Below are 72089 nucleotides of genomic sequence, written 5' to 3'. Positions count from 1 at the left end.
TTACTGTTCCTCACGGATCTCTCTCTCTCTCTCTGTCTCTCTGTCTCTCTGTCTCTTCTCTTCTCTCCTCTCTCCTCTCTCTCTCTCTCTCTCTCTCTCTCTCTCTCTCTCTCTCTCTCTCTCTCTCTCTCTCTCTCTCTCTCTCTGTCTCTCTGTCTCTTCTCTTCTATCTCTCCTCTTCTCTTCTCTTCTCTCCCTCTCTCTCTCTCTCTCTCTCTCTCTCTCTCTCTCTCCTCTCTCTCTCTCTCTCTCTCCCTCTCTCTCTCTCTTCTCTCCCTCTCTCTCTCTCTCTCTCTCTCTCTCTCTCTCTCAGGGGGACGGTGGGCGTGGGCGTTCCTGTTTCAGTATCACAGCCCAGCTCCTCATCCTCTACTACATCCTGTCCTACGAGGAGGCACTGCTAGCTAACACCAAGTCACTGGGTGAGTACAGTGTTCTCTCTTCGGAGTCCTCTGCCCCTCTAATGAGGTAGTAATTAACATGACTTAATTAACAGCCTGTGCTTTGTTTGTTGACTTACATTTGTTTCCACAGCAGCAGTCACAACTCTGCCCTGGTTTGTTGAGACTTATCCTGAAGACACTTAACTTTCTCTTTCTCTTTCTCGTTCTCTCTCATTCTTTCTTTCTATACATCCCCAACTCTCTGCTTTCAGCCCAAATGCAGAAGAAGCCAAAGTCCTACTCTGCAGCCCTGATGGACCAGATCCCCATTAAATACCTCATTGGCCAGGCCCAGGGACTACAGAAAGAGCTTGGGGGTAAGAAGTTGGACTGTAGCCCTTCCCATTTCTATTGGCGCCTTGGCAGCGTTAATGATGGGATACAAGGAACTAGGTCTCTCTCTCTCTCACTCACTCACTCACTCACTCACTCACTCTCTCTCTCTCTCTCTCTCTCTCTCTCTCTCTCTCTCTCTCTCTCTCTCTCTCTCTCTCTCTCTCTCTCTCTCTCTCTCTCTCTCTCTCTCTGCTATCCTGTTACTCCGCCCCCACTCACTTATCTCTCTTTACTTCCTCTCTTCATTTCTGTCAATCTACCCATCTTTTTGTTTTTCTCCCCCTTTGCCTTCCATTCCCCCTCTTACCACCTCTCTCTCTCTCTCCCTCTCTCTCTCCCTCAGGATTGCACTCTGCCCTGTTGCGTCTGCTGGCCACTAACTACCCTCACCTGTGCATGGTGGAGGACTGGCTGAAGGAGGAGGAGGTGACCGGCACACTGCCCCTGCTGCGCAGGATACTGCTGACCAGTCCCACCTGCCTGTACACACACACACAGCTGCAGGAAGGTGAGGATGCGCACTCATGTGTACACACACAAACACACACACACACACACAAACACAGCTGTAAGAGCTTGAAGACACATACAGACACACTTACAGGAAATCACACATACACACACACACACACACACACACACAGACAAGCACACAGCTGCTTTATAATAAATATACACACATGCCCAGAAAAACTGACACACACACACTAACTCCTAAACAGTTATTTGCCATGTGAATGTTAGTACACATGATGAATAGGTGAATTGCAAAATATATCCATTTAATTATCTCCTTAAAGAGGTCAGATACACAGATATATATATATATATATAATAAGATGTAATGCATGGAGTCATGATGCACCACCAATTCCCCCCCAAAGCGTTCCAGAAGCTTCCATCTAGCCAGACACGACTACTGGAGATGCTGGAGCACCTGGCCCTGCTGTCGCCCAGCGACCTGATCCCGTACGCCGAGGCCCTGACGGCCAGCATGGGGCTGCTCCTGGACGACGGCGTCCCCCGCAAGGTGCTGCAGACGCTCAACAAGCTGTGGATGGTGCTCAACACAGTCATGCCTCGCAGGTGAGCAGCAGGAGGGTGAAGTATAACCGAGGGGCACGGTGGAGCCTGGGTGCTGGTGTGTCTTCCATTTTGTTTTTTGCCTGCCAGCTCTTCCATTTTTCCTCTAGTTTCTACTATATTTCAAAACTATGTGTACTTAAAGGTCTAAACCACACATTAGGCCTTCATCTCCCTCCTCACAGACTGCCACCCCCACTCTGTGAATCAGCACAGCACATACAGTGTCAAAGGGGAACTTGGCAACTATTTCAACTTAATAAACCCGTTTAGAAATCATTTGGATGGTTAAATGACCTGTTCTGGTGAAAATGGTGACTTTCCCCGCTCCCCCTAGCGTCTCCTAGCCTCCCCAGACAGGCGGAAAACCAACCTTGCAACACTGGGACTACCGTCCCGGTAAGAGAAGTGAGAAACAAGAAACTCGTTTTGAATTGCGTTTCTTACCTTATAACATCCACATTGTTCTGTCGAATTTATGTTAACCGTTTCGCTAGCTTGTAAACAAATCCATGTGCTTTATTGTTACCTTTTTCCACCATTTGAAATGGTATAATGCACAACTTCTCCAGCAGAGGGGGAAATATAGCTAATCCTGCCAAGTTTCCCTTTAACACTATTATTATACATTGCTACAGTGTACACGACTCAAAACCCAATCATTTTACTCTGTTATGCAAGTATAATGTAACAATAATTGATAATTGATTCTCAAACCTTGTGTGTGTGTCCCAGGCTGTGGGTGATGACGGTGAACGCCCTGCAGCCTTCGGTGAAGCTCCTGAGAAAGCCGCGCTACACCCAGAATGACCTGATGGTGGACCCAATCATAGTCCTGCGCTGTGACCCCAGGGTCTTCAGGTATTAGAACACTAAACAGCGCTGATCCATAGTCACTTCTTAGTCATATTTGTCCAGTTTTCGTTATACTTAACTAGTATATAGGCTATATATTTTAACCCCTTAGTTAACATATATTGCATATACAGCTCTGGAAAAAATTAAGAGACCACTGTAAATGTTTCTGTTCTGTTCTCATCCTACAGTTGCTGAGTGACATTTGAATGAGTTGACGGTCACATTCAAAATTAAGAGACCACTGCAAATTTGAGTATGACCGTCAACTCATTCGAATGTCACTCAGCAACCGTAGGATGACATCAGAAAAATGTGCAGTGGTCTCTTCATTTTTTCCAGAGCTGTATATCATTCTTGATGTGTAGGGAAGTGTGGAGGTGTTGACTCTATCATAGTGCTGGACTGTGACCCCAGGGCCTACAGCATGACAGAATGCTGGTGCATAGTCACACAGTCACCCAGGGTTAGCCACATTTGTCCTGTTGTCTTCCTGTATGCTTCTCCTCAACATTCAACATGTATGTAGCCTGCATGATGTGATTGATTGGAGATTGCATTTCGCATAGAACTCCAGACATCCAGACAAAACAAAATACAAAATGATGGTAAACAAATCTATTTAAAGTAGCAGGAAAGCCGCTACAGCTGTGAGAGTAGCAGTGTGTGTGCATTTGTGTGTTTGTCCATGTGTCTGAATGCTTTCATGTGAATTTTGCTGACATTGTGTGTGTGTGTTTTTCTTATGTTATTCTTATGTTAATGGTATGATGTGTGTCTGTGTATAATGATGAGTCTTCTGGTTTATTCTCAGGTGTCCTCCTCTCATGGACATCACCCTGCACATGTTGAACGGCTACCTGCTGGCCTCCAAGGCCTACCTGAACGCCCACCTGAAAGAGATGGCCGACATGGAGCGCCAGACGCAGACCATCTCCAACCTGGGCCTGAGCGGCCAACCGGACACACCCGAGGTCACCCGCGAGGAGCTGAAGAACGCCCTGCTCTCTGCACAGGTCTGTGAACAGACACAAACAACCAAACACACACACACACACATGCATGGTGGAGCAGCAGTAGTGTCGCAGCCTGACAGTCGGCCCAAGTTTGATTCCTGAACGCACCATTGTCTAGCCTGGAAAATCCAGACCTTGATAATCTAGAAAGATTAAGGGTCTGGCAAAGAGCAATGTAATGGCGGCAACAAGCATGCCTTTAAAAAATCTCACTGCACACAATTGGATAACACTAGACCAGGGGTTCCCAAACTTTTCCACGACAAGGCCCCCCAAATACCCCTAGGTTCTGGCCAAGGACCCCCTTGATGTGTTACTTAACCCATTGACAATACTACGGCAAATGTAAAAATACATTGAGCTAATCCTAATAATTAGCCACAAGCACTTCGCGATGGAGCATACGGTGTGTAAAAATTGCATTTGGGGCTTTCTGCTGTATGAGAGCTATCACTCTACTATTATTCCCAGTTATTATCAGGGAAAATATAATATTCAGATATGCGACAAATTATTATAATGCCATTGTATTTTTCAAATGTATTTATTTGTTGCTTTTATTTTTCCTTCCAACTTGCTGAGGCCCCCCTGGCACCCCCTAGCGGCCCCGGCCCCCACTTTGAAAACCACTGCACTAGACCATGTTTACTCTGAATGATTTCGGACTTCGACGCAATCGGATAACACTACGACCAATGTGTACTGTCCTCTAACGTTGCAGCGCTATCTTCATCAGTTTAGTTGGTTCCCCGGAATGCAAGGGGAAAAAGTAACGTGCATCATTGCTCTTTGCCAGAGTGTCTCACAGAGACAATTCCATTGTGCTCTCGCGAGAACTCTGGATTTCCAGGGTAACCATTGTCATCGTGTCCCTTGAAATAAAAGCGTCTGCTAAAAACCAGTAACTTAACACACATACACACATGTGAGAGACTAGACTTTCACACTTGCATTTGGGTGAAAATACAAAATATATATTAACATATATAAACATGCATATACATATCTAAGAAAAGATGTGCACTCTCACAAGCACACTTAGCACCACAATCTGTTTTTACAAATTCCTGAAATGTTACTATATCATATTTTACTTATGGTAAAGTTATTTGTTATTTTTTCCATTGATATCTGTCTTTTTCCTGTTCCTCTGTTTTGACCTTTGAACTCCTACCAACCCCTGACCTCTAGGACAGCGCCGCGGTGCAGATCCTGCTGGAGGTGTGTCTTCCCATTGCGGGGAAGGAGCAAGTAGCAGGCGGCGGGGCCGAGAGCCTTCTCCATAGAATGCGGGGCGACAAAGCGAAGCCAACGGGTGCCGCTGCGGGCGCGGTGGTGGAGGAGGAAGAAGGGGGGTTGCTAAGCGACTTGCGGGAGGTGCAGTGTCTCATCTGTTGCCTGCTGCATCAGATGTTCATCGCTGACCCCAACATTGCCAAGCTGGTGCACTTCCAGGTAGACTAGCGCAAGACGCTTACACTCGTTGATAGGCTGTGTGAGAGTGTGTGAATAAATGAACAATTTATATTTTTATATATAAATGCAGCCCATTTACCATTTGATCTGTCACCAAAATGTGGTCTGGGTACGGTGGCAAAAAAAAAAAACAGAGAAATCCACAGTGCTCATTGTCAAACTCTCTCGCTCTCTCTCTGTTTCTGTTCTGTCTCTCCAGGGTTACCCTCAGGCTCTTCTGCCACTCACAGTAGCTGGAATTCCCTCCATTCACATCTGCCTGGACTTCATCCCCGAGCTGCTGGCCCAGCCTCAGCTGGAGAAACAGGTGTGTGTATGTGTGTGAGTCTTTGTGTGTGTTTGTATGTACTTGTTGTGCATTAATGTGTGTGTGTGTGTGTGTGTGTGTGTGTGTGTGTGTGTGTGTGTGTGTGCGCATGTGTGCATGTGCCTGTGTCTGGGAAGAGGTACTTGTATGGTTCCACTAAAATATCCCAACAGCAAGCAGAAATGAACACCAATAACTGTATATAGCGAAGTTAACACTGTTAAGCTGATGATACATGGGGCAACTTTTTGAGCAATGTTGCTGGGCAATGTTCCTCATTTCCTTCCCAAAACTAGAAAGTTGGTCGGTAATCGCCTACGGAGGGCCGCTCAGGCAATGACCGAAGTGCCATTTGTCATGTTATGTAGTTATGTGCCATCAAAATGATTTTGGAAACATGATGTTAAAGTAAAAAAACTGTTAAGGATGCCTTTAAGCCCTAGTTGATTAGCAGTTAAGCAAAGATTTTGTTATAGGTTTGCTTTTGTATTGCAGCTGTGGTCATGGTCATGGAGTGGAAGTCCAGAAAATGTACTTTTGTGTTTGATTGGTTAATGTATTTATTGATTGATTAATGTGATTTTCCCTCCCCCTCCCAGATCTTTGCCATCCAGCTGCTGTCTCATCTGTGCACCCAGTATGCCCTGCCCAAGTCACTGAGCGTGGCTCGCCTGGCTGTTAGCGTCATGGCTACTCTCCTCACAGGTGCAGCCACTCAGCTTAGCCCTCTTCTCTTCTCTTAGAGGAACTGAAACACTGCTTTTAGCAGGCAATGTATATATAGAAGTCTAGTTATATGTTTCTCTCTTTCCGTTTCCTGTGCCCCCTCAAAACACACACACACACACACACACACACACACACACACACACTGGTCTCAGTTGAATGCAGCCACTGTGTTTCATTCTAACTCACCAACGTTTTAACCTTGATGAACTTGTTCAACTGCATGATGTTGTAAAGTGGCGGTGGAGAAATCCCCCTTCCTGTCGTGTAACTGTAGTCTTGACCTCATGTGTACTCCATAGAGCAACATCTTTAACAGCTGAAGTGTGCAATGTAAACACATTGACAAGCATTGAATTTGCCTGTTTTAAACGAAAATAATTACTTCTAATACTTCTAATACTCAAACTGTGTTGTTTGTTTATTTGTTTTGTGTGCGGTGGCCAGTGCTGACTCGTAAGAAGCGCCACTCGTTCTTCATGCCCACTTTGCCCTGCCTGGCGTCCTTCTGCCAGGCCTTTCCGCCACTCTACGAGGATGTCTTCGCCCTGCTGGTGCAGGTGGGCCAGGTGTGTGCTGCGGACGTCGCCACTGAGGAGAGGGACATCGATCCACTCATTGCCAGTGAGTGTGTGTGTGTGTGTGTGTGTGTTTGCGGCCGCACGCACGTGTGTGTGTTGTTACTGTGTTGTTCAGTCATCTGCATATTTTCTTTTCCATTACTAGATTTGAATCACTGATTATCATCAGTATTGTCATTTTCTTGTCATTTTAACACAATCTGGCTTCTATGATCTGACTTGTTGACATAAAATGGACACTATGGACAATATTTCAAAAATCTCTTTCGTAAAATCATGGCTAAACATACACACAATACAAAACAACCAAATTATAACACAAATTGAGCATACTGGCTTCCGAGAAATATGAGACACACAGGGTGTTGGCCTTGACACTTGCCCTTGGTTTGTCCCCAGACAGAGCGGAGTCATTCTGACAATTTTATTTCTTCTTTCACTCTCGGTCTTACTTTATGATCATTTTGCTTTGATCAGTCATACAGCTGTGGGAAAAATTGAGACCATTGCACATTTTGCTGATGTCATCCTACGGTTGCTGAGTGACATTTGAATGAGTTGACGGCCATATTCAAGTTTGCAGTGGTCTCTTAATGGCCCTAGGCCATCATTAGTGTGTGTGTTGTCATTGGTATCCATTAATTTTCAGCTCATTCACTGTTAAAAGCAGACAGTGCTCTATGATTGGGGTTTAACACTGTTGTGTCAATGTCCTCCAGGGCTGCAGTATCTGAGAGAGAGACCCCAGGATGCAGCGTCCGTGCTGGGCCTGTCCAAACCTGTCCTGCCCAAGAGATCTGGCGACATGACGTGGGGAAGTGACCCGGACGTCCAGCTCTGCTACCAGATAGAGACCACCTTCATGGACATCATCCAGTCAAGTGTGCAGAGGGACCAGTGATGGAGCCGGACCAGACGGTGGTGATGGTGGTTGTGGTGGTGGTGGCAGTGGTGAAAGCCGTGGCCACAATGACCAGAGCAAGTCACCGTGACAACCAGAACTGTTACTGTGAAGACAACCATGGCTGCTGTGACGACCAGAGCAGTGGCCTTGACGACCAGACTCAAGGAATGATCTTGCCTCAAATTGTGTGTTTTTGTCACAAATTGATCATCCAGCTTCGCATGAACTCAGACAGGTGGGTGGTGGGTATGAGAGGGGGTCGACTACGAGAGCAATTGAAGGGAGACGACATGGAGGTAATCTAGTTAAAAAGGGAGGCCTCCCTGTCAAGCTGTTGGTTTTTGTTTGGATGTGTAACGAGCTAATGCGGTAGCAAGATATTATTGGTCTGTTTTCTTGACCATTGTACAGATCTTTTCCAACACATTGTAAAAAAAAGGTGTTTTAGTTTTGTAAGCACTGATCTTTTTTAGACTTTGCATTAAAATATATGTGAAAAAAAGCTTTCTTCTGAGCTGTTGTAATTTCTACTTAAACAAATCCAAGCTTTCCCCAGACTTTTTTCAAACTGAATATTTTTTTTTCTCGTAAGACAATCGAAACGTGTCCATTTTTGTTGGGATTTTCACCTTTGACCTTTCATATTTTTGTGCATTATATAATTTTTTGTGTTGGTATTCCGTGTAGCAAAACTTCACTCTTTCTCCCAAATGTCCGTACTTGTCCAGCTCTGGAAATCAGCATTTCATAATTCCATATTTCCAAATATTCCAGCAAGCCACCTGTATTGTAGAAGCTCAGTTGGGAAACATAATGAATGTAATATGCAATGTGTTACATATCATACATTAACAGTCACTGCCTTTATTTGGATAGCACAGTGAAGAGTGACAGGAAGTAAGTGGTAGAGAGATGGGATGGGCTCAGGAAATGACCGTAGGCAGGTCGAACCTGGGTCCCTGTGGACAATTGGAATTGTACTTACTGAAAAAAATGTTGACGTGTACAATACTTATTATCCCTGCTGTATGCTAGACAGACTATGACAACTAGTTATGACAGCTTGTTCAACACTTTTGCATGTAACTACTCAAGCGATCAAATAAGGGCAATTTGTTTCATGGGGTAGGACGATACTAGCCTTACGAGCCAGACCCACATCAAGATGTAGGGTCTGGGAACTTACCATAGGCGGTAAGTTCAATCAATCCGAGGGGCGGGATAAACGGTTATCTTTCACATTTCCTCTGCACGCAATAGTATAGCGCTACAACTCATGTCCCATGCATTTTCCCACCAACGGAGCTAGTTGATCAAACTTTTGCCAATTTAAAAAAAGCTTAACTCGAGTCACGATTTCAAAGACCGCTGTTCGCCAGCAGCAGCATCCATCTTCTTTGTTTTCAAGTAGCAGGAAATTCAAGCTGAACCGTCGCCGACTCTATAAACGATGTGATTGGCCTGATAGAAGTTTCATTTTTCCAGCACGCAAGCCCACGGGGAGTTGCTAGACTACCCTGGCTGCAAATTACATTTGCTGCCGCTAGGGTGCGTCTAGATTTCTAGGCTAGGACTATTGGAACCAGAATTTTTGACCAACATGACATTAGTGAAAATGTAAAAAACAGCAGGCATTTGTACAAAATCAGTTGCATCGATGCACTAAAGCATTGCAGTTTGTTCAAGATGGGGAGAAACTGTTTTAGTGATGTACACAAGTATGGAATTTGAACAAGCAGTTTTGAGAATTTCAATTCTGATCTGAGAAATGCGGCAAAGCGACTGAGAAAAACTGTAAAACTAAATTGACATGTTAAAACGTTTAAAACAACATTAGATGCATTTCTGGAAACAACCTACCCCCCCATACACATAAGCACACACACGCTTAATGGAGATGTATGGTATTTTTCAGAATTTGTGTTATTCAGATTTTCAGTTGATATAAGACTAATAAAAACGTGTTTCTTACAAATAGCACTATAATACACTGCTCAAATAAAATTTAAGGAACACTTTGAAAACACATTAGATCTCAATGGGAAAAAACTCATGCTGGATATCTATATCTGGATATGCACTGGGTAATGTTTACTGGGTAAAGGATGCCACATTATTTTTTGGCAGTGGTGGAATGTAACGAAGTACAAATACTTCGTTACTGTACTTAAGTAAATTGTCCACGTATTTGTACTTTACTTAAGTAAAATTTATAGTGCATACTTTTGACTTTTACTTCGTTACATTTTACAGCAATTATCTGTACTTTTACTCCGCTACATTTCTACAACACCATCGTTCCTTTTTACGATACATTTTATGATCAGTTTTTTTTTTCTCTGACAAACACGTTTGTTTTACCGGGGGGTTGCTACCAAAGATTCTGGAGCGCTACGTGCATTCTTAGAAACATAAGCTTCTAGTCTAGACCAGGCAAAGCGTGAGCTTGTAGCCATCTGCATTCGGTAGGCTATATTCACCAGACCCATGGCTACACTGTACATGCAACTGTGTTCTGTGCCTTTCTCTGTCTGTTATCTGCAGCGTTAGGGCCTCCTCTCCGATGAGATTGCTATCCGCGGATCAGCGAAGTTACAGGCTATGCCCATGCTTCTGTCACACGTCTGATCATTTGCGGCACAAATGAATGGTAGACTATTAATGAACCGGTGGCCGGAAAAAACGTAACATTTTCCAGATTAGGAAATATTCCTTAATTGTGTGTGATTAAATAAAGATGCATAGCCTACAATTGGGGGGTAGTAACGTGAGCGCTCATTCAATGTCTATGCGTCTGCGCAAGTGAAACTGAACTTAATCATAAAGACACCTTTCTCAGCAACTTTTCTGTTCAATCAGCATAATTGGCATTACGATCCACCCGACGTTTACCTTGTCTACCCCGTTAAACTTCAGGCTATCGTGTTTTGCTGAATGATATTACTCAGCAGATCACCCTAGTAGATAACCAGAATTACAGTCTCTAGAATTGTAGGTCAGAATGTAAACTGGGCCACAGATGGTAAGGACAATTGCATTAACTTAAAACTATCTAGTCGAGTATAACCTAAAACTAGCTTCATTAAAATGCCACAGCCCATACTGATTTTTCCTTTTAGAATATAGATATTAAGAGAATAAATCATTATGCAAATACTTTTACTTTTAATACTTAAAGTACATTTAAAAGCAGGTACTTTTTACTTTTACTTAAGTAGGGTTGTCATTGTGGTACTTTTACTTTTACTAAAGTAAATATTTCTCTGTGTATTTGTACTTTTACTTAAGTACTGAGGTTCAGTACTTCCTCCACCACTGTTTTTTGGTAATGAAAATGATCAACCTACAGAGGGCTGAATTCAAAGACCCCCACGAAAATCAATGAAAAAAGTAAAAAAAAAACGGTGCGACAAGCTAGTCCATTTTGCCTAAATTTCATTGCAGCAACTCAAAATGGTACTCAGTACTTCATATGGACCCCACATGCTTGACAATGAGACGGCGGATGGTGTCCTGGGGGTCTGCTCCCAGATGTGGACACGGCCATCATTGAGCTCCTAGACAGTCTGTGGTGCAACCTGCCGGTCTTGGATGGACCAAAACAAGAGGTGTCCAAGAGGTGTTCTACTGGATTTAAGTCAGGGGAGTGTGGGGGACAGTCAATTGTATCAATTCCTTCATCCTCCAGGAACTGCCTGCACACTCTCGCCACATGTGGCCGGCCATTGTTGTGCACCAGGGGGAACCCAGGGGCCTCTGCACCTGTACAGGGTCAGTCAATAGGTCTGAAGATTCATCCCGATACCCCACACCATCACTGACCCACCACCAAATCGGTCATGCTGAATGATGTTGCAGGCAGCAAAATGTTCTCCACAACATCTCCAGACCCTTTCACGTCTGTCACATGTGCTCAGGGTAAACCTGCTCTCATCTGTGAAAAGCACAGGGCGCCAATGGCCGACCTAATTTTGTATTCTATGGCAAATGGCAATTGAGCTCCACAGTGCTGGGCAGTGAGCACAGGCCCCTCTAGAGGCCATCGGGCCCTCAGGTCACCCTCATGAAGTCTGTTTCTGACAGTGTGGTCAGAGATATTCACACCAGTGGCCTGCTGGAGGTCATTTTGTAGGGCTCTGGCAGGGCTCCTACTGTTCCTCCTTGCACAAAGGAGCAGATACTGGTCCTGCTGCTGGGTAAAGGATATTCTACCACACTACACAGCTCTCTTAGAGCAACTGCCTGTCACCAGGAATCTCCTTTTGAGACTGCGCTGGGAGACACAGAAGTCCTGGCAATGGAACGTATTGGTGTGCCATTGTGAATGAGTTGGACTACCTGTGCAACCTTTGTAGGCCTGGGGCCTCATTTATAAAGCGTTCTTATGCACAGATTTGATCTTAGACCGTGCGTACGCTCAAATCCCTGCCAACGCTCAGATTTATAAAAACCGTCTTTGACGTGGAAAAGTGCTTATCTCCACGTCAGGTTCATACTTGACGTACGACCATTTCCTTGTGGTAATGCCGGGGTACTGCAAGTAATCTGATGTCTAAGTGCGATGCATTTTCAAAATTCCAAGACCAACGATCACATGTCTTTCTTTGCCATATGCATGATCAATATCATAAGACGTTTTTGGACGCAGCTTAATGTTTCATGGTTTGGCATAAAACTGCTAATGAGAACTATAGCCCACTTAAGAAAGTGAAAAACGTATAGACCTAGCTTACTTATTTCATAATATCAAAAAAAAAAAAAAAACAAGACCTACGATAAAATGATTGAAACATTCTTACAGGTGATCTATTATATTTAGTGTTCTCACCAATCTAATATTGACCATAAAATGTCCAATTGCCCTCATTTAGGAGAGGAAAAGTACATTTGTGCCAGGGATGTAGTGGTAAAATAAGAGGTCTGCAATCTCGGTGAGGTGGACTGCGCCATGCGGTATTGGATTTTAAAAAAAAGGCATTCACAACATGTTTGATAATGGTGGAGGTTATTGTACAATATTGGGAATATAGGATAGTATTGGATAATACAGTTTTGAATGTTAAAAGTGAATAAACTCTTTGAGAGGTGGATAAACTCTAATAAGAGTGCCTGAGGTGGGTAGGCCTAAACTCTATTTCTGAAATTTCAGAGGTGGATAAACTGCTGTTTACTCGCGTTTAACCTCCGCTACATCCTAATTTGCGCTCATAGGCCTATTCCCAGCTCCGTAACAGAAAGGTAATATTTGAATGTAAGCTATACAATGTAGCCTATAGATATTTTATATCATATATAGCCTACACAATCAAGGGACGGAAGTTATCCTCTGAAAGCAGGGCATCTTCATATTTAGTGTTGCGGCGGAGTTGCGTAAAGAGGTGCAGAGCGCGCACCTGTTTGCTTTTTTCGACTGGCAGTGCCCAAGATCAGATGACAATATGTGAGTTGGATAATGTAGGCTAAAATATAAAGGTAGGCCTAAAGCAAATAATAAAGCAAAAATGTTTAAGCCATTGGACATTTTTGAAAGAAAACGATCGCAAAGATATGCAGAATAAATGAATAATGACCGGCGAACTAGGCTTCTTTTTCAGCAAAAAACATAGGCTATCCTTAAAGAAACGTTAAGCCTACAAGTAGCCCTAAACATACGAAATGTTGATTATTCACATTACTGCAAGCAAAAGGAATGAAAGCGAGCAGAGGACAATGGACATGGCTGCATATGATCTCTTTCCAGAAAGCTTTATTGCTGGAAAAAACATAATTAGCTATTCGAACTGACGCATATAGGCTAACATCAGATGGCATAGGCTATACAATGTTTTCAATATATAATTTTACATAGGCTACAGCTTTTAGGCCATTGATTTTATTAAAACATATGCTAATGATATTGATGAGGCGGTGTTTACAAGGCGGAGACCTAAAACCATCCGGCTGCGCACAAGTTGACGTTCATTTGTGATTTATAATGGGCACATCTGGAAGGGTGGCGTACGCACGTTTTTTTGTGCGTACACTTGTTTTCTCTGAATCACACGTACGATCATTCCAGAAATTATCTAAGATCAATTGAAGGATGGTTTCTACGCAACACTTTTATAAATGAGGCCCCAGGGTACTGGCTTATGCTACCAGTAGTGACACTGACCCTACCCAAATGCGAAACTTGTGAGAAATCACTCAAGAAGGATAAAGATGGAAAAATGATCAGTTGCCACCACCTGTAAAACCATTCCTGTTTTGGGGGTCGTCTCATTGTTGCCCCTCTAGTGCACCTGTTGCTAACTTTGATGACACCAAAGCAGGTGAAACTGATTCACAACCACCTCTGTTATGTAACTGGCCAGACCAATAGCTTACAAGTTTGATAGACTTGATACTATACTCCTATGAAAACGTGTTCCCTTATTTATTTTGAGCAGTGTATAATGTGCAATTGACGACCAACCAAAATCCTGCTTTTATTTACCACACAATATATTTAATAGTATTTGGAACTCCAACATATATTTGATCGCCTAGCTTGAAAGTCTATGCTGAATATATTTAATTAAAAAATATAAGAAAGTGGCCAATATTGAATTCTGCTTTTTTTGTACACACACCTCTGCTTAATCATAAAATGGCCCTGACATGGCCTAGACATGTTAATTTCAAATACTTATATCACTGACAACAGTAGTCCGGCCAGGATATTGTCATTTAAAAAAAGTTGCAGCCCTCAACTGATGTTGATGTTGTCATGTTGTGTTTTGGCCTGATGAGCCACCCTCCACCTATCTACTAATCACGAAGTCAGTAGTGTTTCGGCATCCTGGTTGCCAGCTCTGCCAGTCAGGGTGGAGGGGAAGGGGATACACCGCTCTCTTTGGCTGGATTATTTCACTTCCCAATCCCAGAACCCCCACACTTAAAAAGCTTGCTACGCCTCTGCACAGAACACCTCTCCACAATAGCCTACTATGGGCTCTATCTTGACAATCAGAAACGGATAGTCTGAGGCGAAAAAGCTTAAATACATTTAGGGGTGTGTCCAATCCACATTCGGGGTGGTTTTGTTATCAAACGTCAGGTACTTGGCACAAAGGTTGTTCAGAAACACTTTACTTGACAGTATCGACATAAGAGTGACATGACACTGGCATGAACACATGACACTGTCATGACACATGAAACCTAACCCTAATCCTAACCTCTAACCCTAAGCCTAACCCCAACCCAAACCATAATTCTAAACCCTAGCCTAACCCTAATCCTAACCCTAACTTGTTATGACAAAAAACGAATGTCACTTAATAACGGAAGCGTTGTCATAAATGTTTATGACATGTCTATGACACGTTCATGACAGTGTTATGTCACTCTTATGTCGACACTGTCAAGTAAAGTGTAACCGGTTGTTCTTTAGGTTTTTAATTTCATAGGTGTGTTTTGGGCGTAAAAAACACACCTATATATATAGCCTACACAGTAAAACTGACAGAGTTGTTTTCGACTCTAATAGTCGATTCTGACTCTGTCATAGAGACCCATTGGTCCCACCCCACAGAGAGTAAATTTGACTCTTCTCCTAGAGCACATTTTTCAGAGTTAAATTTAGTCTATAGAGAGTTGGAAAATCACCAAGATAAACTCCACAGGGAGTAAAGAAAAATTTACTCTATAAGCCAACAACTCTTTCCAGAGTCATCTTAACTCTTAAATGGGGTAATCTTAGTTTATCTCTATTCAGAGTTTATTCCCAGCTACTCTTGCTAGTCACCATTTTGCTTGTCTTTATGAAGTTCTACAAAATCTGAAGGACATACAGACAAATTATTGAAAAAATATTTATTACAAAATATTAAGTCAATGTATCAATATACAATATAAAAAGTTTCAATTTTTTTTTCCTTTTGTAAATGCATGTACAACACATTTGGCATCAAATGGAACAAAGCCACTAGAACATAATATCAAGTTGTTGTTAGTGATACATTAGCTTACATAGCAATTTTACTCACTCTACAGTCTGTACTGAAACATTCTAGCATCACCGACATGTTTAAGTCCACACATTCTAACAATGAAGCTACATAGCCTACACGCATCTGCACTCGACCATTTGAACTCATAGTCAATGACAAAACAGTTCTACACAGTTAATTACTTTCTCTATTGACTGACAAGGGGTTACAATATCGTGACTTTATATGCGCCATTCGCTATAGACAAGGTTTTTCTTGGTCAGTGGCGTAATGATTTTTAGAGGGTGTAAGATAGCGATTTTTGGATCATGCTCCAGACCACACCTTCTGCCACACCCCTGGGTGCAAGGCTTGATACAAGTGAAAAGTGAAAGCAAAAAATGCACCACTGACTGGGTTGATCGTCAAAATAGAGCCTAGATAAATCTTAAAAAGATGGTACCCAACAAAGATGAAACTGAGCATGTTCAAGCAATATGCTTTGTGGGTTACACTTTTCTTGACAGTATCGACATAAGAGTGACATGACACTGTCATGAATGTGTCATAAACAAGTCATAAACGTTTATGACATAAGGCTTCTGTTATCAAGTGACATTCGGTTTTTGTCAAGGTAAATTAGGTTTAGGGTTAGGATTAGAGGTTAGGATTAGGGTTCGGGTTCATGTGTCGTGACAGTGTTATATATTCATGACAGTGTCATGTCACTCTTATGTCGATACTGTCAAGTAAAGTGTTACCGCTTTGTGTATGTCCAATGTATGTAATGCTGCCATATTTGCATTTCACATTAGGGTGTATCTAACATCAAACCAACACCAGCCATGAGGAAGAACCTGTCTGACTACGAGACCATCATGAACACCAAAGAGCCCATCTATTTTGCTGTGTCTCTCCTACCATGCTCTCGCCTATAGGTGTGGCTCACAAACCAAGTAGACATGACGCAGACCAATGCTTACTTTGGCTGGAAGGACAACATGGGCGGCAATCCTGAGAAGCACTACAAGGAGCTGCTCAACAAACATCTTAACACAATCAATAAAATACTTGAAGCTAACCGCATATTCCAAATGCAAATGCAGAATGAACACAACTTTTTTGCGTCTTCATAAAAAAAAAGAAAAATCTTCCAGTTGAGTTGGCTGTGGTGCTGAAATTAGGCTACGTTTCACTTAATGTGCAGGAAAGTTCAGTTGAATAAAACAATGTGGAATTTTAATATCAAGCGGTTATGATGATGTGTGTTCTGATGGACATTAACTAGATCTTGAGGTCAATTAAAAGCTGTGGCCGCTGAGGGACAATCGGTCAGAATGTGCACACCAAAATGTTCTTCCAACAGGTTTATTGCAGAAATCCACAGATGGCTGAATCCCAATAAACAGGTCTATGTGTATGGGTGTGTGTGTGTGTGTGTGTGTGGTTCTGCAGGAGATAATAGAAAGAGAGACAATAATCAGCTATGTGCTAGATACAAATAAACATAAGCTACAACATGAGCTATAGCCTATACATGTCTGCTACATGTTATAATAACAACCTAGCTTAGCTGAATATAGCATGACCTCACCACATTAACATTAACACTACTGATGAATGTGTAACAGGTAAGTATAGCATAATATGGTAAACAAGTCACATAGGCATACATAATAATAAACATGGTACTATTCGACATTCATATGGAATGTGTCCTAACATTATGTGTGGCTAAGTCCACACTTACAGCATAAGCATTTCACTCGCGGTAAATGCACGTGTGAATCGCGTGCCTCACGCTTATACGATATTTCCTCAATAACTTGACACATAACATACACCAAACATAATACAGATACTCACTTGTTACTGAACGCACACAAGTAGAAAATACACCTTAAAACACTATAACAAACAATCATTTAAACAGCACACTCAGTCACTTAACGCCAGCTCTTCTTCCTCTGTATTAACAACGTTCTGAAGTCCCGGAGGGCAGCGTGCTCTCTGATTGGCTGGTTGGAGGCAAGCAATACGACTGATCTAGAGTCGGCCCTTTGTTACAATGTGATCACTGCTGTTACCTTTTTGGTATTTCACGCATTTAACATGCCATTAACATGTACTTTCAGGCCTACATTTAGTTTCCATTTAGTTAAATTAATAAATGAATAACTTCAACTTTAAATTAGTTTCATGTCACACCAAATCTTTGTAATGTCTTTTTTTGAGGTTACAAAATATTGTGTTTTCAGGAGACATTTCGTTGTAATTTAATAGTAATGTTAGATTTAATTTATATAAAGTTAAAATTTTAAAACATTTTACTTTCTGTGGATTTTTATGAAACACCTCGGCCTCAAGGGATAAAAAGAGATAAGATGAAAGTACATTTTTGCAATGTAGCTACATTTGTACATTTCTAAGATATATTTGGTTACACTTTACTTGACAGTATCAACATAGGAGTGACATGACACTGTCATGACTCATGAATGTGTCATAAACAAGTCATAAACGTAGTCATAGACATAGCGCTTCTGTTATTAATTGACATTCAGTTTTTGTCAAATTAGGGTTAGGATTAGGGTTAAAGTTAGGGTTAGGATTAGAGTTAGATTAGGATTAGGGTTAAGGCTAGGGCTAGAGTTCTATACAAGTGTATAGAATAAACATAATAAGAATAAAATAGCTCTTTGTTCTGTGGTAACCATATTGCCATAAACTACATTGTGAGCAGTTTATGCTTGCAGTGCCCGTTTAATCATGCTATTCCTGTAGAAAATCCATAGCCCAATTGCATGCCTGCAGTTAGGCATGCTTTAAAAATAAAATGATAGGGAAAAACATCATTCCAGCTAAGCATTCAATAATGAATTTTGAATATTATATTCCTGAGAACCAAGAAAAAAAAGTGTCCAACAATTTATTTTTTGTTGTGATTTCCTTTCTATTTAGGATTTAAAAAACAATTTTTTTTTTTTTTTTTTTTTTTTTTTTTAAATTTTATAGCATGTCCCCTGTGGTGGACAAAAGGACCGTTTTAGTATGAAAAGGTAGCCATGAAAATAGACAAAAATGGACAAATTATGCTTTTAGTGGTATTAAATTAAGGGTAAACTTAACCAAATATAAGGGAAAAGCTCCAAATCTGACCCCCCCTCATTCATCCTATAAATGATCTCCTAAATTTCCCCAAAAAAATCAAAATATTTTGGTCCTGGTGTCCATTATAATGGACATTCATAAAGTCACTATTATTTCAAAATGTAAATAACTTAACTTCTTTCAAAATTAATCATATGATTCCTGACATTTTCATTAACAAGACCATATATTGCCATCATAATGAATGCTTAATAAGAAGACACTATTTGACTTATCTCTCCTCCTTCCATAAAATGTGCTTGTTTTGTTGTCAACCATTTTTGAGAACAAGAAAGAGGAGGTTCCAAGCAACCCAGCCAATCACATGATATATCATTAGAAAGCCCAGGATGTCCTCTTTAAGACCACAGGAATTGATAGAATAGCTCAAAGGGGTAAAGGGGTATGCATCTAGAACTTATGTCCACTACAGAGGACATAGGTCTATGGATTGGGTCTCAGGAGGATAATACATTAGCTTTTAATAATGTGCAGTGACCAGAACTTAGGCATGGCTGCATGTTACATTTTTTATTGATCAAAATGATATAAGCCTAACAGCTATTTTGAGTTAAGGCTATATGCTTATTGTTAAGCCTATTGAATAACTTCATGATAGAGAAGACAAACCATTTTGTGGAATGATGCATCATCATATGAAATTTGCAATGATGTGAATTAAAAACAGTCTCTGGTAGGCAGCATAAGTGACATCTCGCTCTGTCTGTCAATCATTGTCTGTAGCTGTGTGACATTCTGAAACGTCCTTAAATTCGAGACCATTAGCATATCGCTCGTTTCAATTTGGGACCTTGCAGTCAGAATTGTCGTTTGTTTCTTCAGAGTCTCAAGTCCAAAATAGCCTGGGCTATTCCAATTGTCAGTTTATTGCACATACCTTTTACGTCGTTTTGAATAGACACTGCATACCTGTGTTTGTTGGTGTGTTGTTGCAAAATCTTCGGAATTATTTTCTGCAAGCAAACTGCATAGAGAGCCTTAATTGTTGATGTCAGACATGATAATCATCCAAACATCTTGCATTTTCACCTGTGATGATTCAGTGCTGCCAAAACTCAGCTTACCCCCTCAGTCTCTGGTCCCAAGTAGCCTACCCTGGTCCTGCGCTGTGCTTAGAGGGGTAGTAGAGTGGAGAAAGCCAATGTGTGCTACTTACTGATATATTTAACGATATAGGCTATCTATGCATTAGGCCTACTAATCCAAACAACGTCAATCTTTGCACTGCACATAGTCCTGTGAGTGTTTGGGAATGAACGTTGGCTCCAGTGGTGTAGCCTACGTAGAACGCAGGTATACGCCGTATACCCACCTCAAAATTTTGGTTATTTCAGTATACCCACCTAAAATGTTCAGTATACCCACTTAAAATTCATTTTTCAATAGCACAGCCACGTTTCATCAACGGCCACTTCTCATGTAAGCCTTGTAATTTAACAACACAACGATATTACACTTTACAATATTCATTTGGAGATTGCGGCAGTCAATTTCCCATGGATTCTCCGTCAGTTGTTTCCAGATATGAAACCATGCAGCGTTGACCACTGGCACTGCTTTCTATGGGGACGAATGGCTGAATGTCAGACCACCGCCATGTTTAACCGGTATGACATATTGCCAGCATCAATCAGCCTTCTCCCCGGCCCCGAGCTGCCAGGTTAAAGCAGCAGCACAGCAGCGTTCCAGGTTTTTAGTTGGGGACGACGAGGATGGCCAGGCGCAAAGGACAGCTGCAAGACCTTCGGAACTTTTTTAATAAGGTTGCCCGACCTGACGTTTCCGAAGGTAAGTTAAGAGTCAAAAACATCATTCACGCTTTTTATGAGACTTGTATTGCTACCAAGTTTACCCTTCTAGGTTGTTTCATTTGTGGACATAACAGTAACACGGTAATAACACAGGTCATGCTGTAGTCTAGCTTTCGTTTTTCTCTCAATACTAGCAAGCTAACGTACTCTGATCCACGTTACCCTACTTAGTTTTAATTTCTGGACGTTTGTTTATCTGGGATTCTTCTTTGGGAATAACTCCTAATCACCATGTCTGTCTGTAAACTACATGATGTGTACTGTGGCTGTCTGAATTAAGTATATCATGAACTTTATTTACTAGCCAGAACCATGCTATCTCCATGGTATGCATGGATGGAGAGATATATTATCTGTACTTATAATAACATTATCTACCACACTGTTACTGCGATAATGCCAGATGCAAAAACCTTTAGTGCATGTGATGAGTTTACAAAACAGGCTATATTTCTATTGACCAACATTTAAAAATCAGCTAATCTAATTTTGTTTGGGCTTGACTTGCTGTAGGCCTACTTGATAGTAACATTTTTGATTGTCAGATGAAAATGCTTAAAAATGAAACTTAAAATTGGCCTATTTTAGTCATAGCTTTTAGAGGGCTTTGCATCTGAACTCATATGAAACAGAGTTGTTCATTGTTTTCTCTAGATGGCAGTGGCAGTCAGCAACAAGGTGCAAGGGGAGCTGGAGGGGACCTTGACACTGAGATGGTGGACCAGCAGGAGCAAGCAGGAACTTCAAGAGCTGGAGAGGGTATTTGATGATTATTTACTATTGGTTTTGAAAGTGAATTTATGCTGTCCCTCACGCATGCAAGGGGCAGGTAAGTGCAAATCTGCGACCCCCACAAACATTTTTGTCCCTTAAAATCGAGTCCCGACCCCTAGTTTGGTAACCACTGAGCCCATTACTGGCCAAAATATACAGTATGCCCACCTCAAAAAAGTAGACTACACCACTGGTTAGCTCAGATGCTCACCAGTGTACTTAAATTTCCCCTTGGGGATCAATAAAGTATCTATCTATCTATCTATCTATCTATCTATCTATCTATCAGTGTAGACTTTTTGTGGTCTTAATGCAACATTTTACAAAGCAGCTGACAGGGCCACCAAGGACTGTGAGTGAGTCAACAGCAGAAAACCCTATTTAGCAAGCAGAAATGTCCTAGCCTGGTGTTTAGGGTAGAGAATAAACATAATCATATTTATATTAATAATAATCTATGGTAGACATGTACCCTGTATATCTTCCATTAGCGAACGTTGGTGTTGTGGCTAACTAACTTAGCTCCTGTCAGTATGGTCAGAACACAATGGGATGACTTGCACTGTTTTTAACGCATCTCTGTGTCCAGATAGGGACAACACAGTTTGTGTTGTTTCCTTTTTTCATTTGTTACACAACTTACATTGTTTCTTAACACATCTCTGTGTCCAGATAGGGACAACACATTCATTTTAAGGGTGTGTCTGTCAAATTAATTATTGTACAATATGCAGGGTTTGAAGTTCTCAGGAAATGGGCCTGCATTCAGGCCAGGGTCAGGTTGTTTAAATTTATATTGTATATAGTAGCTTTGAAAAATGATCATACATTAACTTTATATACAATGACTTTGACCATTTCTGGTAACTTCAGACACAGAACGTTTCCTTGTTTTAAGCCCTGGTTATGGCCTGAGGTCACTTCAATTACAAATACACTTTAGGGTCAATTTACAATCAGGTGAGTTATGTGGAAGGAGGGAAAACAATCTTTCTCTCTGTCACATCAGTTTCCCCATCTAACAGATTGGTCAGTTCTGAGCAAACTAGGTATTACAAACCTTATTTGTAATGGCCTCTAACAAATGAGGCAATACTTCTGACAGCTATTTAAGCCTAGTTGGAATGCTGGACAGTATGCAATACAGTTTGCTTATACTGTAGCAGACTCATGAAGCCATCAGCCATGAAAACCACCATTATCTCTGCCTTCTGCCTCATATCTATCAGGTAGGCCTACATCAGTTGAATTAACAGTAGCTTAATGATTGCAACATGCATATTACTACACCGTAAAGTGAGATAGTGATGATTTATTTCCCTTTGTTCATATTAAATGTGTTGTTTTTCTGCTTTGGTAACAGCTTTGTTGCATGTCATGACAAGAAGCAGGGTAAGTAAATTATATAATTTTTAAAAATCAGAATACAGGCACAACACAAAATCCATCAACATTTTATTTTATATTTATCAATCCTTTAAAATATCCATATTTTTTAACAGCCAGTTTTTATCTCAGCTGTTTTTATCATTTGAAAAAGACAGATATATCTATATGTACTGTAGGTCGATTTGACATGATGTGGATGGAAAGTTGTCTAGACCATGATATGTTGCTATAGGTTAAAATATAAGATATATAGCAGTAAATTGTGAGTTCAGTCCATAGATAACATGACAAAAGATGTCTTCCAACTTACAGAGTGGAACGTTTATGAGTTTCTCTGGATTCATAACATGGATATAGCGAACAGTACTCTGTATCTGGATTTCATGCAACACATGGAAGTCGGGGACCTACGTGCGGAACGCTATGTCAGCTTCACCATCCAAGACATCAATTACGTGGTGAAGGTGACAGAGATGCTGCGGAAACTCAGTAGTTCTGTGAAAGAACCTGCTGACCTACGTCAGTTCTTCCAGGGAAGATATAAAAGCTACAAGAAATTCTGCGACTATCTTCTGAACATGTACTTCCTAAAGGTAAGCCTACACACTTCTGCTTTTTGAATTCTTTTGATGCTTTTCATTTTCAGATCTTAAAAGGAATGGTCATGTGTAGCCTACACAGGAATCTGTCTCATGATAAATCTTAAAAGAAGTATGGTACCCAACAAAGATGAAACTGAGCATGTTCAAGCAATATGTTTTGTGTATGTCCAATGTATGTAATATTGTCATACTATTTGCATTTCACATTAGGGTGTATCTGACATCAAACCAACACCAGCCATGAGGAAGTACCTGTCTGACTACGAGACCATCATGAACACCAAAGAGCCCATCTATTTTGCTGTGTCTCTCCTACCATGCTCCCGACTATGGAGTTGGCTCGCAAACCAAGTAAATATGACACAGACCAATGCTTACTTTGGCTGGAAGAAGGACAACATGGGCGGCAATCATGAGAAGCACTACAAGGAGCTGCTCAACAAACATCTTAACACAATCAATAAAGTATTAGAAGCTTACCGTATATTCCGAATGCAAATGCAGAATGAACATGACTTTTTTGCGTCTTCGTAAAATAAAGTTTTCATTCCACAGTTGAGTTGGCTGTGGTGCTGAACGCAGGTTTCACTTAATGTGCAGGTAAAGTTCAGATTAATAAAACGATATGGAATTTATTATCAAGCGCTTATGACAATATGATCATACTGTTGCCCTTTTGGTAGGCTATTTCACTCGTCCACCATGTCATTAAAATGTACTTTTACATTTAGTGAAATTAAAGTTTCATTTGACACCATCTCTTTTTAATTTTTTTTTTGGTAATTTGAGATTTAATTTACAAAAAGTTGTAATGTTATAATGTTACTTTCGTCTGTGGATTTTTATGAAACACTCAAGAAACAAAAAGAGAGGAGTTGAAAGCACAGATTTAAGCTACAAAAAATGTGATCGGTGATTGTCGGTGTCCAAGTAAGTGTCCAAGTGCCCTTCAGCAGGTTAAAGGTCTGTTAATCGGGAAATTATATATTGACGTGTGATGAAATGACACCAGGTGTACGTGTGCCAAGTTTCACGTTCACAAACAGCAAATGACAAATTGACAAATGGTGGCTGTAGCGCTCCCTATGGAATGATTTGCATGAAATTTCAGTGTGCCTCCAAAAATGTTGTATTGATTGAATGTACCAAGTTTGGATAAGATTGGACCTTTAAGAGAAGATAATGTCAATATTGACAAGTGAGATTTGATTGGATGTTGGTGGCCATTTCGAGGAGTGAGTCATTTGGCAGATGAGGAAATGTGATGAAATCACGGCAGATATAAGTGTGCTAAATGTAATGTTTTTATAGATTGACATGTAAGGGCTGTACCACCATCTATGGACAGAATTTCACAAAAGAAAGAAACAAAGTCCAAGGCCTTTTTTTATTCCCAGTCCATCCCTGGCCTGGGTGAACCCAGACGGACCTGCTATCAAACCCGAACATGCACTGCAAGTCCGCCCGGAAAGGACTCCATTGATGCCTGCGTCCGAACTTAGACTTCCCCCATTTTTAGACTTCCAGGTCAGGAAGCGTAACCAGCAGTGAAATTAAATTTACACTGGTACATTAAACTCTTATCAAATCCTTTTAGAAAAGCAGCAAACACATCTTTGTAATATAATTGACATATGTAATGACATCCTTACACTAGATTTGGAAAAGATTTTTGAAACACTACAGTCTCTCAGACCCTCTCACATCTAAAGACAAGTCACAGAGTTTTAAGTCTTGCAGGGTCACCCTAACCGATATACAGTGCGGAGTATTCACATGGAGTAGTCTACTAATTTATTAGAGATGAAATAACAATTAATCATATTGGATTTGATTTGATTCTACTTTGTCCCTTCCTGCTGGAGAGAGCTTAATATTGTTTTTTATATTGTTCACAACTCAGACTGACTTAAAACCACTAAGATTGGCACCTTACACTAAACTGTAGTGCTGAATGCTGCAAAAACTGTGGAGATAGTTGTGGACTTCAGGAGAAAACCAGCCTCACCGGCTCCTATATACTCCATGACTCCCCAGTGAACACTGTGGAGTCCTTCCGCTTCGTGGGAACCATCATCTCACATGACCTGAAGTGGGAGCAGAACATCAGCTCCCTCATCCAAAAAGCACAACAGAGAATGTACTTCTTGCGGCAGTTGAGGAAATTCAACCTGCCAAAGTCGATGATGGTGCACTTCTACTCTACCATCATAGAATCCAAGGACAGGGGAAGATTTCAGCGCATCATTTGCTCCGCTGAGAGAGTGATTGGCTGCAGCCCGCCTTCTCTCCAAAGTATGTACACCTCCAGGACCCTGAGGCGGGCAGGAAAGATTGCTGCAGACCCCTTCCACCCTGGACACAGTCTTTTTGAGACACTCCCCTCTGGCAGGAGGCGGCGGTCCATCATTACCAGGACCTCACGGCATAAAAATAGTTTCTTCCCCTCAACAAAACATAGCCCCCCTTTCTGCATAGTGTTTTTGTCCCTGCATCTGCACTTTGTCATATTTGTATAAATGTATAGGCCTATATTATATTATATTATATTATATTATATTATATTGTATTATATATTATAGCAGGCAGCACTGAATTGGGAACACTGACTCGAGAAAGGCTGCGCTTCAAAAGATCCACAATCATACCGGTTCCTAAGAAGCCACATAACAGACCAGTGGACGATACTGTGACCCTAGCCCTGAACTCAGCATCTTGACAACCCCAACAAATATGTCCGAATGCTGTTCCTGGGCTACAGCTCAGCTTTCAATACTGTTCAGCCCACCAAGCTAGTGGCTAAACTGGCAGGTCTTGGACTGCCCTCTCCCACCTGTAGTTGGATGCTTACTTGACTTCCTAACCGAAAGATCACAGGTGGTTCAAGTGGGGAACTGGGTATCAATAGCACTGACCATCAGCACTGAGACCCCTCATGCCTGCTGCCTTAGCTAGACTGTTTACACTATACACCCATGACTGTCTATCTTCACATAAACTCAAACTGCCAGATTTACCAATTAGCAGACAACACATCCATCCATGGGGTTCATCAGGGGAAATGATGAGATGCAGTACAGACAGCAGGTGGACAGAATACTGGCCTATGGGGTGGAAAACTTGTTTTTGTCCTAAACACAGATAAGACCAAGGAACTCGTTCTTGATTTTCAGAAGAAGCTTTTTTTTGGTGGGTTCAGTGTTTGCACAGTTTGCATATTTAACATGTTTCATACAGTCTTTGCAACACTGCATTTCGGTCATTGCTTTTACCTTACCGAAACAGATATGCATGTCAGTTATGTATCCACCACCTCCAAAACTCCAAAGCTGCTGTCAGATTATGATGTTCCAAAGACACACGTTTCTACACATTGCAACAGTTTATGTGATGTGTTAAAAATTTCTTCCCTAACAATTTGACAACAGCTAGTTGTGAAGTAAGCTTTTCAACTAGACCACTATGGACCACTTGCTTGCGAGACTCTGTGGCTGCGCAGTGTGCAGTGCACCCACTTCCTTATTTGGTTTGATGGTCATGCAAATTACGGGAGTTTTCTGGGAGAAATAACAAAACGGGAGGGTGCTGTGAGATGACCTTGACATAAACTCTGGCCACCCCTGGCTATGTGACCAACGGATTCAAAATGTGCTCAAATTCACACCCATTATTCTCTGTTGAATTGCAACCCAACAGAGCACCCAACCCTGCACACCCAGAACTCACCCTGTCCATGTCAGGGACTCACTGCTGGGATGTGGAGGTTGGGGAGAACACAGTGGGTGTGGGTGTGATGACAGAGTCTCTCCAGAGGAAGGGAAACCACAGCTCCATGAGTGGTTTGTGTTTTTTGGTTTTTGGTGTGTTTTTATATAAGTATATATACTCTTTTGATTCCGTGAGGTAAATTTGGTCTCTGCATTTATCCCAATCCGTGAATTAATGAAACACACTCAGCACACAGTGAACACACACAGTGAAGTGAAACACAAACTGATCCCGGTGCAGTGAGCTGCCTGCAACAACAGCGGCGCTCGGAGCAGTGAGGGGTTAGGTGCCTTGCTCAAGGGCACTTCAGCCATGCCTACACTGGTCGGGGTTCGAACTGGCAACCCTCCGGTTACAAGTCCGAAGCGCTAACCAGTAGGCCACGGCTGCCCTGTGTTTTGGTGCTATATACAGTATGGGCACCTCATGGGCCCACTCTTCTCACAGTGAAGCAGAAACTCCAGAGGATCAACTGCCTCCTGTTTCCATACTTCCTTATTTACAGCACAGCACTCTCTCCTCTGAGGATGTTACCAGTGAAGGCCTCAGTAAGAGCAGAGTAGCACAGTTAGAGCTGATACTGACTCTGAACCAGGGATGACATACTGAGAGGGAAACCTATAGGACAGGAGAGGATCCACGTTACTTTTGCCACTTGTATCGCGGGGAGCCAATCACATCGGTGTATCTGATACTGTATAGGCGGGCCAGAGGCGAGCTAAACAAATGACAGTCGTAGTGTTATCCAATTGCGTCAAAGTCCGGAATCAGTCAGTAAACACTGGTCACTGCAATTACGTGCAGTGAGATTTTCAAATACACGCTTGGCGCCGCCCCTCAAGTTGGGCCTTTTCCTTTTTTGCTTGATTATTAAAGGGAAACTTGGCAGGATTTCCCCCTCTGCTGGAGAAATTGTGCATTATGCTATTTCAAACTGTGGGAAAAGGTAATGATAAAGCACATGGATTTGTTTACAAGCTAGCGAACGGTTAGCATAAGTTTGGCAGAACTATGTGGATGTTACAAGGTAAGAAACACGATTTAAAACTAGTTTCTTGTTTCTCACTTCTCTTTCCGGGACGGTAGTCTCAATGTTGCAAGGTTGGTTTTTCGCCTGAGGACGCTAGGCGCAGCAGGGAAAGTCACCATTTTCACCGGAACAGGTCATTTAACCATCCAAATGATTTCTAAACGGGTTTATTACGTTGAAATAGTTGCCAAGTTCTCCTTTAATGGCTTACTCACATTTACATGCACACTGGCACTTGCTCATCCTTCACATCCTTACACACACACTTGCACACATACACACAGACACGTATATCAACACCACATTTTAGGGCCTTGTCTGTTATATACTAATAGTGTTAAACAAAGTACTTTGTGTTCCAATTCTAGCTTTTCATTGAGTAAAAAAATAGAAGACAGTGGTAAAAAGTATACTGTAGAGAAAACTGGAAATTGTATTTCAACATCTAAGCTATATCATGTATGATCTGAAAATAGTGTCACTAAATGTGAACTGACTACACAGTGTCATTAAGAGGAAGAAGATTTTGTTAGAAATGCAAAAGGAGAATGCAGACATAATCTACTTGCAGGAAACTCATTTGGAAGAAGAGGAACATGAGAAACTAAAGAAAATAACAAATAGTAAAGTATAACACAAAGCAAAGGGGGGTAGCAATAATAATTAAAGGTCACATAGCCTTTGAAATGGAAGACTGCTTTATGGACAAAGAGGGACGTTATGTTTTAGTAGTGGGGAAAATAGAAGGGATAGAGTTCTCTTTTCTAAATGTATACTATCCCCCAGACATGGGTCTTGAATTCATGATCACATTAATAGATTTACTAGTTACAAAGACTAAGGGAATTGTAATTTTGGCAGGGGACTTAAACTTAGTTATGAATTCTAAATTAGACTCAACAAGCAACAGGCAACATAAAGCAGAAAAGAATGCTAGTTTATTGAGGAAAGCATGTTCAGAGTTGGGGCTTGTAGATGTTTGGAGAGAGCTCCATCTGAACAAAAAAGAATACACCTGCTACTCGGGAAGACACTCAGTTTACAATAGATTAGATTATTTTTTTATGTATAAAAACAATGTAACTTTAGTTAAATCATGTCAAATTAGCTCCATAAACATGTCAGATCATGCTGCCATTTCCCTGATATTGAAACTACACGCTAATAAAGTCTTTGTGGAAATTAAACAACTCACTTTTACAAGAACCAATATTCATAGAAAAAATTAAAAAGGAACTAAAACAATATGTGGAATTAAATGACACAAAGGATATAGACCCGATTATGGGAAGGAGCAAAGGCAGTAATAAGAGGTATTATCATTTCTTACTCCTCATCAAGAAAAAAGGCAAGAGTTGCACTGGAGAAACGGCTAACTGAAGAAATTAAAATATTAGAGAATAGACACAGTATAACAGATAGTAAGAAGGACAGGTTGGAATTGAAAGAGAAGCGAGTAAAATTAGACAAATTACGTATGTTTGAGATGGAGAAGTTAATGCAGTTTACACAACAAGAAAGATATGATGGTGGGCCAAAGTCTCTGAAAATCTTAGCTTATAAACTGAAGAAACAACAGAAGAGGGCCCATATAACACAACTAAATACAGATCAAACTGGAATGGTAACTGATAAGGATGGGATCGCGGAAGAATTTGCTAAGTATTATGAAAAACTTTATAAATCAGAGACAAATGGAGATAAAGAATTTATGCAGACTTATTTAAAGAATCTTGAAATACCAAAAGTAACACAAATAAATAATCTTGAATTAATAAAGACAATTACAATTGAAGAGATAAATGAGCAAATACAAAGTTTAAAACAAGGAAAGTCTCCAGGAGATGATGGTTTTACAAACGAATTTTATAAAGCCTTTCAAGACCAAGTCAGCCCTCTACTGGTAAGAGCTTACAATTATGCATTAGCTACTGGAAAATGGGCACAAACGTGGACATCATCCATCATCACCTTGATACCTAAGGAAGGGAAAGACCTCACAAAATGTGCATCCTATAGGCCGATATCATTATTAAATACAGACCATAAAATAATTACATCAATTTTAGCTAATAGGTTAAAACATACTATTGCAGACATAATAAATACTGATCAGTGCGGTTTTATTCCAGGACGCCTCCTGACAGATAATGTAAGACGAACACTGAACATAATTGATTATGCGAATCAAAAAGAGAATGAAGAACTCCTTCTGATGACTTTAGATGCTGAAAAAGCTTTTGATTTAGTTAGTTGGCCTTTTATGTTTGCTGCAATGAGGAGCTTTGGATTAGATGATGAGTTCTGTCGATGGATAAAAGCAATGTACACCAGCCCTGTTTCTTTAGTAAAAACAAATGGTACACTATCAAGACGGTTCCCAATTCAAAGAGGTACAAGACAAGGAGACCCTCTCTCTCCACTCCTCTTTACTATCTACTTTGAAGTTCTTGCAATAGCCATAAGACAAAATAAAAACATTACAGGGATAGCAATAGGGAAGGAAATACATAAATTAGCACTTTACGCAGATGACATAATACTTTACTTGACCTTGCCAGAAAATTCAATACAACATTTGATGGGAGTGATTGAAGAATATAGTAAAACCTCAGGATATAGAATAAATAAAAGTAAATGTGAAGCTTTAACTATTGGAATGCAAATGAATCAATGGTTAAAAGATAGCTATAACATTAAATGGGAAACAAAAAACATAAAATATTTAGGTATTTATATAAGTAAGGATTTGAATGATTTATATAAAAACAACTATGCTTCTTTGGAATTAAAGATAAGACAAGACCTAAATAGGTGGAAATTAATTCCTGATGGAATATACAGTAGAGTTGAGACAATTAAGATGATGGTACTCCCACAATTACTTATTTTATTTCAAGCACTACCAATCACACTCCCACCAACATTCTTCACTACATGGACTAAGATTATTGCAAATTTCATTTGGAATGATAAAAAACATAAAATCAACTTTAAGCTATTAACACAGCCAAAAGAGAAAGGAGGTTTAGGGACTCCACATATACAAAACTATTTTTTTGCGACACAAATGTTAACAATAATGAAATGGATGAGCAGTAGTACTGAAACAAGATGGATTCATATCGAGAAAGAGCTGACAAATGGAGTAATTGGAACTCTGCCTTTTCTAGGAAAAGAGACACAAAAACAATACATACAGTCATTCTGCATTGGAAATACCATAAGGAATTGGAAACAAATGAGCAAACGTTTAAAATTTCAGACTGAAAGTATACAACTTAGACAAATGACACAAGATCCAGACTTCATAGCACATAAAACAGATAACATTTTAGAATCATGGGCCAATAAAGGACTAATATTATTTGCACAGCTTTTTGAAAAAAATACAGTTGACACATTTGAAGCTCTATCGGCAAGATTTAGCTTACAGCAAAAACATTTCTTTAAATATTTACAAGTTAGAAGTTATATTAAACAAAATGCAGAAAAGGAAATCAGAAATGAGGTATTAACTTTTTTATTAGAAACCAGAAACAAAAGTAGTGATGGACTCGCAAGTGCTTATAAGATATTGCAAAAAATGACAAACGTAGAATATAAAGCAAAAGAAAAATGGGGAAAAGAGCTATCTGTAAACATATCAGATGAGGCCTGGAGCGACTCTTTAAAAGAAAACTTTAAAACAACTCAGTCAAAACACTGGAAAGAGTTTGCATGGAAAATAAGCCAGAGGTACTTCACTACACCTGACCAATGTGGAAAACACATTTTAAACAGCATGTTGGAGAGGATGTGGTGAAGGTAAGGCAAATCACACTCACATTTTTTTCTCATGTCCGGTAATAAGGTCCTTTTGGGAAGAGGTAGGAAGAGCTATTTCACACATCTTTGATTTAAAAGAACCCCTCACATTAGAAAACTTTTTAGGCATTGGCATAAAATCTAAGATTAAAACAAAGTACTGCAAACTTTTTAATATCCTGAGACTAACGGCACTTAAGCAACTCACAAGGCTATGGAAACAACCAAAACAACCTGTAATACTTACATGGTACAATACAATAGAAAAAGTTTTGGAAATGGAGAAAATGATATTAAAAACTAGAAACCGTTCAGAAATATCGAATAAAACTTATCCAGAACTTATACTTAACAAAATAAATAACTACTTTGAAAATATATGTGTATAACAGACCTGCCTCTACAATGACACTCATACAGGCGCACACTCATGCACACATTCATACACTTATATACATACATACATGAACACAGGTAAGCCAATTCACTTATGTCTATTATTTAATTACTTATGTCTTGTATTTATGTCTTTGTCTTTGTCATTTGCTGGGGATGTTTGTTTTTGTTGTTGTGATGTTCCTCCTTTTTCTTTTTTTTTTTTTTCTGTCAATGTAATGTCTGTCAATGATTGTCCGTCAATGTTATGTTTTTTGTGTTTTGTTTCTGTTGGTGATTGTTTATTTTTTGAAGGACAAAATATAAAAATGTTAAATAGTAGTGCAGTAGAAGACCTGACATAATGATTTGATTGTAAATGAAAGCACTACATTTAAATAAAGTAATAAAAAAAGTTGGGCCATTACATTATTCGTGGCCAGACCCTTAACCTTTCTAGATTAGGGTCTGGAATCTCCAGGCTAAGCTAGCATACTGAGGTAACACTTTATTTTAGGGTCCTTGTTTCAGTATATCTACATAATGAAGTACAGTGTAACAACCTACTGTATGTTCTCTTTGGGGAAAGAAAAAAAATGGTTATGGGGTGAGGTTTAAGACTCTGGACACCCTAACATTGATGCCATCAGCAATTGTCACTTTCTTGTCATTTTAATGCCATCTGGCTTTTATGACCTGACTTGTTGACATAAAATGGACACTTTGGACAGTGTTTTCAAAATTGTCTTACATAAAATCAAGGATAAAGTTGAGAAAGAGCACCTACACAAAACAACCAAATTATAGCACAAATTGAGCATACTGACATCCAAATAAATATACATGAATAGATAGATAGATAGATAGATAGATGGATAGATGGATAGATGAATAGATAGATAGATAGATAGATACTTTTATTCATCCCCGCAGAGGAAATTCAGATGTCCAGCAGCCGTGTGTTGTCTACCAACAAGCATTGACACTGCAATACACTCATAAAAACCCTGATGACAACAGTTAATAAAATAAAAAGAGTCCCAAAACAAGCTACTATCATTAGTAGTAAATAATTAATGCACTTCAAACAGGACCGTTATGTAGTCTTAAGGCGGCCGGAACAAATAACCTTCTGAACCTCTCAGTCCTGCAGTTCATGGAGAGGTAATGCAGCTCATGTCTACCTATGAGACACACAGGGTGTTGGCCTTGACACTTGTGTCACCAGAGAGAGCTGACTCATTGACTTCATCATTCTGACAATTTTATTTCTTCTTTTACTCTCGGTCTTACTCAATGATTATTTTGCTTTGATCAGTCATACAGCTCTGGAAAAAATTGAGACCATTGCACATTGATTTTGCTGATGTCATCCTACGGTTGCTGAGTGACATTTGAATGAGTTGACGGTCATATTCAAGTTTGCAGTGGTCTCTTAATGGCCCTAGGCCATCATTAGTGTGTGTGTTGTCATTGGTATCCATTCATTTTCAGCTCATTCACTCTAAAAGCAGACAGTGCTCTATGATTGGGGTTTAACACTGTTGTGTCAATGTCCTCCAGGGCTGCAGTATCTGAGAGAGAGACCCCAGGATGCAGCGTCCGTGCTGGGCCTGTCCAAACCTGTCCTGCCCAAGAGATCTGGCGACAGGACGTGGCCCGGACGTCCAGCTCTGCTACCAGATAGAGACCACCTTCATGGACATCATCCAGTCAAGTGTGCAGAAGGACCAGTGATGGAGCCGGACCAGACGGTGGTGGTGATGGTGGTGGTGGTGGCAGTGGTGAAAGCCGTGGCCACAATAACCAGAGCAGTCACCGTGACAACCAGAACTGTTACTATGAAAACAAATGGTTGCTGTGACGGAAGGAGCAGTTAGCCTGGAAAAACCCAGACTCATTCATGAAATTAATTGGGATTAGTATAACAAATGAGGCTTACCAGTGTTTTGAGACACTGGTGTGTTGGTGATCTTGAAAGCAAACGTAGATGTGGGAAGTCATTAAACACACATTGAGCAATGAGCCTAACCATAGTGTGCAACATTATTTTTTATGAAACACATCAAACATCAACTTGAAGCTGTAACGGTCTGTCATCCAATGTGTTAGTTCATGTACAGGTAATTTACATATAAAGGCGCAGGACATGAAAAAATAAGTAATCTCTATTTAACAATGTAGCCTAATTTATAAGGTAATGTCGGAAATATGTCACCTTATGACACTGTAATAGGTAAAAACATAAAGCTGTATAAGCATATTAAGCACCAAATTTGATACTGTAATGTTAATTTCTAACATTCTGTGTAACCTACTTGTATTTAGAACTAGGCCTACAGCTGATATCGAGCAATATACTGTTTCACCTTGTAGTGGTGCTCAACCTTAATATAGCCCTCAGAAGTACTTAGCTGGAAGCTTAAGTCAGAAGCAAGAGTTGTGCCCTGATTTTTTTAAAACTTATGTTGCAGTAAAATACTTTACATTTTATAAAAGAGATACATGTGCACACACACATTGATGATTATTTCTCAGATCTGCTTTGAACTGACAGGTGGTTTAGCCATATTCCTGGTTTTGATCATTGTTGCCCTAGCCAACAATTTGGACTCCAAAAGATGTGAAAACTGAGCCCAGGTTAAATATAAGAGTTTCCTTTTAAAGTCCATGGCCAGATATGCTATAGTCCCATAGTATGATGATATAGTATGATATAAGTATACTAACTAGGTATAGTAACAGTACACTTCCATAAAATTCTTTTTTGTAACAGAAGTTATGTGGCAGGAAGGAACCATCTTTCTCTCTCTGACACATTTTGATTCCAGGAAAGTCTGGACTTCCCAATTTAACAGCTTGGTCAACTGCAATCTAGGTATTTCCAAACCTTATATGGTCATTAACAAATGGTCATTAACAAAATGAGGCAATATTTCTGACAGCTATTTAAGCCTGGTTGAAATGCTGGACAATATGCAATCCAGTTTTCTTATAGCAGACTCATGAAGCCATCAGCCATGAAAACCACCATTATCTCTGCCTTCTGCCTCATATCTATCAGGTAGGCCTATACCATTTGAATTAGTAGTAGTTTAATAATGATTACAACATGCATATTATTACACCTTTAAGTGAGATCGTGGTGATTTATTTCCCTTTGGTCATATTTGTTGTCTTTCTGCTTTCTGCTTTGAAAACAGGTTTGTTGCATGTTTTGACAAGAACGAAGGTAAGTGAATAATATGATTTAAAAAATCTGAATATATGCAAATTACATCAACATTTTGTGTTTAAATAACAGTGATATGCCATCACGTTTGATTTAGTTTTATCTCAGCTGGTCTAGTCTGATACTTCACCTTTTTAAATAAAAAGACAGATGGATTTGAAATGATAAAGTTGGCTAGACCATGATATGTTGCTATAGGATAATAAAAATGAAGAGATGCTTCTGAATTGTTAATAGAATAGTGAATAGTTCTGAATTGTAGTGAATAGTACAGTCCACAGATAACATGAGAAAGGTGACTTCTGACTTATAGATGTTTATGAGTCTCTCTGGACCCGGAACATGGATATAGCGAACAGGACTCTGAATCTGGATTTCATGCAACACATGGAAGTTGGGGACCTGCCTGTGGACCGCTATCTCAACTTTACCATCCAAGACATCAATTACCTGGTGAAGGTGACAAAGATGCTGCGGAAAGTCAGTAGTTCTGTGAAAAAACCTGCTGACCTACGTCAGTTCTTCCAGGGCAGATATAAAGGCTACAAGAGCTTCCGCAACGATCTTCTGACCATGTTTTTCCTTAAGGTACACACGCCTAATGTTTTTCAAACATTAAATGAATTGGTCATGTGTTTTTCTCTACACTTAAGATATCGTGCAATAAATGTAGACTCAAACAGAGAGAATGTAAAATTTATGGTTAACCATTTCACAAAACACTTCACAATAGCCTAGGCCTACTATGTCTCGTGATGAATTTTAAAAGAAGGATGGTAGGCAACAAAAATGAAACTGAGCATGTTCAAGCAATATGCTTGTATGTCCAATGTATGTTATGTTGATATATTTGCATTTCACATTAATAGGGTGTATCTGACATCAAACCAACACCAGCCATGAGGAAGTACCTGTCTGACTACGAGACCATCATGAACACCAAAGAGCCCATCTATTTTGCTGTGTCTCTCCTACCATGCTCCCGACTATGGGGTTGGCTCGCAAACCAAGTAAACATGACACAGACCAATGCTTACTTTGCCTGGAAGAAGGACAACATGGGCGGCCATCCTGAGAACCACTACAAGAAGCTGCTCAACAAACATCTTGACACAACCGATAAAGTATCAGAAGCGAACCGCATATTCCAAATGCAAATGCAGAATGAACACGACTTTTTTGCGTCTTCGTAAAATTACTTTTTTCCTTCCACAGTATAGTTGGCTTGACTGACTTAATGTGCAGGCAAAGTTCAGATTAATAAAACAATATTTAATTTAATATCAAGAGGTTATGATGATGTGATCACTGCTGTTACCCTTTTGATATTTCACACATCCACCATGTCATTAAAAGTTTAATTTCCCACCATCTCTTTGTAATGTCTTTTTTGAGGGTTACAAAATCTCAAGTTTTCAGAGGAGACATTTCGTAATTTGATAGTAATGAGAGATTTAATTTATAAAAAGTGGATTTTATGAAACACCCTCAAAGAAAAAAAAGAGATAAGATGAAAGTACATTATTGCAATGTAGTTACATTTGTACGTTTCTAAGATAAATATTTAAATAAAAAGCCAAATGAACCTCCACTACCAACTTCATATAAAAGTCCCTTGACTTGAAAGAAAGTTTAAAGAAATGTCGAAGGTCTTTAACACAATTAAGGAGTCTTTGTGTCTGGATGCGGGTGAGAATGGGGAAGGAAAAAGTCCAACAGTCCAAAAAACTGACACCAGAGTGTGCAATAAATGTGAAATACCAACAGGGGGCCTCAGTTAGCACAGAATGACACTTTTGATTATTTGAGTCACCAGAAAGTGGAGTTATCACGCTGGTACTTTTATTTCCTCTTTCACTTTTAGTCAGTATGAACTTATTACTTTCACTCTCGCTCCTCATCAGACTCAGCCATCAGCCATGAAAACCATTCTCTCTGCTTTCTGCTTCGTATCTATCAGGTAGGCTACATCAGTTGAATTAATAGATGTAGCCTAATAATGATGGCATGCATATTATTACACCTTTAAGTGAGGTAGTGGCGATTTATTTCCCTTTGTCAGTGGTGGAGGAAGTACTGAACCTCAGTACTTAAGTAAAAGTACAAATACACAGAGAAATATTTACTTTAGTAAAAGTAAAAGTACCACAATGACAACCCTACTTAAGTAAAAGTAAAAAGTACCTGCTTTTAAATGTACTTTAAGTATTAAAAGTAAAAGTATTTGCATAATGATTTATTCTCTTAATATCTATATTCTAAAAGGAAAAATCAGTATGGGCTGTGGCATTTTAATTAAGCTAGTTTTAGGTTATACTCGACTAGATAGTTTTAAGTTAATGCAATTGTCCTTACCATCTGTGGCCCAGTTTACATTCTGACCTACAATTCTAGAGACTGTAATTCTGGTTATCTACTAGGGTGATCTGCTGAGTAATATCATTCAGCAAAACACGATAGCCTGAAGTTTAACGGGGTAGACAAGGTAAACGTCGGGTGGATCGTAATGCCAATTATGCTGATTGAACAGAAAAGTTGCTGAGAAAGGTGTCTTTATGATTAAGTTCAGTTTCACTTGCGCAGACGCATAGACATTGAATGAGCGCTCACGTTACTACCCCCCAATTGTAGGCTATGCATCTTTATTTAATCACACACAATTAAGGAATATTTCCTAATCTGGAAAATGTTACGTTTTTTCCGGCCACCGGTTCATTAATAGTCTACCATTCATTTGTGCCGCAAATGATCAGACGTGTGACAGAAGCATGGGCATAGCCTGTAACTTCGCTGATCCGCGGATAGCAATCTCATCGGAGAGGAGGCCCTAACGCTGCAGATAACAGACAGAGAAAGGCACAGAACACAGTTGCATGTACAGTGTAGCCATGGGTCTGGTGAATATAGCCTACCGAATGCAGATGGCTACAAGCTCACGCTTTGCCTGGTCTAGACTAGAAGCTTATGTTTCTAAGAATGCACGTAGCGCTCCAGAATCTTTGGTAGCAACCCCCCCCCCCCCCCCCCCCCCGTAAAACAAACGTGTTTGTCAGAGAAAAATAAAACTGATCATAAAATGTATTGTAAAAAGGAACGATGGTGTTGTAGAAATGTAGCGGAGTAAAAGTACAGATAATTGCTGTAAAATGTAACGAAGTAAAAGTCAAAAGTATGCACTATAAATGTTACTTAAGTAAAGTACAAATACGTGGAAAATTTACTTAAGTACAGTAACGAAGTATTTGTACTTCGTTACATTCCACCACTGCCCTTTGTTCGTATTAAATTAGTTGTTTTTCTGCTTTTGTTACAGTTTTGTTGCATGTCATGACAAGAAGCAAGGTAAGTGAATAATATGATTTCAAAAATCAGTATAAGCACTATGCTGCCCTCGTAGCCTACTGCGTTACGAGCAGGCAGAACTGGACAGCTAACAGAAATGCACTGAATTTTAGAAACCCCTTTCCTTTATTACATTCATTTTTCAACTTCTTTCCCAGATCACATGGAGACAAAGCACTGATCTCTATATTAATGCTCTTTGTCTGCCTCTCATAGAGGACTGCATAGTGGCTAGTAATTATTAGAGTAGGGGAGACCGGGTATGGTTGTAACACATTTTTCTTCAGCACCTAAAACTACCATTTCTTTTAAAGCTACAGTTCTGGAACTTTTTGGCAAAGTAACCACATTTGTCTACTACAAGTGGCAACCATTTAAATCTCTTCAACTATATTACAGAATTTGTGAGATTATGACAAATACAGTGTGTACCTTTGTTACAACCTACCCCACTACTGGGGTAGATTGTAACACCTATTGGGGTAGATTGTAACAGGTACAAAAAAATGCAGAAAAACAATGGAATTCCATTTGATATACTGATTTATTGCATAAACAGGGTACACAAGGTGTGAAAATAGATTGACCAACATATTGTATACCATACAATCCGTTCTTCACATAGAGAATGAAGATCATATTAACGTTTTAAACTAAATATAAAAACCACAGCGTTTATACTTTTGTGTGTGTATGTATTTGTGTCTCTCATGGAAAGAGAGAGAGGGCTGAACAGTCACACACACAAAGATGAAATTAAACAGACATTAAATGGGTCTACTAGCCCCATTCCACAGGTTGTAACATATTCAAAAATTGTGTTACAACCTACCCCACCACTGTCATCCATTGTTTAGCTAGCTGTATTAGCATGGTGCTTTGACATTAGCAAGAGAGAGCTACACCATTCTTTACTAGACAAACTATAGTTTGACCTGATGTAACTCATACAACTGTATCTACAATGGTAAAAGCCCTAGAAAAAATAATAATAATAAAAAAAAAGTTACTTTCTTACCTCAGATGTTGAATTTTTCTCCTTACTCCGGGATAAATGGCACTAACAACTTGAAAATGTCCATGTGTGATCGTTAAGGAAGTCTGAGCAGTCAGAAACTGTCACATGGCTCATATCTTATCCCTGATTGGTGGAACTGGTGATGTTACAACTCTCCCCATGTTACAACCATACCCGGTCTCCCCTACTCGCATAGACAGTGATAGGTTAAAGCTGGTGCTGAAAACTCGTTACAAAGATGGCAATTATGCTAAATCCTCTTGCTACATGTATGATGACCAGTCAGTTGTATGTGTTTATAATGTAGCCTACTTGATCAATTTATTTTCTCTAAATTTTATGTATGAGTAGTATGTTGTTAATGTTGCAATAATTATTTGGAGCAATTCAACTATGAACCATAAACTGTGTGTTTAGATGTGATATGTACAGCAAACAAGTGACTCTCTTACTCTTACATTGACTTCCATTGTATTAAAAGAGCACCACATGTGGTGCAAAGTGGTACTGCAGATCCAGCACAAATTTAGTGGATTTATAGACAATTTTTTTCAAAACTCTTATCTCAATAAAGAAACTTAGCAACAAGCCCAAATTTTGGACAGATGAAAACGGGCTTTTTGAAAATCAAGCCCAATTAAAAAAAAATGCTCTGACAATATGATAATGATAACAACCAAAGTTAATGTATGGACATGACCTTCTAATCATATATGAGGAAAAAATCGGATGAATTTGTGTCAGATATTTTTTTAATGAGAAGCCCGCAAAGGTGTTTATGTCTTTTCACATAATGAATTTATAGCCATTTTCAGAGCTTTGCAGAGGGGAAATTACACAAGATACGTCTGATCTGATTGGATTTTTTAATTCAATAAGAAAATGTACTTTTATCCACATAGTTTCACTAATGTGTGTGAAATACCAAAAGAGCCAATAATGTTGGAAGTTGAACAAAAAGGATTGCTCACCACAATGCTTAAAATGACTTGAAGCTTCAAAGGGTTGTAGTTTTGGAACCATTAGTGATACAGATATACAGATATATATTTAAGATTTATGCATAGGTTTGGTCTACAAACACCTGTGATGTTTTTAGAGAGGGTGACCTGTCAGCCACTGGGTGATTTGACACGAAATGACCCTGCTGTTTTAAAACTGTTTGTATATTCAACGTCCATGTCAAATCCATTTCCACTTTTTTTTACCAATGCAAACTCCATCTAATTCTAAGGTTTTCATTGCTACCTGCTCCTCACAGCACGCATGTACGCACGCACACACACACACACACACACACACACACACACACACACACACACACAGACAAATGAGCCGTCAAATTAGGTTTTTTTATAGTTTGTTTTGGGTGTACAGTGTATCTAATTTAATTGGATGCATCCCCTCTAATAACATGCATTCTTATGGAAGGCAGAACAGGCACTATGCAAATTCCATCAACATTTTGTGTTTATTACAACATGAGTCATACAAAATCATATTTGATTTAGTTTTATCCCAGTTGGTTCTCTAGTTTGAAACTTCACCTTTTCAAATAACAAGATAGACATACCTATACGTATATGGATTTGAAATAATGGTGGATGGAATGTTGGCTGGACCATGATATGTTGCTATAGAATAAAAATGACCAGTAAATTAGTTGCTATTTCAGTCCACAGATAGCATGAGAAAGATGACTTTTGACTTACAGAGTGGAATGTTTATGAGACTCTCTGGACCTGGAGCCTGGATCTGGTGAACAGGACTCTGAACCTGGATTTCATACAGCACATGCAAGTTGGAGACCTGCCTGTGGACCGCTATGTCAACTTCACCATCCAAGACATCAATTACCTGGTGAAGGTGACAGAGATGCTGCGGAAACTCAGCAGTTCAGTGAAAGAACCTGCTGACCTACATCAGTTCTTCCAGGGCAGATATAAAAGCTACAAGAACTTCCGCGACTATCTTCTGAACATGTATTTCCTTAAGGTAAGCCTACACACTTCTGCTTTTTGAATTCTTCTGATGCTTCAAACCTTAAATGAATGGTGTACCTTAAGAACCTTAACTCATTGAATGCCAAGCTGTTGTCGGAAGCTTTATTTCGATCGTGATATATTTCATTTCCATTCATCACAGAGTTCCCAAAATCACATATAAGGTTTGTTAGAGAGTCTAGTTTCGTAATTAAAAAAAAAGCTAAAAACGTAATATTACGTTTTTGGCACTCAACGCATTTTGGCACTCAATGAGGTAAGATCATTGTGTAATAAATGTAGACTCAAACAGAGAGAACGTAATATTTATGGTTAATCATTTCACGAAACACCTCTCCACAATAGCCTACTATGTCTCATAAATCTTAAAAGATGGATGGTATGGCCCCAGCTGTGGCGCAACTGGCTGGGGCACCTGCACCGTACGTCGGCGACCCGGGTTCGATTCCCACCCCGTGGTCCTTTCCGGATCCCACCCCGCTCTCTCTCCCATTCGTCCACTGTCACTATCATTAAAGGCATAAAAAGGCCAAAAAAATATACTTTTTAAAAAAAAAAGATGGATGGTACCCAACAAAGTTGAAACTGAGTATGTTCACGCAATTGGGGCAGCAGTGGCCTACTGGTTAGCACTTCGGACTTGTAACCGGAGGGTTGCTGGTTCGAAACCCCGACCAGTAGGAACGGCTGAAGTGCCCTTGAGCAAGGCACCTAACCCCTCATTGCTCCCTGAGTGTCGCTGTTGTAGCAGACAGCTCACTGCGCCGGGATTAGTGTGTGCTTCACCTCACTCTGTGTTCACTGTGTGCTGAGTGTGTTTCACTAATTCACGGATTGGGATAAATGCAGAGACCAAATTTCCCTCACAGGATCAAAAGAGTATATATACTTATAAAATATGCTTTGTGTATGTCCAATGTATGTAATATTGTCATACTATTTGCATTTCACATTAGGGTGTATCTGACATCAAACCGACACCAGCCATGAGGAAGTACCTGTCTGACTACGAGACCATCATGAACACCAAAGAGCCCATCTATTTTGCTGTGTCTCTCCTACCATGCTCCCGACTATGGGGTTGGCTCGCAAACCAAGTAAACATGACACAGACCAATGCTTACTTTGGCTGGAAGAAGGACAACACGGGCGGCAATCATGAGAAGCACTACAAGGAGCTGTTCACCAAACATATTAATGTAACCGATAAAGTATTAGAAGCTTACCGTATATTCCGAATGCAAATGCAGAATGAACATGACTTTTTTGATTCTTCGTAAAATAAAGTTTTCCTTCCACAGTTGAGTTGGCTGTGGTGCTGAACACATGTCTCACTTAATGTGCAGGTAAAGTTCAGATTAATAAAACAATATGGAATTTATTATCAAGAGGTTATGATGATGTGATCATACTGTTGTCCTTTCGGTATTCTATTTCACACGTCCACCATGTCATTAAAAGTTACTTTTACATTTAGTGAAATTAAAGTTTCATTTCACACCATCTCTTTGTAATGATTTTGTTTTTGCTTTTTTTTTTGGGGGGGGGGGGATAAAAAAATTGGGTTTTCAGATGAGGAAACTTTTCATTGAAACTTTTGTCTGTGTATTATTATGAAACACACTCAAGGAATAAAAAAGAGATGATGAAAGCACATTTTTACAATGTACTGTAAGCTACATTTGATGTTTCTATGTATTGCCGGGTGCATTAGTTGACTTATTGCAGTCAATCCAGAGAAATACAAAAAGCCAAATTATCCTCCAACTATAGCCTATTTCATATAAAAATCCCTTAACTTGCTCCATGTGACTTTAACACAATTAAAGACTTGCAGTCTTTGGCAGAGATGTAAAAGTCCGGCTTCAGAAAGTAAAAGTCCTGCCTTGAATTGGATCTACTTGTGCACTTAACACAGATGATTTCACTAATTAGACGATCTACCTGGCTTAAGAGTTGTGCTAATTAGAATCAGCTGATTTAAGTGAATGGTTGGAAGGAACAAAAATGTGGCACGACTTTTACTTTTTGAAGCCGGACATTTACACCTCTGGTCTTTGGAGGGGGTGCTAATTTCAAGGATTGGTGCTCATGTGCATGTGTCTGGATGTGCTAAGTATGACATCAGAAAGATGTCAGAAAGTAGGATGAGAATGGGGAGGAAAATAGAATCCACCCAGTTGAGTACCTGACAACCTGGAGAGCATAGTATAAGTATATATACTCTTTTGATCCCGTGAGGGAAATTTTGTCTCTGCATTTATCCCAATCCGTGAATAGTAAAACATACTCAGCAGCACACAGTGGACACACAGTGAGGTGGAGCACACACTAATCCCGACACAGTGAGCTGCCTGCAACAACAGCGGCGCTCGGGGAGCAGTGAGGGGTTAGGTGCCTTGCTCAAGGGCACTTAAGCCGTTCCTACTGGTCGGGGTCGAACCGGAACCCTCCGGTTACACCTGTGGAACAGCAGGGGGCCTCGGTCAGCACAGAATGACTCATGCCTTGTGATTTGAGCCACCATAGAGAGCTGAGTCAATGTCATCATTTTATTTCTATCAGAAAGACTCAGGGAGGTACAATGAAAGTTAACACACTTTTTAATCCATCAAAGGATATACAAAAGGCATAAGCAACAATAAGACAGTCTTTGGCATAGTCCCCGTCCTCGGTCCAGGTCACCGAGTGTGCAGACCCTTGCAGATCCTGCCGGTATGAGACGGCAGGGGCGGAGCCTACCCCCTGGACGTCTGGACAAGGCCAAACTGGTGGTGGTTAGGGAGGGAGGGTGGGAACATCGAAAATCGGCACCTGAAAGCAACAGGCAGGTGCAAAGTAAAGTGATTATATAGGCTGATGCAGACTGGTGATTGGTCAGAAGTAATGAATGAATGAGTGACACATTGAGTCTTCCTGACAGAACTTAACGCTAACGCTTCGCTTTCCTCTTTCACTCTGGGTTTTACAGAGCATGTCTGGCCCTTGCTCCTCACAAGCAATATGGAATAAATCAAGTACATCAGTTATATTAAAGGAGAACTCTGGCAGGGTCCAACATAGGACACTGAGTACTGTTAGTACAGGATGCTAGAAAGCTGTACTATGGGGACATATCTGCATCTGCATCTGCATTTTAACAGGCTCAAAATTTCATTGCAAGTGCAACGTGAACGTGTGAATTTAACTCCGTTAACTCATGCCTTTTCCCCATTTCCACTGCTTCTTCACAATTACTAAGTGCAAACGGCCTTGCCACACATTAACACTCATACCTTGTCAGGAGCATGATGCAGCCATTTTCATTTATGGAACATTTCCCAATTTATCAGCTTGGTCAATTCTGAGTAACCTATGTAAGTATTCTGAGAAAGTTCTTATTTCTAATGGTCAGCTCATTTGGCCAAGTATTACTTTCTTTTTCTCTGTGACACATTTTCATTTATGGAACAGATAGATAGATAGATAGATAGATAGATAGATAGATAGATAGATACTTTATTTATCCCCATGGGGAAATTCAAGGGTCTCAGTAGCATACAGACATCACACACAACATGCACTTACAGCAGAAATGGTAAACATAAATATAAGTATAAACATATAACTAAACTCCACTGTACAATAAAGACAGTACAAGATAAGAAAGATAAGAAAACTAAGAAAACTAAATACTAAATACACTATATAAATTAAATTAAGAAAGTCCAATGTGCTTGAGGGTGATCAAGCATACTGTAAGACGCTTGTAGTGACAGGGCCGGGACTAAAGGGAGTGAGTGTCATGGTGAAGGTGCAAAAGTAGTCCAACCATAGTCCTTTAGTTATCTGTGCATGGCAAGGTGCTCAAGAGATGGAGTGTCATGGTGAAGGTGCAGAAAGTAGTCCAACACTAGTCCAACAGTGCAACAGTGCAAGAGTAAGGTCTAGAGACCAGCATAAATAATATGGACAAATAGGAGAGTAAAGTATAATGTAGACAAGGTAATATAAAAAACGATTTCAGTGCAAGAACAGGTTGAGGTAATAGGGTTATAGCTATTCATTCATTCAGTATTGTAGCAGAAGCCTGACCGCAGCCATTGATCATGTGTCATGTGAACATTTCACCATCTATCAGCTTGGTCAATTCTGAGTAACCTATGTAAGTATTCTGAGAAAGTGCTTATTTCTAACTGTCCCAAGAAATTTAGGCAGCACTTCTGAGAGCTAAGCAGGACTGAAATGTCGGAAAAGTTTGCACATGCTTGGACAGTGTGCTATCTAAGCATTTTACAGAAACAAGGAGCTATCAGCCATGAACAGTACCATTCTGACTACTTTTGTATATATATATATATATATATATATATATATTTGTATATTTTTAATCAGTTACATCAAAGGAGAACTCTGGCAGGTTTTAACATATAGGGCGCTGTTGTTCGATGTCACTGAATACTGTTGGTACAGGACGCTACAAAGCTATACTATGGGGACATATCTGCCTCTGCATCCGCAAAATGTCATTACAAGTGCTGTGCAAAATTAACAGTATGCAAACTATGTGTGTTTAACTCAGTTATTGTGAAGAAACTTTTTTTAACTCATGCCTTTTCTCAATTTCCAATGTAACGTCACAATTACTGTGTGACGTTAAACACACATAGTGTTGTCAATCTATACATCAATCCATCAATTTGACCAACTTGATAAATGGGAACCTACAGTATGATATTTTTCCATTCAGTGCAATTGTGGACAAATGAAGAATACAGGTGGTTTTACTAGTTGTAGTAGTGAATTATCCACACTCCACACTCCTTCCATAATCTGACACAATTTACATTAAATGCCATGGAATTTCCTTACCTTGTGAAATTGATTATATTTAAACTGTGTGTGTGTGTGTGTGTGTGTGTGTGTATGTGTGTTGAGGGGGGGGGGGGGGGTGTAAAGTACTCACTTTACAGGTTCCTCCTAAAGTTGATCATTTTGATGGATTAATTTAGGCCCACTGAACCGTGGTGTTTTAGTTAAGCACATGGTAGTCATCCCATCCATTGAAATTCCTTGTGATGTTTCAATCCAGTCAGGAACACAAGAGGGCAGTGTTGTCCACTAATATGGACACTTCTGTAATATCTCTCAAAATAGGCCATCATCTTATATCTGCTAAGTAAGTCCAGTCTCTCCACCATTGGAACACAGAACAATCAGTGCCTTCACAGTGTGCTCATACCATGTGTCAGTGTATTATTCCACATCTTTACTGTAACATATACGAGATTAAAAAAAAAGCTTTAAGGAAAGTTTGTATACGTTTTAATAGTGGCATGTAACAAATCGAATGAAACCAAAAGCAGAAACTTTGTTGTGCACCGATCATGTATTGGATGATTGGATTGTGAGTAAAGCAGGAGAGAAAAAGTATCAATTTAATTTTGGCTGATCTAGTTGCTACTGCTACATTAGTGATGTCCATACGTCTAGCATCATGTTCTCTGGCAGGTGAGGAAACTGTGTGGTTAATGCCCATTTCTTAGGCATACGCAAATGTGACTGGGAGTAAAGGATCAAGAACCATCTGAGACGACACAAAAAAACCCTTTTACTTACAGTTGTAGATAGTTCTGCTTCCAATGCCGTGTAGAAATAGAATAGTGCTGTGAGAATCATGTTCTTTGATTTCTCAAGTGCTTTTAACACCATCCAACCCCTCAGACTGGGAGACAAGCTCTTGCAGATGGGTGTGGATGCTCACCTGGTAACCTGGATTACAGACTACCTGACCGAGCGACCACAGTTCGTCAGACTGAAGAACTGTCACTCTGACACTGTGATCAGCAGCACCGGAGCGCCACAGTAAACTGTGCTCTCTCCAGTCCTGTTCACCCTGTACACATCTGACTTCTGCTACAACACCGAGTCATGCCACATGCAGAAGTTTTCTGACGATACTGCAATTGTGGGGTGTATCAGGGACGAGCAAGAGGAGGAGTACAGGAGCCTGGTGGAGGACTTTGTGCAGTGGTGCAAACTCAATCATCTCCAACTCAACACTTCAAAGACCAAGGAGATGGTGGTGGATTTCCGCAGGTCTAAGCCCACTCTGCTACCAGTCTTCATTGATGGGGTCAATGTGGAGGTGGTAAGCATCTGGGTCTCCACCTGAACAATAAACTGGACTGGTCAGCAAACACTGACGCACTCTACAAGAAAGGGCAGAGCAGGCTGTACTTCTTGAGGAGGCTGCGGTCCTTCAATGTGTGCAGCAAGCTCCTCAGGATGTTCTACCAGTCTGTTGTGGCCAGCGTCCTCTTCTATGCAGTGGTATGCTGGGGAGGAAGCACAAAGAAGAAGGATGCTGGGCGACTTGACAGGCTGGTAAGGAAGGCTGGCTCTGTAGTGGAAGCTGAACTGGAGTGCATCACTTCAATATCTGACAAAAGGACCCTGAACAAACTGATCAACATCTTGGACAATGAATGCCATCCACTCTACAGCACTATTAAAAAGCAAAAGAGCTTGATCAGCTGGAGACTTCGCTCACTGCCATGCACAACTGAAAGGCTGAGGAAGTAATTTTTCCCCAGGGCCATTGAACTGTTTAATGCTTCACTAAAGGGAAGAGGAGAGATAGACTTCTCTGCATAGTCTGTCTGCCTCTCCACCCTCTCCATGTTTGAGTACTGACTGCCAACTACTGCTTTACTACTGTTTTACTACTGTTTTACTAATGTCCACAGCCTAATGTTTTTACTACTGTTTTCCTGCTACACTGTTTTTCATGCTATATTAGTACACATGATCAATGGCTTCTGCTACAATACTGAATGGCTGTAACCCTATTACCTTAACCTGTTCTTGCACTGACATAGTTTTTTTTATAGTTTTTTATATTACCTTGTCTACATTATACTCTCCTATTTGTCCATATTATTTATGCTGGTCTCTAGACCTTATTATTGCACTGTTGCACTGTTGGACTAATGTTGGACTACTTTTTGCACCATGACACTCACTCTCTTGAGCACCTTACCATGCACACATAACTAAAGGACTACTGTTGGACTACTTTTTGCACCTTCACCATGGCACTCACTCTCTTGAGCACCTTACCATACACACAGAACTACAGGACTACTGTTGGACTACTTTTGCACCTTCACCATGACACTCACTCTCTTGAGCACCTCACCATGCACACAGAACTACAGGCCCTGTCACTACAAGCGTCTCATGCTTGATCACACTCAAGCACACTGGATTTTTACATTTAATTTATATAGTATATTTAGTATTTAGTTTTGTTAGTTTTTGTTATCTCCTACTGTCTCTATTGTACAGTGGAGTTTGGTTATATGTTTATACTTATACTTATATTTACCATTTCTGCTGTAAGTGCATGTTGTGTGTGATGTCTGTATGCTACTGAGACCCCCTGAATTTCCCCTTGGGGATCAATAAAGTATCTATCTATCTATCTATCTAGAAATAAATCAAACATCACCACAAAATAGAATACATTATTCATGTCATAGACATTTAGTGCTGTTAACATTCAGTTTCTTTCAGATTCAAGATCTTTGGAAAAGTAAAAAAAAAACTGTTTGTATTCAGGTCCCACCGGACCCACGACTCATTGGAGACAGACAGATGAGTCCACAAAATTTATAATAGAGACCTGACCAGCTATACCAAAGTACCAAAACATGATTAGTTCATAGATTTCACATGTAAAACAACCCCACCCCCATCTTGCCTGTTCATAATTCTGAGAAATTCTTGAATTGTGTGCATGTGTGCGTGTACACGTTGATGTTTATGTGTGTGTGTGTGTGTGTGTGTGTGCATGCATGCGTACATATGTCTACTGTGTGAGTATGTGTCATACGTATGATTACTATGAATGTATGTGTGTGCGTGTGTATCTGTTTATGCACATGTGTGCACATGGAATGGGTTAACATGACCCCTGGAGGCAAACATACGGAAAAAATTGGTCATCCTAGGCCCTACGGTTCTCAAGATATTCACAGAAAACTGTGTCTGCCCTACCCTCCTTTCGGGGGGTCCAGTCCAGTGGGGGGGCTACAGATCAAAACGAAAAACGATGGTTCCATGCTATCCATGTGGGGTTACAGAGGTTACTAGGTGGCGCTATACATGAAATAAGTGGTAATGGGATGGGTTGACATGCCCCCTTAAGACCAACATACAAAAAAAAGGTGGACCTCCAAGGCCCTACGGTTCTCGAGATATTCACAGAAAACAGGCCAGTTGGTGTATAGTAACATATATTAATTTATTGTGTGGCCCCCCATGAACGGAATTCCACGAAACTTGGCGTGCATTCAGAGGGTGTCATAATGATCCTACACTTCCAATTTCGTGCAGTTTTGACTATGTTAGGTAACAGATACCTGTGATGATCTGATTACAACACCTCATTTTTACTTTTTTGTGTTTAACTAGGTGGTGCTATACATGAAATGAGTGGTTATGGAATGGGTTGACATGGCCCCTTGAGATCAACATACAAAAAAAAAATGGTCCTCCTAAACCCTACGGTTCTCGAGATATTCACAGAAAACTGTGTCTGCCCTACCCTCCTTTCGGGGGGTCCAGTCCAGCAGGGGGGCTACAGATCAAAACGAAAAATGATGGTTCCATGCTATCCATGTGGGGTTACATTCCCACCAAGTTTCGTGTACCCCGGTCTTTCAGTGTCCCAGGAATCCTTGACGGAAATTTGGACATGCGAAAAAGAAAAAAAAAAAAATCTGACTAAACCTGTATGACCACCGCTTCGCTCATTTGTATAAAACTGTGCTCTGTTCTATGCAAAAGGGACCACACACTGGCACGTCCACCTGCAAACACGTACAACGCTCTCACAAGTATCTTCAGGATTAAGCAACATTTGTTTACAGTGCAGGACAACAACAATAACAACAGCAATGAAGTAATAACTCTCCTGTAATACTGATGTACAAAAGCAAAGGGCTTCATGTGGTTTGAGGGGTTTCACCATCAATTAGACCCCCCAAGCACAGTTAAGCCTTGCACTGACATTGCAGTGTGGAGTTGATCTAAACATATGTGTCTTCAGGGAAGATACGATTGAAACCAGAGTGTGAGATGTGGGACAAGGTTTTGATCAGTTGTAATTTAGTTTTGTTCCCCCCGCACTGTGAGGTCAGTTCTGTCTGAGGCTGTAGGGAAACTGGTTTATGATTAATATGTACTGTAGGCACTTGGCATTAAGTTGACAACCAAAGAGGCATTCCAAAGGTTATTTTTGAAAACTAATCTGCTAACTTGCTGAATGCTAATGTACTTGTTCACTGAAGTATTGGCGACATATTTGGTGGTCCTTTTTGGGTGGTGTCTGACCTTGAGAAAAAAAACTTTATAGCACTGGGATCCTAGTGGGAATTAGACGTCCATCTCCCCTTTATATGACTGTGTACCATAGAAATGAACTTAAAATAACAAAATGCTGCATATAGCGTGTCTTTAAAAACATTCATTTGTATTTAATATGTATGCATAGCTCTTGTATCTCATTTCAAAATGGATTATAAAAGAGTAAAGTCATTCACTAATACTTTTACACTTTAACACATAAATCACATACTGTTTTGTAATTTAAAGAATTTAATAAGACGGTTCTTGTTCATATTTCTGTTTATATTTAAAATCATTTGCCTAGGTTGTGGTTCAATTTTACAGTTTGAATGCAGCCATAGAGAGATTCATGACATGCTCTTTTGTCCATTGAGGTGATGAAAGTGGCATCCTGTTATTGACGACCGCGCCTAGATGGTTCTGGATGGATATATGGGGAAAAGTCAGTGAAGGTGACTTGATCAACAAGTGCAGTCTTGTGCTGCTGTATCTGATGTTGGAGTGCGTAGGTGGAAGAGGTGTTTATATGTTTTTCAGCGTGTCTATGCGCCCATGGCTGCACTAACATTTAAGTGTGTGTGTGTGTGTGAGTGTGAGTGTGTGTGTGTGTGTGTGTGTGTGTGTGTGTGTGTGTGCTTGTGTTTGACTGCATGTGCACATCATCCAATCTGGCATGTGTGTTTGTATGTGAGTTTGTATGGAGGATGTATGTGTGTGTCTGTGTGTGTGTGTGTGTGTGTGTGTGAGTGTGTGTGTGTGTGTGTGAGTGTGTGTGTGTGTGTGTGTGTGCCTTGATTATGCAAAGTAGAGAATAACTGTGGCTAAAGCATTGACGGGATGGAGAGTAAACGATGATGATGCGCAGAGCTCTCTCTCTCTCTCTCTCTCTCTCTCTCTCTCTCTCCCCCCTCGCCACCCCTCTGGTCACCGTCACTGCCAGGTTTACTGTTCTGCGGCTGGGGGGGGTTGGTGGAGGTGGTCCTGAGGTGAGGTGGCTCAGAGAGCGGTGTGGATTCTCCCCACACACCTCTCAGGGGAGAGGGCTTTCCAGGAACCCTCGACGGGGCCCGGGGCAACGAAGGTTTCTGCCGCAGAATCCACAGCGCATAAAGGCCCTTAGTTCCATCAGCTGCCTGGCAGGTAAGAGTGGGACACAGTGGTGGTGGCGGTGGGTACTGTGGTTTGTTTGTGTGTGTGTGTGTGTGTGTGTGTGTGTGTGTGTGTGTGTGTGTGTGTGTGTGTGTGTGTGTGTGTGTGTGTGTGTCTGTGTGTGTATGTGTGTGAAAGAGAGAGAGAGAGAGAGAGAATATTATGCATATGAAGGTTAAAGGGGAGTGTGTTTTTGAGTATGTGAATTTGTTAGTGTGGAGCTGTGTCTGTGTCTGTGTGTGTGTGTGTGTGTGTGTGGTTGGCTAGTAAGGGGTTTCATAGATGAGTGAGGGTTAATCTGGCTCAACGGGTCAGGGTGTCTGGAGGTCTCTACTAAACTTCTGAGGACATCACCTGACCTTGTTTCCATACAAGGAACACAGCCACCCGACATTTACAGTAATATGTGTCAAGCAGGAGATTCAAAAGCATATGTATATGACAAAAAAGCTATTCGGAAAAACGTTTCCATTGAAAGTTTACTGTCAACAAGAGACGTGTGTAAAGAGTTTCAAAGAAACTCAAAAAATATTCCAGCTCATTACTACTGTCAGTTAATTCACCATTATTGACTGAAGTAATATCTGATGAAGACTGGACTAGTTTTGAATTTGAACAGTCGTCAGAGCAGCTGAAATATTCCCATCACGTACGAGCTTCATAAGAATCAAGCTTTAGGTGGCACTCATTATGAATGGCGTACTGACAGCACATTGGTTAAAGTGAACTATTTAATAAATATCAACTCTGTCTATCTCTGAACTGAACACATATTTACATGAAATATGACATATTTATTTGAAATGCCTATATATATATACAGTATATATTGTATATATATATATATATATATATATATATATATATGCATTTCAAATAAATATAAGTCTGCTAATTTGTGAACTACAAATGAGACTATTAGGATTTCTTTGTGACTTTACTTGAACAATACCGCTCTCTGTTACACACATCAAAAGTGGAGGCATGGCCTTGTGTATGTCAGGAAAATGTGACCGCGTTCCTCCCTCCAAGTATGCGCGCTACTTGTCTCTCTGTGATGTAGAGATACATTTTTTTGGCCAATGCTCTCTCACATTGGTGTCAGTCAGCAATTTGCAGTGGGCCCAATACCCTCTCAAATAGCCCTGTGCTTCAGGGCTAAGTTTTATAGCTAATGTGGCTCTTTAATCAGAAAACAGACTTCAAGGCAGAAAAAAAAGAGAGGAAGAAAGAAAGAAAGAAAACACTGAAGCCAATCCAAAAAGCACTTTCAGAGTATTTTCCAAGGTTTCCTACCTCTACGAAAAGAGAAAAAAAAGGACTAAATTTCGGCACAAAAAGGCCTGTCTCGGTCTGCGGAAAGCGAAACAGCCAAAAAACAAACTGAACTATCAGCAGCATGGCAGAACTCAAGTCGTTCTTTTCCCCACATGCTACCTGTGCGGTGAAGCTGCTGACTCGGCGACTCTACAAGCCCGGAGGCCAGCCATCTTGTGATTGATTGGACGTAGGGCTGCTCCTGCCCCGGCTTTGGAGGAGACAGGGTTGTTCAGTGGGGATGTACGGCGGGCGTGAGGCACTAAGCGGAGTCCGAGGCGCACACTGCGGTATTTGTTCAACACAAGCGGCCAACCAAACACTCGCCCTCGGGTTTTGATGTCTGCAAGACACAGACACACAGGCCCTTTGCTCAAAAACCTGCCATGAATCACCCAGGCCATGAATGGTCTCCCAGATCAAGGAGGCCTGAGTAAAGCTGAGAAAAAAAACTTCAGTAATGGCTTATTACAAATAGAGACCATACAATTACATTGTGACTGTTTTGGGGCAATTTGCATTGGCACTGTGTTTAGGGGACACCAGAAAACAGTCATTTGTAGTTCTTTAATCCAGCCTAATAAAGCAGAAATGCAGCCAAAGCTCACATCATGAAACTACATTCCAGGTACAAGTGCCTCATGGGAAATCTCTCTCCTTTCTCTCCCTCTCATGCTGTGCTATGTAGCCTAACGTCTTACATTTACAAGCTGTCCAACATGGGCGTTCCAGTGTCTGAAGCCATGCAACAGCTTTGTAATGATGACACTGAAATCTCTTGACAGCTATTAGATACACATGTGTCCAAATACATGCACAGCTCTGCACAGCACAATGGAGTGTGCTTAGTTCGCCAGTGACGGCTTCTGACATTTCCGACTGCTCAAAAACTTAACAGCTGGCCATTTGGGGGAAAAAAAAGTTCAAAGGTTAAGTGTGGCGTGTGCCATTTGAGATCAAAGGATGACTTGATATTTAGAAATGGCTTTTACAACCTTGGAAATGGGAAATAGTTGGAATATTGGCATCTTGAAGTGTTACACGCACACGCTATATAACCTTTTCCATCTGCATTCTAATTTGTTGCAATAAAAGAACAGCTTTTGTGGCAGCTTTTGGTGGTTAAAGGGGGTTTGAGAGCTGTTAAAAGAGGAAGAAGACTAGGTTCCTTTTAATTGGCATTGGATTTCAACTCCTTTAGAATATTAAATTAACGCAGGGAAACGTTCATATTTGTTTGGATTCAAACCTCAGTCAAAATAAGCCATGGAATTTTGTGACAATGTCCAAAGCACTCACGCTCAAATTTCACTCCATGAATTTCCATCAATCTGTTTGTCAGTGTTTGTCAAGGGGAAGACAAGATGTTTGATGACAAGAATGAAGATTAATTTAGTCTCTGACACAAAATGAAAGATTAAATATATGTCCCAAATGTAAGACAGCACATACTGATATTTGCACGGTACCGTGTCAAATAATAACCAACACTTAATGAGGAAGCTACATGAGAAGGATAATATAAGGATAATATCATGTTCAACCCTAATGTGATACGAGCAATGTTAGTGACAAAATCCATTTGATTGCTTGCTTGCTTCCTTTTTCTACTAGAATGTCCCAGTGGCCCAGCATGACGAAGCACAGAACAGCTAAGTGTGTATATGCAGCACACTACTATAAAAAAGAAATGGCTGCTTATCTCCAGTGAACGGTTAGGATTGGCATGCATCATGGGATCTTTAGCAAGATATCTTTGGCAATAGGCAGAGATTCCTAGATCTAATAATCCAGGAATGCATCCCACAAATTCTTTATTAGGTGCAAGTATATAAAAGACAGGAAGTGTGTATTAAAATGGGTAGTCTTATGCATAGGTGGTAGTACACTAACTGAAAGATTTCAGATATTATTCCATAATAAGTGACTGACAGTCACAAAACCTTTGTCTGCCAATGTACCAATATACTTGTCAACAGAAGAGGAAGAAGACGAATAGGAAACAGACATAAAGTACTTAAAATACTAAAAATACACTTAAATACACAATATGTACAGTAATTTAAAATATTTCTCCTTGGGTTTGCCACAGTTGAATTTAAGTTTTTGCACTTGCACGCCCAGGCCAAAATCTTTCTTTGATATATCTCCACTCTGATTTGGACACTCATAAAAAATGGAAAAAGTATGTGAGGATTAATTTTTCCTACAATCTTCTCCAGGGGCCGTATTCACAAAGCCTTTTATCTTACCACTAGGAGTACTCCTAAATCGCACTAAAAGATTTTAGCTAGGAGTTTTCTCTTAAAAGTTATTCACAAAGCCAAGCCTTTCAGACCTACTCTTAGTAAGGAAAAATGACAACTCCTAAACTAAGAGTGAGTCTTCGTTGCTATGGATGACGTCATTACTCATGCACGAGCACGACTCATGGTTGTTGGTGGCGTTATTGCATCCCTTAGTTATGCCTACAATGCAAAATTGTTCCCTCGCGATTGGAAGCTCCTAGCCGCATAGGATTTCAAAATATTGTGACGCGAAATGCCACAAAAAGCTGTTTGTGAATAGGTCTTAGGGAGTTAGGAGTCCTCTCGACTTCTTTTAAGTTGTCCCAGACTTAGGTGCTACTTTTAGGTCTAAAATGCTTTGTGAATTACTTTTAGTGAGAAAAATTAGGAGTCCTAAAGTTAGGAGTGGCACACCCATTATTTTTAGGAGTTGCTCCTAAATTCGCCAGTTAGGAGCTACTTTTAGCCTTAAAATTCTTTGTGAATACGGCCCCAGGGCAGTAACATTACTAAAGTAATTCACTGAAACAGTGCCATGGCTTTATTCAGTTTCAAGTTAATGTACAGTATTTTCAAAACGTTGACCTTTGGCCACTTTTGAAAATAACTTTACTGGACATGGCACCACTTGATATGCAGTGGCCCTTTGAAGCACACAGATCAGGGTTTCTGATAGAGGAACATTCAGTGAAATAGTGTCAAACACTTTAAGCTCAATTTATGGTTATGTTGTGGGTGGCTTTTTTTCTTTAAAAATTCCCCTGTAGTGTCAATACATTTCAGTAATGTCATTGTATCTAATTAAACCAAATGCATACACAAACTGCATACAAACTTCTATTATTATCCACATCACTTATGCATAGCCTACTCACGATACCACATCCAGTTGACCGTTGATGTCTTTTATTCCCAGTCGGACATCATCAAAGGACAGAACTCAATTACAATCCTTGAAGTTATCAATAATGTTGTGATTCAGGACTGCTATGGATGAAGCTAGATCATGTTCTGGATAATGGTCAAAAAGCTGTTTGCTTCTACACAGCACTAGTCTCCAACATCTAATTAAGCATTGCACATTCCAGACAATTATACAATATTACATGCACAGAATAGGATCTAAATAAACCAATAGAAAGTCAGCATATAAAATATAACAAAGTTTCATCTTTTCCACAATGTCATAATGCAAGTGTTCGATATGTAATTCAATAATTCAATACATGAATAATTATCCAAATGCAAAATAATTCTAAAAAGCATTTTCACATGATTTGGCTCTTACACCCTCCATGCCTCCAGAGCATTTGTCCTCCATGGGTCAAGGCTGGTCAATTCTTTTCCTACACTTGTTTTTTTCCTAACCGCTTTCTCATTCGTGCCGACGGTGTAGTTGCCGTGGCAATGATGCCAATGTCATGCACTTCGCCCCATACGTGGTGTCCGCCAAGTGCTTTGCAGCACTCAACTGCAGACTAGGCTGAGGAAGTCTGACCAAATTGAGTAACCAGAGGCAGTGACCTGGTGTGAACTCGTGGCATAAGAGTCCAGAGTTTTCAACACAGCGGCACATGCAGAAGCACATTGTGTGAAAACTCTGCGCTACATCTCAAATGAATCCCATACACCAAGAGAAAATAACTCACCATGTGACAAAGAACTGCTGGTGAAATTTCAACACCATTCCAGATTTTTCTTTCTGTTTTTGAGAGATTTAAGATTCCTCTCTAAGGGTTCGACATGAGAACCACTGCAAGACGTTGAGGAGAGCATCTGGTTTGTCCTCCCCCTAACAATGACTGGTTGGTAGGTTGGTTGGTTTGCCTAATTCCACAGAGTGAAGACCAACTCAACCAGACAAACAATAAATCAAAAACAGACACGGCCTGCTGAAAGGGGGCAAGCATTATCTGATGTCAACAAATACCACAGTTGAAGCAGGCAGCTCACTGCGCCTGATTAGTGTGTGCTTCACCTCACTGTGTGTTCACTGTGTGCTGTTTGTGTTTCACTAATTCACCGATTGGGTTAAATGCAGAGACCAAATTTCCCTCACGGGATCAAAAAAAGTATATATACATACTGAATGACTTCAGTAGCCTAGCCTGACCTCAAGTGTTTGCAAATGCTGTAATGTTCATATTAAACATGAAAAAACTAACCCATGTTGTTAGAATTCATGTTTTTCACTCTTCAAAAGTTTCAGAGCACATGGAGAAGCCTTCCTCTTATGTTCAAACAGATCCCTTTATATTTTGTTTACCAGTGTTTCACTGCAGTTGAGTCTGCCCTGATCAAACCTTATCCACTACAGCTAACTACTACATCACAGTATACCCACTACAGCTAACTACTACATCACAGTATATCTACTACAGCTAACTACTAAATCACTGTATACCCACTACAGCTAACTACTACATCACTGTACTGTATACCCACTACAGCTAACTACTACATCACAGTATATCCACTACAGCTAACTACTACATCACAGTATATCCACAGCTAACTACTACATCACAGTATACCCACTACAGCTAACTACTACATCACTGTATATCCACTACAGCTAACTACTACATCACTGTACTGTACACCCACTACAGCTAACTAAACTACACCACTGGGTGGGCCTGATGGTCCGGTAGGGGTCCAGACCTGGGCCACATTCAAGCCTGTGTTGTCGTCTCGCTGGGACACAGGAGGAAGTGCACCTAAGAATAGCCCCGATGTGATGAGAGCCAGCCGCCCCCACTGAGCTGGGGGACTTCAGACCCCTAAGCAGGCAGCACAAGGAGGCCTTTGTGGCCGTGTCTTTCCCCACACCCAGGCCAACTCTGGCCCAACACTGGGCTGAATCCGCCAGTCTCTTTGAGCCGAATTTAATGACAAATTCCTTCCTGTGGCCCCGACCCCCACACATGCACACACACTTAAATAAGCTTAATGAAATATCAATATCTACCAGGAAACGCTATAAAATAAATTGGTGGGATTAAGAAAGGAACTATAAAACGAGAATTACATATACTCTACATGTGTGGTACAAGATGTCATGAAGCAGCTAATACGGTGGATGAATGGAGGAGTGTAAAAGAGAAATCCGACACAAATGTGTATGCTTTGGGTAGAAATGAGAAGCAGAGGGCCGTTGACTCAAAGCACAGCTGGACAGCTAAAGAGAGCTGTGCAACACTGCAACACAATGGTGCCTTTGAGAAATCATCACTTCCTGGTGGCCATAGCACTACAAAGCTGTTGGGGGAATCATCACAGTCATCCACTGTCACTGTGTGTGGCTTATTGTAGCACATTGTTTGCTCTTTTATTACTCTAAAAAAAACATGCAATAATATTTAACGAAGTTGCACACACACAATATGCACACAATAATCAATCAATTACCATCCATATATCTGACACAAGGCAATACTTCTAAACACTTCTGAAGACACAACAGCCAAAATCAATAACATAGAAATTCATGAAATAGATGTGATTAAAACCAGAGCTTTGGAGCTCAATCTGAGGAGTTTGAAAAGTTGTTATAAATGTACAGCAACAGTTCTTATGCACTCCTTATGATGTACCTAAAAATAGCTGCTGTTTTAGTGGGGTTTTGACAAAGCACCCACAGAATGGAGACCATTTTATCTCGAATGGGGAATAGCCTCAAAAGTAAATCAAATGGTGTGTGTGTGTGTGTGTGTGTGTGTGTGTGTGTGTGTGTGTGTGTGTGTGTGTGTGTTGCGTGTGGTACAGCTCAGCACCACAACCATACCACAGTAGAACTTGGATTGTCCAACATGGCCTTTCTGACAGAAAATGTGTCAGAATGCCCGAGATCACTCTCAAAATTTGTCACACCTTGAGCACACACTTCATTAATGACAAGCTGTTTTCCTTCCATCTGGAAAACACTGGAAAGACTTCTGTCAGCTTCTTCCACCTTCTGAGGTAAAGAATGTTCTGTTTTTTATCCATAATTATCTATAACAAACAACAAAAGTAAAAAAAAAATTCTCTGTTCATTACTTTTTGACTATGCATCACATTAAAATCCTATTTCAATCTCAGGCCATATTTATACTGTATAAAGACTAAAGTATTTGTAGCAGCCTGCAGCTATCAAGTCTGTGTCACTGCATTTCAGAAGCAATGTAAAGAGACATTTCATATTTCATTTAATTTCATATATGATAAGGTTAGTGTAAGGTTTTTATTAGGCAAACAATTCAATATTGTGAGAAAGTGGCCCACTTTAGGTTGGTTCTTGTGGTTCTTCCGCTCCATCCCCCCCCCCCCAAACACACTCACACACTCAATTCTGCGACTGTTGTGCAGGCAGATGACGACCACACAGAGAAACCACCAAAGTCGAACAGAGATGAGTGTCTTTGTTTAAAGGTCCAGTATGTAGGAAATAATGGAAAATAAACTGTAACCATTCCAAAAATGATCACCATATGTTGTCAGAGAGTGAGGAAACACGATGAATTGAAGTAATGGCTTATTTGACAACATTACTCTAACCCGTGAAACCCCGTAAACCCATGAAAAAAAATCAGTTACGGGGCGGAATCTCTTGGAATTTTCGTTTATGTTTTGAACGATTAATTCTAGAATAGCGTATTAATAATGGGCTAGCGCGTCCTCCTATTTGGGTTGCCAAATTAGCAAAGGCCAACTGTCAACAGCTGTCAGTTGTAGGCCTAGTCATGAACGCCTATAAGAGGCAGGCAAATTTCCCAAATTAAAACAAGAAACAAATTAAGTGGACATCGGAGGAGCTTCCTGAGATGGTGACGTCTTCGTCAAACGAAGAATATCAAGTCTGACGCAAAGTTGGCCATATTTCTCCACAACAGGTAGCTTATGCTAAACTTCTTCTGCATCGCTAACTTCAGCTACGTTACGTTGATTAGAGAGGTATTTTTTGTTTTCACTGTTTCCGTAATGTGTAGCTGGGTCATGGTTGGAGAAACGTTAAAGCAGCTGCAGGTCAACTAACGTTAGCTAAGTCTTCATTACATCTGGCAACCCAGAAGAGGCTCGCGTCTGGTAGTCTTGAGAACGTTCACCAGTGTTTTGATTTTGGCCAACAGAACGTTCGGTAACAATCTTACAAATCGCACCTTTAACATGGCCTAGAGTCAAAACATCTGCCTTGTTGTCATGGCAAAGGAAGGCAACAATGAAGGAAGCTCTGGGATGGGATGGGGTCAAAGGTCAGCTACAGCTGGTCCTGATTACAAAGATGAGAACTTTATGTCTGGTGCATGCACATTTGCTTGGTTTCACTCAAACTGTAATGTTAGTAGATGCAATATAGCCTCAATGTGTCGTCAACACATTCAGGTTATGTCGCAAACATATTCAGGCTATGTCACCAACACATTGAGGCTTTGTCGGCAACACATTGAGGCTATATTGTATCTACTAACATTACAAGTTGGTTTATGAGCCTGTGGACCCACAAAAACTATTACTCTTCAAATGTATTTACAGTTTACACCATATTGACACATGACCCTTATTTCAAATAACTAATAGTGTCCATACCAAACATGCCTGTGCCCGTATAAAGCCTGTCAGCAGGCACACTGCATCTGGTGGCAGTTGCCAGATTGTTGAGGTCAAGATCCACTAAATGTTTTTGTGGTTGCAGGTACACCATGGATGTAGTCAGTCGCTAATCCACCAATGACACCTCTCATCCAAAAAAACTTTACAGTTGACACAGCACTCACTTGGGTCGTCAGCAACACATCCGCCAAATGTGTAGTCAATTGGATGAATGGTTTTCAAAACTTTAAGAATACACAACACTTACCCTAATCAAACACAGACGGACAGACAGACAGAGATTCACTCACTTTTTAAGTAAGACATCAAGGTGTATGGAGTGAAATGAATGGGCATGACAGCATGCACAAATGCTGTGTGATATGCAGTAAGAATAATAAATGTAGCCGGAAGTGATGATGGCAGGCCGAGCACCTTGGATTCCACAACAGTCATCCAGGGGCGTAGCACAAGATCCTGGGCCCTATGAATAGGCAGTCCTGAAGGGCCCCCATATTAAATATAATAACACTATAATGACACTATGGAGCCCCTGGGCCACATCCGGGGCCAAGCCTCTGTCCTTGAGTAGCGACTGTGAAGACCGATGTGTGTGGCAATTCGCCCATGGGAGCCACTTCCAAAAAGGCAAATTCCTTGAGTAACTCGTAATATTAATCCTTAGAAAAACAATAACGCTTTGGACCTTCGGTGCAGGCCACTTCTCAGCCAGCTCACGGATTTGCCCATTCCCTTACAAGTGCAGACCACAATGGGCTTCTTGACAATAGGGGTATACAAGAGAGAACACCCTCTGTCAAGATGGAACAGGATCACCAGCATGTCAGCCAGTTCCGATATGATGCTGTTGACCACGTTAACATTTCTCAATGTAGATGGAGCACTTGGTTGCACGCACATAGAGGAATCATCAGTGGTAGAATCGGACTTCTCCGCATTCTCATTCCATCAACATGGTAATAATCTGTGATGCAGAAATGTGACTACCAGAGGCTGGCGTATACTCATGATTCATTTATCCTCAGGTGACAAGGTTTGATTTTTTGGTTACACTTTACTTGAAGGTTTCTACATAAGAGTGACATGACACTGTCATGAACGTGTCAGAAACATGATAAACAAGTCATAAATGTTTATGACATAACGTTTCTGTCACTCACTTCTGTCAATGTTTTTGTAATGACAAGTTAGGGTTAGTGTCATTCGGTTTTTGTCATGACAAGTTAGGGTTAGGGTTAATGTTAGTGTTAGGGTTATGACAGTGTCATGTCACTCTTATGTAGATTCCTTCAAGTAAAGTGTTACTTATTTTGTTTTAAATTTATGAGTGCAGTTATTTTGATATATTATTCAACTGTTCATCAAGGGATGGTTACCGGGTTATAGTTGCCACAGACACACTCTGCTATCCTTTCTTTTGTTGTTCAGATGCCTTTAAATCAGATAAGAATATTCCCCACCTCTCTCTGGCCAAAACTTCCTTTTTGGTTGATTTGCTGCTTGCCTTTGCCATACTGTCTCAATCTGAACACTATGGTGGTTTATATTCATTACCATACTAAAATCAGTTTGATTTAATGGAGGAGAAAGAACGTATGAATTCAATTTGAAATTTGTTCAGGATGTACAAAGAAAAGGTGCATGCACACGATTCCATACAGTACATGGGAAATTGTTTTCATGCAAAGGCTACATTTTGATATGAATACTAAAGTTGGCTTTTTGCATGAGGACCTTGGAGATAGCTTATGCTTGGTAGCTTGTTAGCTCTCTCTCTCTCTCTCTCTTTCTCTTGAATTTCCCCTTGGGGATCAATAAAGTACCTATCTATCTATCTATCTATCTATCGCTCTCTCTCTCACACACACACACACACATATGTATAACTTAGGTACAGCACCACTTTATGTGCATGTGTGCCAAATGAAAAAAAATAGTGAAGCTTGAAGATTTCATACAAATCTGCACACACACATACAGACACACACATTCACACACACACACACACACACAGACACACACACAAATGTCTGTATGAACCTGCAAGTATGCTGATGCTAATTCAAAATCTCACAAGCTGGATCAGATACCCCCAAAAGGACAAGATTTTCCTGGCAGTGAGGAGAGGGAAAAAGCACAAACACCTGGCCTGCCAGCGCAATAATGATGCACACGTCTCACCCTCTCGTGATGACTTCATCAGTTACAGTAGATAGCACTTGTGGGTCTACTCCCGTCAATCAACTAATTGAAATGGTGCAGAAATATTTCACCTAACCATCAAGTCATAAATCTTAGAAAACAGAATTTAAAAAGTAGGTGTGCATGAGTGTGCCATTTCTAAACGGCTTCCAAATGGTGCACAGGGGAACCAGTTAAAACATATTTTTGCAAATGTATTTAAATACATGTGTACTTGCAGGCACATACACCCATATGCAATGGAGTACACACACACACACACACAAAGGCATTCTCAAACACACATTCCATGTACAAGTCTGTGTTTCGTCTTTGTAGTGGCCAGCAGACTAGAATCATTACCAGTGAAATCAAGCAAATCCTGGGCCGGCCTCCCCTTGCCAAACTCTGACACGTGTTTTCCTCTTGCCATCCTGACGGCGTTTGCACATCCCAGGATACTTGGAGGAAAAAACGGCCGCTTTTTGCTTGAGGGCTAGTGGAACCGTAGCCCTCCGAGGGTCATCTCTTAGCTAGAATAACACCAGAGTATTAATATGTGGCTTTCATCTCATGCCTTTCCGTTCGATCAACAACTATTCCTGAGCCAAGCAACCCTAAGGCCATCAGGAAACTTGGCCTTCTTACACCGCACACACACACACACACACACTCACACACATACCATCATCATCATTTAATCATTAGTGCCAATAAATCTCACCACAGGGTTACCTCTATGGCAAGATGTCTTTTAGCTGCAGGCACTGCTATTTACCAGGACGTCACTGTTTGGTCTAGAGTAGTTTGGTCAAGAGAATGGCTTATCCTCAGCCGGGTCACAGTAATCTACTGGATAATGGGGAAAATCCTGAAGATTTTTGCTTAGTGGTCACATAGAAACACATTAAGGAAATTGTTTCTTTCCTAGGGATGGTGGTCCATGCGAGTTAACCTTCAGGAGCTGCCAGACTGCATGACAAGGGCAGTAAATGGACTCCCCTCCGTTCCCATGGATTTACAGTGCACCATCCCACACTACCCTTACCCTTTCATTTGTCATCATTAAGGTTAGATCAAGGCCAAGGCATTAACACGTTTATCCATAGCGGCCTACAAAACATATTTTCAAATGTACAACACTGACAATAAAAAAAATGAATGCACAATGTGCACAATAAATGCATCTTTACCGCGAAAATTGGTCCTACCCAATTAATCACACAAGTGAATTACAGTATGAAGATATCTTGTATTATTCCTGTGGCAGAAGACACTTGTTTGGCCAGTGGCATTATCACTCATTGCAATCCAACGACTTGCTGCAATAACAAAATTGGCTGTTGCAGAGTCAAACTGGCAATGATGTCTCCTGACAGCTCTTGAAAATGGAAATTGTGGTCATTTGTCACTAAGAATGACTTACCAGGTGTTTGATTAAAATTAGTTATGCTCGGCAACGGGCTTCCAAGGAAAGCACTGAAATGCCTCAGCTGGACAGTTTGGCAAAGTCACACGCAATTTTAAAAATGTTTCGCACCAAGCACTGGCAGTTTCCCCAATGCATTGAATGATGTGCTTCATCGTTTAGTTTGTTCATGGAGTCAGGCTATGTGTGTGTGTATTGTGTTGCTCTATGAGTCTACATGTGTCTAACTGTCAGTGTGTGAATGTATGTGTATGTCCGTTGGAGAACGGCAAATAAAGAATATATCACTATGCAGGGGATTTGAAAGGTGCATTCATGTGTGTGTGTTGGAGTCAAAGAAAGGTTATTTCATTTTTCGAAGGCGCCAAAGCGCCTGGAGAAAAGTACTTTGGCGTGTGTTTGTGTGTGTGTGTGTGTGTTGGTGGTGGGGGTGGGGATATATTTATATGATCATTTGACAAAGACAAGTCACAGCCCCATACTTACTGTAACTGCACCAAAGTTAGCTATCGACCCAATTCCCACCTGCAGTCTTGCCCCGACATTCATTCTATGTCCAGAGGCTTCTTCGTTGGTGGGCTTGGCTAGCAAACTCTTCCGGCTTGAGTTTGTCACACTAGACGACAAGTAACCTGCCACACTTCAGAGGAATATCTTGTTTTCGGAGAAGCTCGACCTGGGTTTGGGCAGCTTGTTCAGCTTGCCGATGGTCCTGCTGTGGTCATTAGAACCTAATCAGTGTGGCCATTTGCCTGGCATGGTTGAGGTGGTCGGAAAACGAGGATGTTGGTTTAAAGATGGAAATCGGTGGATAGCCACACAAAAAGTCAACCCAACAGTTAAGTGCTGGCCATTAATCCTATCAACATCCGTGAAAGTGTGTGTTTGTCCAGCGAATTGGAGCGAATTATTCAATTTGTCTGTTTTAAAAGCAGTGTTTGGATAGCTAATTCGTGGAGGACATTTTCCACAGGAGTGCGAGATGGGGCTTTGTTTGAATATAAAAATCAAGGGCCAAAAACATGTGAGCAAAATAAACCAGATTATTATATTATTATATATTATATATTATTCATTCTGTATAAATAGACAGTTATTTGATAATTTGCTAAACCTGTGAGATTCCAAACTCTACGATTTTGTACAGTATGACTATTTCTTTTCAGTGCCAGATTAACAAATCACTAATTCATTTAACTTAAACACAGGCATTTCACAGACCTACTGTAATTTTAAAAACTAGCCAAGAAAAAGGCAATAAACTATAGTGACAGAATACCAAACAAGGATTCACACAAATTGGGGAAGAATTGCGGGTGAGACTTTATTTGACTTTTTATTTATAAGGAGTTGTGCCTAAGATGGACATGACACTTGCTAAGAACATTAAGGAGCCTTTATGAATGTTTATGATTGTTGTCATATGTTAATTGTTAATATCATGTTTAATGTCAAATTGTCATTAACCAAGCTGGCATGACAAGCCACAAACATGCCATGGCACAATTATTAATCATATCAAAAGTATTGGCTTATCGGCAGGTTGGTAGATAGAGATAGATAGATACTTTATTGATCCCCACAGGGAAATTCAAGGTCCCAGTAGCAGTTTAAGACATCACACACAACATACACTACAACATAAACAGGATGATAAAATTATAAATCCTGACATGACTAATAAGGGCAGTAAAAGATACTAAATCAAGGATCCACATGAATGTACTAAGTATTGTACTGGTATTGTTTAAGTTAACATGTTATGCTTTTAGCTTTTATTGACAGAAGAGTGAAGAACAGCTATGAAATGAGTGGTGGGGAGAGATGGGGAGTGGGCTCATATCTGATCAGACTCCAACCATCCCTGGGTCCTCATACACGATCAGACTCAAACCATCCCTGGGTCATCATATACAATCAGACTCCAACCATCCCTGGGTCCTCATACATGATCAGACTCAAACCATCCCTGGGTCATCATATACAATCAGACTCCAACCATCCCTGGGTCCTCATACGATCAGACTCAAACCATCCCTGGGTCCTTGTGGGCACTGGGCCAACATGTGGTGCAGAGTAACAAACCTACAATCCCTCCCACCCTGTGGTTGGGATTTGACTTAGGCTGTTATGAGTCCATTGTAACAGTGTCATGACAATTTTCCTTGACCTTAACTGTACAATTACGACATATCATAACAATGTCATTAAGTTTTATTACACTGTCAAATGATGTTATAATGACGCCATATGTCTTGATTTGAAGAAAACACTTGAAGCAGTTAACCACAATGTTTTTGCTTTCCAACTTATCTATGCACATTTCACCAGGCATAAACAAGTTGATCACATCACATTTGTCTAACAGTATTTGGAATCAATGTCAAATTCTCCACAGATAATGTCTGTTCAATAAGGGTGTGCCAAGGGTCAATGTAGAGCCCAATATTATTAGCAAATATATATAGAGCCCAATATTATTAGCAGACATATGTATGCCCTCAGTGTGTCTTAAGGTCAGTGTCTAAATATATGCTGACGATAATGTTATTTATGTCCCATGTTAAAATGCTATGTCCAAATGCTAATTTAAGGATCAAGATACTAAGCCCAAAATCAGTTGGTCAGCTCAATGGTCCTACACATCACACGACAGTTTTAGCTCATACATGAGACATTTTCCTTTTTTAGAAGCTACATGTTGTGATAGACCCTGAGTGACCGAAGCACATGATGCAGTGTTGATCTCCAGTCAGCTCAACATCATATCAAAGCAGTCACATAGCTGACACACAAAACAAGACCGCTGACATAATCTTTTTCAATGTGTTATCTGTACTGTGGGATGTAATGTGTGAAGTTCTTGGTGCAGAGATTATGAAACTGAATTCCCTTAGGAGACAATATATTACTAACTAACTAACTAAAGAGGTTTTAGTTAGAAAATAAGGTTTTGTAGAGTGACCTTGGGATTGCCAAAAATGGTTTATTATTATTATTATTATTATTATTATTATTATTATTATTTCATACCACAAATGTGTCTTACATGGTAGGGTTGATGTTGTCTTCGGGAGGCTGAAGCTGGGCCCAGTGTGTTCAGGTCGCTGTGGAATCCTGGCAGCGGCAACGGATCCCTTTACCACCACAGTGCCCGCCGAAGTGGTGCGGCGCCGAATTCTTCAGCTCGTGGTGCGGCGCCGAATTCTTCAGCTCGTGGCGCGTGTGTCCTGGCAGGGGCCCGGTCCGCATCCTCGTGCCGACGAGGAGCAGAGTGGAGCACAGTTCACTAAGCAACCAGGCATAAACAGGCGGATCAACAGTGCAGCACTCTCTCTCTCTCTGTCTCTCTCTCTCTCTCTCCCAGGCAACAGCACATTAGTGAGAGAAGGAGAGGGAGAGAGAGAGAGCAAGGGCTGCCAGCCTGGTTGACATCTCCCTGCCGCGCCCAACAAGTGAAGAATCGCCCCGCTTGGCCGTGGCCCTAACCTTCCAGAGAGCACGGTGTGGGCACAACAAGGCACACAAGGAGAACACACAGATCAACAAATATGGTGTCATAACACTGCGTGTACTCCCACGTATTCCATCATTGTAACAGCTATTGACTCTGGTGGATAGAATAGTGTTCTAACATTACATTTTATGTACTTACTACTATTAACCAAAGCGCTACACGCTCTAGAATCTTTACTATTAACTATTGTGTGTGTTTTTCTTGATATTGTATTTGTCGTAAAAGCTTCTGGATGCCTACAAATTAAAACATCTGTCTGTCTGCCTGTGTATCCATCTATCTATCTAGATAAAACTACACGAGGTAGGGCAGTAAAGAACATGCAGCACAGAGGAGTATCACTAAAGGTAAACCGTAAACAGGCAGTTCTTTCCTATGCATATCAGACAAAGCTACTGAGTTCATTTACTCATCACTAGAGCTAGTTCTTCATCCATAATCTGTTATCCCTCATAACACCATTGACCGACCAAGACAGTGTAGGTCTTATACAGACATACAGATACAGTACACGATACACAATGCACAATAAAGTGCCTTCATTTTAACACTCGAGGCCTTCGGTCTGAAGTTGCTTGGTGTGAGTGGTGGGGCTGGGTGAAGGCATAGGGCATTAGCGGCGCTGAGCGCTCACTTGTCATATTCCGTCTGCCGCACTCTACCCTGTGGTTTGGACGGCGGGAGGCCAGTTTTTTTGGCCGCCGTGGTAGGCGCTGGGGCAACTCCTAAGTGGCCTATCGGTGACACGTGCTATGAGAACTCCCAGGCTCCGCGGTGCCAGGGGGGCTGCCGAAGTTGGCGCGGACCCCCCACCCACCCAACCCCTGCCCCTCTGGCTTGTAACAATAACACATCCCGCTGAGGTGCAAGAATTCTACACCCCCTCTGAGCAGTTGGGTTGGCCCCCCCGCTACACACACACACACACATTTATAGACACACTCACTCTCTCTCTCTCACACACACACACACAGAGCGCAGGAGCTGTCGTTGGGAAAGAAGCCCCTGAGGGGAGAAGCCGATTGGAAGTATCAGGTCTGACTAGGGCCTGCTACGTCTGGACAGACTCTAACTGTTTTCTCTGGACTTGACTTTGTATCACTGGTATTTTTTCCACAGTATCTGAAGTTATAGGGTACTATAGGGAACATATTTCCAGAATATGATCTCAACTTTTGACTGCATTAGGAGGTAATGTACTTTACCGAAAAACAAATGACAAATTTGCTAACCGTAATTCTCTTGATGGAGTATGAGGGTCTCGACCTTTCACCTGATTATTATCATTCTTATCTAAATCGCTAATCATGTTATATTTATGAACCCTTACAGCTTTTTAAGCAACTGGATGGTGTAAGGGTAGAGTAGGCACTACCACACTTGAATGTATCTGTTTGTCACTGTTAAATCCTACAGACCAGACAATTAACTGTTATGCACTGTCTTCTGCAACCTGTTTTCTTTTAATATAAACTATACAGCCCATAATGGCACAGACAGAAGGGCTATTGTATTTGTCATCATTTTGTTTCTCTGAACTACAGCATTGACCACAATAACCCATTAAAAGGGTAAGGAGGGGAAAAAATATGTCTAAATAATCCATACCCAAGGTTATTAATAGACCTCGCCAGCCAAACACTCAGTGTAGAGTTTCCTTTGGTTTCTGGGTCTGCAGCTCTCAATAGGTGTTGGGTGCCCGTTATTCGACTGGCTTGACAGTTATGCATTCAAAGTGCCCATGTCATTACATTCCTCGTGCCCCGAGGCACACATTTAGGTCCTCCTGTGGTCGCTGGCGACGTGGGCTCGTGGATCTACGAGGTAGGTACCGGCCTGTCAAGGCCCGAAGCGCTTAATGGGTCTGATTATTTTAGTAGACCTCGTAATGACGGCGATTATATAAAAATGCTTGCAGTTAAGAACCACCCCCTATATTCAATTACCGCTCTGAGACCCTGACGATCGGTACCTTTCTACACCAAAAGATGAGTGGAAAAGTCGGGTCTCAGGCAGGTTAGACATGTGAGACTCATCATAGATTGATTACATCTGAGTGTGGCACGAACACCATATTATCATCCTGTAATTAGTATCATTTGTTTACCTTGCAGACACCCTGTAATGAGGGTGCTCTTTTGAGCGAGAATGTTGAGCGAAACAAGTCGGTACATTGTTTTGGCTCACCGCGTGGTGCCACATCACATCTGGGGCTTGAAAGACAGCACCTCCACCTCTAGGCCCAAATCTTTTCACAACAAACCCCTCTTAGACGCTCCCACTTAGGCGCAACATTTGGTCGTGAGTTAACCGTTTTAACGTCAACTCCAATACGGGTGAGTGAAAAATGATATCAACGTATTCTATCACAGGCGAAAAACAAAAACGACCTTTGAGAGCAAGCGGGGGTGGAGGACGAAACAAACGCTTAAAATAGTCTCTGCTGTTGTGTGCTTTTTGTTATTTCCATCTCCTTAGGCAGCCACCCACCTGAGCCAAATGCTGACGAGGCGGTTGTGTGCTCCCACGGCACTCTGGGATTTCTTGGTGCAACCCGAGAGGGTGACACGGTCCATCTCGAGGGCGACCGCACGCGGGGAGAGCCGCCGGGGTTGTCATCGGAGGGAAGCGAAAACTTGACAAACAGCTTCCTCTTTCTTCCCTGGGATCAGAGTTTTTTTTTGTAGGGGTTTGGGATTGGGGTGTGTATGGGTCTGGGGGGAGGGGGGTTCGAAAGAGCCCTCAAAATGCACACGGCATTCTTTTCTGCCTGAATGGTAGCTACTGTTGCTCCAGTTGCTCCATTGCCGCTTGGACTTCTCTCGATCCATGCTTACCGCCCACAGAGCGAGGCGCGCCACCCATTCCAGCAGCCATTTTTCACAGCGTTTTTTGACGGATAGAACCGGCCGTTTTTCCTCTCATGGGGAGAACCCTGCCGATGTTTCCCCTCCTATGTCAACTTTACGGCCGTCTAAATCTCACACTTAACGCTAATGTTAGTGGACACTTGACCTCCAAAGAGAGGGGTCGCCAGATCATGCATGTAATGGCTGCTGCTTTTGGAAACATAAAGAAACTACAGTCTACGGCTTCTACAAGAAAAGGAACTCAACTGGAACCTGCTAGTCGGTTCAGGCCTATTGTAGGGCAAATATTGAAGGTGACCATATTTTCTGTGATGTGAGCCAATGGTGAAAACAAAGGTCTTATAATGTAAAC

The 72089-nt window shown here is 40.7% G+C and overlaps 4 protein-coding genes across 6 annotated transcripts in view; all 4 read left to right on the top strand.

Moving 5' to 3' along the window:
- The window catches only part of ints2 (integrator complex subunit 2), a 16047-nt gene extending 7818 nt beyond the window's left edge, over positions 1-8229 (top strand). For all 3 annotated transcript variants that reach the window (XM_042079088.1, XM_042079087.1, XM_042079086.1), the window contains exons 15-25: positions 314-422; positions 656-760; positions 1123-1287; positions 1664-1865; positions 2598-2723; positions 3532-3733; positions 4925-5188; positions 5409-5516; positions 6116-6221; positions 6690-6866; positions 7543-8229. In XM_042079088.1, coding sequence (XP_041935022.1) covers positions 314-422; positions 656-760; positions 1123-1287; positions 1664-1865; positions 2598-2723; positions 3532-3733; positions 4925-5188; positions 5409-5516; positions 6116-6221; positions 6690-6866; positions 7543-7724 — 1746 coding nt within the window. In that variant the 3' untranslated portion in view covers positions 7725-8229. The remainder of the gene's footprint in view (positions 1-313; positions 423-655; positions 761-1122; positions 1288-1663; positions 1866-2597; positions 2724-3531; positions 3734-4924; positions 5189-5408; positions 5517-6115; positions 6222-6689; positions 6867-7542) is intronic.
- Positions 8230-22587: 14358 nt separating this feature from the next.
- Positions 22588-24183, top strand: LOC121697539. Its single transcript, XM_042079092.1, has 4 exons — positions 22588-22664; positions 22799-22827; positions 23137-23417; positions 23637-24183. Exons 1-4 carry the CDS (start codon positions 22606-22608, stop codon positions 23958-23960), a joined length of 693 nt encoding a protein of 230 aa, XP_041935026.1. The 5' UTR covers positions 22588-22605; the 3' UTR covers positions 23961-24183.
- Positions 24184-35398: 11215 nt separating this feature from the next.
- On the top strand, positions 35399-36960 carry LOC121697540. The gene is made up of 4 exons (XM_042079093.1): positions 35399-35470; positions 35610-35638; positions 35952-36226; positions 36508-36960. Exons 1-4 carry the CDS (start codon positions 35412-35414, stop codon positions 36829-36831), a joined length of 687 nt encoding a protein of 228 aa, XP_041935027.1. The 5' UTR covers positions 35399-35411; the 3' UTR covers positions 36832-36960.
- Positions 36961-37515: 555 nt separating this feature from the next.
- On the top strand, positions 37516-43504 carry LOC121697542. The gene is made up of 4 exons (XM_042079094.1): positions 37516-37598; positions 38952-38980; positions 41713-41993; positions 42958-43504. Exons 1-4 carry the CDS (start codon positions 37558-37560, stop codon positions 43279-43281), a joined length of 675 nt encoding a protein of 224 aa, XP_041935028.1. The 5' UTR covers positions 37516-37557; the 3' UTR covers positions 43282-43504.
- Positions 43505-72089: the final 28585 nt, after the last annotated feature.

Source organism: Alosa sapidissima, chromosome 22, assembly GCF_018492685.1.
Source record: "Alosa sapidissima isolate fAloSap1 chromosome 22, fAloSap1.pri, whole genome shotgun sequence".
Lineage (NCBI taxonomy): Eukaryota > Metazoa > Chordata > Actinopteri > Clupeiformes > Clupeidae > Alosa > Alosa sapidissima.
This window is presented reverse-complemented; position numbering and strand designations above follow the sequence as displayed.

Bases quoted from the DNA above. Each gene is read 5' to 3' on its own strand.
- LOC121697539 (XM_042079092.1), top strand. From the start codon at position 22,606: ATGAAGCCATCAGCCATGAAAACCACCATTATCTCTGCCTTCTGCCTC. The intron at 22,828-23,136 runs GTAAGTAAATTA...TCCAACTTACAG, and splicing joins ATGTCATGACAAGAAGCAGG to AGTGGAACGTTTATGAGTTT. The intron at 23,418-23,636 runs GTAAGCCTACAC...ATTTCACATTAG, and splicing joins TGAACATGTACTTCCTAAAG to GGTGTATCTGACATCAAACC.
- LOC121697540 (XM_042079093.1), top strand. From the start codon at position 35,412: ATGAAGCCATCAGCCATGAAAACCACCATTATCTCTGCCTTCTGCCTC. The intron at 35,471-35,609 runs GTAGGCCTATAC...CTTTGAAAACAG, and splicing joins TTCTGCCTCATATCTATCAG to GTTTGTTGCATGTTTTGACA. The intron at 35,639-35,951 runs GTAAGTGAATAA...TCTGACTTATAG, and splicing joins ATGTTTTGACAAGAACGAAG to ATGTTTATGAGTCTCTCTGG.
- LOC121697542 (XM_042079094.1), top strand. From the start codon at position 37,558: ATGAAAACCATTCTCTCTGCTTTCTGCTTCGTATCTATCAG. The intron at 37,599-38,951 runs GTAGGCTACATC...CTTTTGTTACAG, and splicing joins TTCTGCTTCGTATCTATCAG to TTTTGTTGCATGTCATGACA. The intron at 38,981-41,712 runs GTAAGTGAATAA...TTTGACTTACAG, and splicing joins ATGTCATGACAAGAAGCAAG to AGTGGAATGTTTATGAGACT.